At 35.2% G+C, this 72,089-nt stretch overlaps 3 protein-coding genes across 3 annotated transcripts; all 3 read right to left on the bottom strand.

Moving 5' to 3' along the window:
• Positions 1-27,618: 27,618 nt before the first annotated feature.
• LOC146735696 (BMP-binding endothelial regulator protein-like) lies at positions 27,619-33,093 on the bottom strand. The gene is made up of 6 exons (XM_085506010.1): positions 33,063-33,093; positions 32,690-32,965; positions 30,125-30,154; positions 28,955-29,202; positions 28,191-28,489; positions 27,619-27,698 (listed from the first exon to the last, which is right to left on the bottom strand). Exons 1-6 carry the CDS (start codon positions 33,091-33,093, stop codon positions 27,686-27,688), a joined length of 897 nt encoding a protein of 298 aa, XP_085362136.1. The 3' UTR covers positions 27,619-27,685.
• A 24,497-nt stretch (positions 33,094-57,590) lies between these two features.
• On the bottom strand, positions 57,591-59,742 carry LOC146735695 (von Willebrand factor-like). The gene is made up of 3 exons (XM_085506219.1): positions 59,597-59,742; positions 58,683-58,984; positions 57,591-57,800 (listed from the first exon to the last, which is right to left on the bottom strand). Exons 2-3 carry the CDS (start codon positions 58,931-58,933, stop codon positions 57,764-57,766), a joined length of 288 nt encoding a protein of 95 aa, XP_085362345.1. The 5' UTR covers positions 58,934-58,984; positions 59,597-59,742; the 3' UTR covers positions 57,591-57,763.
• LOC146735694 (uncharacterized) lies at positions 59,717-66,538 on the bottom strand. Its single transcript, XM_085506218.1, has 10 exons — positions 66,479-66,538; positions 64,249-64,318; positions 64,072-64,153; positions 63,872-63,982; positions 63,646-63,753; positions 63,018-63,134; positions 62,388-62,516; positions 61,509-61,529; positions 60,766-60,900; positions 59,717-60,625 (listed from the first exon to the last, which is right to left on the bottom strand). The coding sequence occupies exons 2-10, from the start codon at positions 64,309-64,311 to the stop codon at positions 60,507-60,509; spliced, it is 885 nt and encodes a 294-aa protein (XP_085362344.1). The 5' UTR covers positions 64,312-64,318; positions 66,479-66,538; the 3' UTR covers positions 59,717-60,506.
• Between the last annotated feature and the right edge of the window lie 5,551 nt (positions 66,539-72,089).

The raw sequence follows: 72,089 nt of genomic DNA, 5'->3' as shown, positions 1-72,089 counted from the left end.
TACTATATTTTTTTGATATCTTTTCTCATTACCAAAAAAACTGACCTCGTAGATGAACTTTTCACCAAGGACGGCTTTTTAACGCTTATTTGTTTTTTTTTTGCCTGGGCCGATTATGTTTATACTTGGTAGATAGGTCATTCCTTCACTCTAGTTCAATCAGCCGACGTCTCAAAAACTGATTTTTGAATAATTTCGCGCCAAGTCACGGTTAGTTACTATGGCCAAAAGTATCAACTCCTACGCCTACATGTTTGTTTTTGAGCGGCATGGTTAGCTAATCAGCCTACCGGCATGTTTTTACTATTTCTAATTTCGTCTAGGAATTCGTGATTGATTCTTTATTGATTGGCTTACATCCGATTCCCATGTGTTTTGTGCATGCTTAGTTTGAATGACTTGAGGAAATATAAGACAGGATGGTACACATCCTTTTCTATTACTGCCAGTGCTACCATTATACATGTTTTCCATCATTCGTCATCACTAATGTATACACTATTTTTCTAAAATTATACTTAATCACAAGAATCGACTCTCACTTTAATAAGATTTTCAGTATCTATAATAACATTTTAATTAAGATTAATATAAAAAAAACGTGAAATTGCATCAGCGATGCCGTATATTAGAAAAGAACAAATGAGAACAAGATATGCATAGCTTCTTCTTTTGTCATTTGAACAATACATGAATAAACAGTCGACATAATCAGTGATGAATCGATTTAGTTTGGTAATACTATACCATGTTAGGGCTGGTAGCATTAGTAGAGAAGGGGGACCATCCTATTTTAGAACAAGACAGCACAGCATAAATGCAAATCGGATTATAGTATTTCAAGAATCACGAGATCCCTAATGATTTGTATTACAAATGGGGTAATTCACGAAATAACGAAGAAAACGAAAAAAAACTCAATGTCTAGTGTCAATTTCGTTTGAAATATATTTTTTTAACTTTAAAAATGATAGATTTAACTCGAAATTAGTTATTTTCTTTGCTATTGTCCGGAATATGAATTTGTCGCACGAATACTGAGCTGTCAATTCTCAAAATCACTCATTCATGTAACTGTGTTATTCTATCAGTTTTGTGCATTAAAGTCGTGGTCGGCAGTTAAATTCGATTATCGAGAAAAATAGGTTAAATATTCACTAATTTTGGCGAGACCTATTCACGTCATATGCTGATTGACAGGTCGTCAATAACGGTAGTTCTAAAACTCCGGAATCATTTTGTTTTGTTAGTGCAATACAACGAGGAGATAAGGACGAAAGGAAGAAAATTTAAAGAAAGTCGTATTTTCTTAACGACAAATAAATATGATTTTTTCTCAAATACTAAGGCATAATTAAAAGTAGAAAATTCATTCAGGTTCTTGAAAAAAAAATGTTTGAATGATCATGTTTTAACTACCAGTTTTGAAAACCTTTCCTAAAGCCTTTTGACTTTTGCGCCAAACCAAGTGTATAATTGTTTAAGAATGCTCCAACAAACAGTAGTACATAAGTCATCCACTGTGCCTGGGATGATTTAATGCAGAATTATATTTATGAATGATTTTAATTTGCACAAAATGTCGTCTATTAATTAAAATGTTATATATAATTATACAATTTGAATACTTTCTTCACATATAGTGTTTTTTTGTTTTTTTATATACTTTTTATTAGGCGCTTCATTGATACATTACATTATTATGAAATTACATTGAGTTGTTCTATTCCTGTATTCTATTATACATATACAGTAGTACCTCTTTTTTTATCTTACATATGGTAACAAAGGAGAGCACTTTTTTAGATGTGAAACCATCTTATTGTACTTTTTTGCAATATAATTTTCACATTGGTAAATTCTTTTACAGTAAGATAGGGAGCCAACGAAATTTGGCTTCGTTTCCTTCATTTTACAAAAGTATACATGTTTTCTTACCAACAGAGATATAAAGTTTACAATCAAGTATCATCTGGGTTAGATATAATCATACACAATCTACTTGATGGTGACTTTAATGTAAGTGATTCCCCCCACCAAAAGAGGATTTCACTCCAGAGAGATATAACATATTGACATTCATAAAACAAATGTTCATAGCTTTCGGCTTCCCCGTCACAGAATGTACACTGTGGGCTGACATACTTCTGAGGTTTTTATTTTGTGTAATTTTGGTTTGTATATAAAATATTATGAAGGAGCTTGACCTGGAATTCTCTCATTATGCTCTCAGTTGTCATTTTCATCATACGTTTATATCTTTTTTCCCATTCAATGCACCCCTCCCTCAATTCTATTTGTAGTTTGTTTGCAGGGATAACAAATGACCTTTGACATAATTCATTTTTGACAGCTTTCTTAGTTAAGGTTTACAGATCCATAGATCTGCTTCTCCATACTTTAGATCCCCAGGAATAGCTGATGCTAAACCTAGCCATCTTAATTTATGTATTAGGGTAAATTCCTCCTGTGCTATTGACTGCCACGGTATCAAACCATTTGCGTCAAAAAGATCAGATACTTTCATTATTCCATTTCGAACGAAGTCCTCCATATATACCGATTTTCCTCCAATCAGTATTTTTTCATTATTCCATATGATTTGATCTTTACCCTGTTTATAAACTTTAATTCCTTGTGCCCATATATCTAAGCTCTCTATGACAAATTCACTCAGTTTCACCGGCAAAACCCTAGTATTATAATTGCACCTGAAGATCATTCCTCCCCCCCACTGGTTCAAGCTGCTTATCTAGAAAGAGTTTCTAGGGATGGTTAAAGTCCGGATCTAAGTAATGTTTGATTCAAAGAATCCTTTGTTGTTTTTTCATGATATACAGATTCGGCATAGCCAGACCTCCCTGGCCCACGCCTCCCATCATTGTACTTCTAGCTATTTTGTCTTTGCCTTCCCACAGGAATTCATACATAATTTTATGCACTTCCTGAATAGTCTGTTTTTTCAGGGTAATTGAATTTAGAATATACGAGAATTGTGATATTCCAAACATTTTTATAATCAGAACCTTTCCAAATAAGGACAGTTTTCTTCGTTTCCAAGAATTGAAGATCATTTTCATGTTACTCACTGCCTTATTGACATCTCTTGCATAATTTTCCCTTTTATCATACGAAAAATGAATTCCTACTATTTTGATGGGAGACGTGGGCCACTTCACCCCGAACATGCTTTCCTTTTTATTTCTCCATTTTCCTAACCAAGCTCCCTCTGATTTTTCTTTATTTATTTTCAGCCCTGAACAAGATCTAAATATATTAAGCAAGACAAACAGTGCGCCAGCGGATTCCACATCTGATACAAAACACGTCATATCCCCAGCAAATGCTGCAGCTCTTATTTCGGTTTCCCGTATTTTAATTCCGGATATATCATGGCTTTTTTTTATTGCTAGCAATAAAGGTTCTAAAGCTAACACAAATAACAATGGAGACAAGGGATCACCTTGTCTCACTCCCCTTCTCAATTCAAAATAGTCTGTACTGAACCCATTGTTCATTACGCACCCTTTAATATTACTGTACAGTGTAGTTATCCACTTATAGAATGTTGGCCCAAAATTAAATTGTTCAATAACTCTTAAAATTTACCGTGTCAACGCTTTTTCAAAGTCTATTGCCAATATGATACTTCCCAGATTGGTTTCCCTTGTATAATGGTATATCTCATCTATCAATCTTCCATAATCATTTATATTACGTCCTTTAACAAAGGCCGCCTGTGCTGGACCTATTAACTGGGGTATTACTTGTTCAAGACGTTTCGCAAGACACTTGGAGGCCATTTTGATGTCTACGTCTATTAGGGAAATGGGGCGCCAGTTCTTCAGATATAATTTATCCCGACCAGACTTTTCAATTAGGGTTATCATACTTTGTTTTTGGGACTCTGAGAATTCGCCCTTGTCAAACGCATAGTTAAGTGAATCAACAACTAGCTTCCCTACCATAGGCCAGAAAGCTTTATAAAATTCAACCGTCAACCCGTCATTTCCGGGACTTTTATTTTCCTTCATTTGTGGTAAAATATTATATACCTCTCCTGTCCCCAATTTTCCTTCACATATATCTTGTGACTGATCAGACAGCCTAGGAATTTCCAGATTTTGCAGAAACCTTTCAATTTTCTGTCTATTAAGATTTTCTTGTCTGTACAAATTTGTATAAAATGATTTAATTTTTTCAAAATGTCCTGTTCTTGGCTAATCTCTGTAAATTCACTTGTTCTCAGCTGTTTAATAGTAGATTTTTTCTTGTTTGCTCTCCCCAGGCTCAGAAAATACTTGTTGTTCTTCTCACCTTTCTCATACCATATCGCTCTCGAGCGTATGATTTAGCTTTCTGTTATAACATTATAGAGTTCTTCTAATTCTTTAGTTAAATCTTCAAGGATTGAATAATTTTCCGTATTAGGATTAACCGAACAGCTGACCTGTGCTGCTCTTATTTTATTTTCTATTTGCTTTAAATTTTCTTTATTTTCCCTGGACTTTTTCTTACTGTATTCAATTGTAACATTTCTAATTTTATATTTAATCATATCCCATAACAATCTTTTATCATCTATCTCTTTCATTTCCTCTGTCCATTCATTTATTTTATCTTTTAATATATTATTATACTTCTCATCTCTTGTTAAAGCTGAATTAAATCTCCAGTAGGCAGGCCCACGTTTCTGAGTTTTATCATCGGTACTTAATACTATTGCTGAGTGGTCTGAGGCTATTCCTGGTATTATTTCTATTTTCTTTGTTACATTTTGTAAAACATCCAATATTATGAAATAGTCTAATCTACTCTGTTGTATGAAAGGATGCCTGCGTCGCCAGGTGAAATGTTTTTTATACTGGTTTCTGACCCTCCATATATCTATCAAATTAAACTGGTCTAAGACATCATTACATATTTTAATGGAGTGCTTCCAAGGTCTTGCATCACTGCCCGATCGATCTAACTTGTTGTTTACTGTGAAATTTAAGTCCCCTCCCCATATAACTGCACAGTCTGGGTTTATATTTAAATCCATAAGTCTATCTCTCAAATTTCCTAAGAATTGTTTATGTTCCGATTCTCTGTTTGGTGCATAAGTATTCATTAAGATTAAAGGCGATCCATTGATCTTGCATTCAACAACAAGAGGTCTACCCTCATTATCTTGTACAATATTTAAAGCCTCCAAAGCTAAATTTCGGTCAATAATCATTACTCCCTTACTGTTATTAGAGCCATGTGAATACCAGATTTTGCCCCTGAATTGAGCTGACCAAAATTGCTCATCCGCTGGCACACTGTGTGTTTCCTGCAAGAAAACCACATCCACTTTTTTTGCTTTTATCCAATTAGATATCTTTTTTCTCTTTTTAAAATCTCTCATCCCTCTCGTATTAAGTGATAGAATTGATAACTGTAAGTCCATACATAATATTTTGGCTTTTACAGGAATTTCTTAAGAATAGTAGCACCCATTTTTCGTAAACACAAAACACTAACAAACATACTAACAAAAGAAACGGTAAAAACAACATAGACATAATCTAAGTTATTTAAGGCAAGATACTGCGCTATTGGACGGCTCGGTAACCTCACTATTTTAATCCTTATTCACTCCGCCTTTAACTCAGACAGTTCCACTTCATATATAGCACCAAGGATTTAGCATATAAAAACAATAAAATAATTTCCAAAAATCCTTATAGAACTGTTCAACACTGTGATAGCTGATAAAACTTACCAAGTGCTTAGGCTTTTCTTCTTCTTTCCTTTCTCGTGGTCTTTCATTCCTCTAGGTCTTTCACCATAATCGCTTTCATTTTTCCTTCTACTTCTATCATGCACGTAGCTGGAACCCTCCATGAGATGTAACTCTTTTTATTTGGATTCTCCTTCTGGTAGTCTTTACGAAATTTCATTAATCTTTTCCTATCTTGGATAATTTTTTGACTCACGTCATCTGTTATGAAGATGTCCTTTCCTTCGAACTTGTTGTTCTTAAGTGTGCCTGGAGCTGCAAATAATATTGATCTTGATACACTTGCGTCAACAAATGCTACTGTTATGCGTCTTGGCTTAGCAGACCGTAACAGAAACGAAGGCACTCTATGAGCTCTTTGAATGGCCACGTGGTTTTCGACACCTCTGACCTTCATATGATTCAAGACGAATTTCTTTATAAATTCTGAACACGATTTCTCGTGTTTTTCTGCTCCTTCTGGGAAGTTATGGAAGTTTAAGTTCATTCGTCGCGATCTGTTTTCCAAATCGTCGTTATTGTTTTCTGAATCACTCAGTCTGGTTTCCATTTCCCGGACTTTTAATTTCAGTTTGTCCACCATCTTGTCACGTGTCTCCCCGCTGTGGTCTCTTTTTTCAATATCCTCTACCCGTTCGTAGATATGATTTAATGATTCTTCTAATTCTGAGACTTTGTGCTTTGTCTCCTCAATCTGCCGATTCATAGGTTCAATCTTGTCTACTGCCTCCCTTATCGAGAAAAGCAATCTCAACATCATTTCCGACCGATCTTTACTGGATAACTTCATTGCCTTTTGGAGGTCGCCATCTTGTATTATTTGATTATGGCCTTCCGCACTTTCACTGGATGCCGATAGCATTTCGTCCACTTTCCTGTCCTGTTTCTCGGCTCCCTTTGCTCCATCTGCTTTCATGCCAACCCTCGGTGACATATTACTTCCGTATTTTCCTCTCGGCGGGTTAAATTTCTTCTGTTTTTTTGAGCCTTCCGGTTCCGATGTTACTTTAGTTGACGCATGCGCAGACCTTTCTCACATATAGTGTTTATGAAGTCGTTTGATTTATGGAAGTCATCTACGCAGATAACAACCTAGACCATCTCGTCCGATATTAGGATGATACACTTCTTGATTGCCATATAGCAAATGAAACTAAGAGACCAATAGATACAAATAAACTATGAACTAACTATATTAACTATATTATGATTATTATTCTGGAGTTGACACAATATTTCTTCATGTAATGTTTTGTTTTATAAATGCTCAAAATACTAAGCTTCGTTTAGGGCTGAAATATTTTTACACATATTAATATTGATGACAAGAGAATTTTTGCTCTTAGACCGCCCATAATGCATTCATAGATTTGTTTCTTTTTAAATAATAATTCTATTGTTGAAATTAGTGATGATACAAACATATACATTGAATTATTATATCATGTAGCTAACTGAATTCGTTCCATACACGCCTGGAATCTTATTGCTAGTTAATCGTTATGAACAACAAATCACCTAGGAATACAATGATAAGACTTGATTACCACAATGCCTTCAATGTAAAATTTCCGAACTACGAGTGTGGTCGATCTGACTTTCATTCTTTTAAAATTAGAATGAGATTTTCAATTTAATCATTGCAATAGCACTTGTTAATTAAAATGTAATAAGTAGCATTCATACACTGCATCCAAATTGTGCAGAATCAAAACGTTAGGGAATTCAAAATGTCTGCCATCTAATACATATTTCATAATTGTGTGTCTATGGAAACTCTTTCGCCATATAAACTCTCAACAGATGAGTGTATTGAAGTTCACAACTTTGTACTTAATGTGACCATGGTATTTAGTAAGTTTTATGAAATGGCGGTGTGTGGTGGTACAGATACTTTTGGTAATTTAACTGCAAGGAACTCTGGAAATGAAAATAAATTCTTCTGTGATTTTTGTTTGCTCGGACAATTGCGCTCAAACTTGTCTCAAACTCGAATATGAAATCTAGTCCACAGTTGCCATACCAACAGCAAAAAACTGTTTGTTGAATAGCTTAGCGCCAAATACATCTCTTTCTACAAATCTAGGATTATAAACGTCGGACATAGCTCATTCTACTCAGCTTGTGTGTGGGCACAAAGCAACTATATGTTTATGATATCTTTTCTCATTACCGAAAAAAATGACCTTGTAGATGAGGTATATAAATACAAAATAGACTCTTTAATCCTAGAGTCTGACACTATTATACCTACATTACAATACAACCGTGAAATATTCACACACATATACGCCATATTTGTACTCACTTGCAGCAGTTGTGTGACAAAACAACAGGACTAGAACAATCAGGTAAATCTTCATCATAGTTACACGATATATGATGCGTGTTGTACGCAACACCCTGTTACAATGTGCGAAAAGGGTGTCAACAACCTGTCGATTCACTCACACGTGACACACGATGATTAATGTTCTTTATGCAGCATATAGATCAGGGGTTCGTCCATTTTGTTGATAGAAAATGCCGGAAGATTTATGAGAGCTAGGCACTATCAAAATAAACATACATATAGGAATAAACGCTGCCACATTCCAGGAAAACAAATGTACAAATAATAAAATGCAAATCAAACCCTTTCTGTGATTTCAACATTATTTCAATGACCATATTCATATTGAAAACAGTCTTACTCATGTATTGACATACACTGTTATTAAGACACTTTAATACAGTCTCGCCTTCATACACACTTCAGATGTTCAATAAGGTTACTTGCAGCCGTTATGGTTATAAGTAACTCCTGCAATACACTCTGAAAATGATTCATTATGTCAAGCAGAAATTGAGTGAGAATGTATCTTACCGATGGCAATCGCATGACTTCGAACTTCCAGTGGCAGTACAAGATTTCAGCATCTGGGAATTCTGCCACTCATAATGACGACGCTTTCGGATATAGTTCCATGATTCTGAAATAAAATACGCAATCATACAAACCTCGCATTCATATTCATGTTTCAGAATAAAATGAAGGAAACAAATATCCTAAATATACTATTATGTATAATATCAGCGAAATAAATCGGGTGTGAAAACAAGGTGTAACATGTCCTTAGATGTAAAGAAGATGCACGTTAGTAGTTTAGCATCCACTATAGGTATGAGCGTGTTCACCATGGTATGCGATGACCTCATATTGGGGTTTGATGACGTCACAATGGGACTCCTTGCATAAATTAGCATAAATGATCGTACATGGCCGTGAAGGGGGGGGAATTTGGATGAGAATAACGTCACAATGGGATAATATGAATACATTTGCATAAATGAAATATATTTGAATACGAGATCGTCGTGAGTGAATTTGCATAAGTTACCATAATTTAAAAAAAACTAAAATTAAATTGGACGAGCATTGACGTCACAAAAAATTTTCAAAATGAATCGTAGAGGGCACTGACATACACACATACACACAAACACTAATATATACACGGCATTTTGAAAACTAACAAAGTTTATTACACAAAAGAAGGGTAAAACTAGTAAGATCAGTTACATGGAATATACAATTTTTTTTTTGAGTAAATAATAAAAAAATGGATTAAAAACTGAGTAATAAAAAAAATAATTATGGTAATAATCTTAATAATAATAATAATAATAATAATAATAATAATAATAATATTACTAATACAAATGAAATTTTAAAATGATTGAAATACATAGAGTGTACATTTTGTAACGCGATTAAGTATTCGATTATGAAACTGACTGAGATCAGTTACATGGAATATGATTTTTTTTGAGTAAATAATAAAAAAAAAATGATTAAAAATGAATTAAAACTGAGTAACATAAGAATAATACGTAGATTATACATATATAACACGCTGGTTAAGTATTCTCCAAGGAAAAACTGCTAAAGTATGATTTGCATGTTTTGTTATCAACAACAAACGCCAGAGAATAATTCTATATAGTTGCCACTATATGATGTTTGGAATCTATTTCGCGTGTTGATAACGTCAATTCACAGGAGACTAAACACAATTCAGGCGCTGATTTAAACCGTCGAAACAGAACACAAGTATAACGCTTGGAATATTTCCCTACCAGATCTGGGTGAATGCATTGAAATGATGAATAGAAAAGTGAAATCTAACGACTATCAATTTCACGCAAAGCCTGATCAATGTTTAGACAAATCTCATTAACCTGAGTGTTGTCATCGCAGAATCGGTAAGATAAACACATTCAGGTGATTCAGGTGTAGCGAACGAATTCACGGCCTTGCGTCTTTTGACATGTCAAGTTGGATTTTTAGAACCGCCAGGGTCGAGTTGTGCTGTACCTGTGACTATACTCTTTTCATACGTTGGACTCGAAAATGTCATGTACGAGACTGCCGAAGAAATCGGATAGATATATCTGTAGCTGATTTGAACCCATGTTGTCACAATGGTAGACAGCTATAGAAATGAATTTCAATACTCATCCCGTGTCCAAGTTCTACCTCCCCCGTCTGCTGATTGGTTGTTTCTATTTTCCCAGGCAAGAATATATTTATAGAAACTTCACACAAGATATTACTTAACAGCATTCCTGAATTGATAACCAAATATCACACAAGATAATGGAGCCATTAGCCATGGGGCTGAATGATGAATGTGCCGGTCTGATGCCCTGATACAATTTTACCAAGCAAAAAAACAGACCACACAGAAACACAGTTAGTTCCACAAACTTACCAAGACATTTCCCTCGAGGAAAACATTACCATTATGAGGGTATCTGTTGAAATGCCCCTTGGCGCAGACAAAACACGTGGGAGAAAGCGACAGTTTGATACGAAGATCGCAGACAGGTTGAAAAATTCCAAATCTGTCATTGAAATCGTTTCCGATGACCAGATGTGTTGTGCTAGAGTGACCATGGTCGCCATGGCACACGCCACAAGATACAAGAATCCACCATCGATGTGGAATTCTATGAAGAGGAAAAAACTTGTGAGCAAACCGCCCTAGCTAGAAAACTTCTACAAAAGGCCAGGGTCAAACATGGTTCATGTGGCATCAAAGAGAGAAAAGAATTCCAGAGCGTGTTACCCGATTACAGAATACATTTATTGTTTCACGATCATTTTGAGTTCATCACCTTTGTGGGCGATGTTGCAGAAGGTTCCAAAGACACATATCTGTTTCTGAAAGACGAACACTACAACATCATCACAAAAATGAATATCGCACTAGCTGTGACAAGTCTTATTCTTAACATTATGATCACATGTGTCTGAAGGGGTGTTTGAGTTGTGGAAATTAATGGGACACGATGAAAAAAGAACGGAAATTGTCACAGTTTTTTTCTGAATGAAGAATGTTCAAAAGTTGTTTAATGATGAAAAAACTCCAAAAATGTTACAAAAAAATTGTCACAAACTCCTCAAATATTGTGATGGGTCTCACAAATATAACAAGGTTTACTGCAAAACCTGCAAGTCTTCTCAGACGTATGACCACCTGTGTTATATTCAAACTCTCGCTGACAGAAAAAAACAACAAGAATCTGATGATATGATGGAAGAATTTGAGGAGGATGACTCTGACAGCCACGTTAACTACGTCTTTTACGATTTTGAATTCATGACATACGAACATTGCACTCATATTCCAGATCTGTGCGTAGCGAGAATTTTACCAAATACAAGAATATGTTCAATGGTCCATGTACCTTAGAAGATTTCTGCAAGTGGGCGTTAGAAAAAAGAGCATAATGGGATGATTTTCATCGCGCATAATTCAACGGCGTGTAAAGTGAGAGGGTTCACCCGCAATTACAGAAATGGAAAACATTTTTTTACTCCATGAATCAACTAATTCGGGGAACAAGAGGTCCTCTACACATCAAAAAGCTCCGAAACATAACGTGCAAGGGAGATAGAATATACAATAGGGAAGAAGTTAAAACAAACAGTTTAGTGTATGAAAAACGAGTGATACAAGATAATAACTGTACCCTTCCATACAGTTTCTAAAAACATAAATAGAATCCAGATCGTCGTTAACCCTCCATTCATCCATTTGAACTTTGAACAATCACATTGACATGGCTCTACCAAATCAAACGTGGTTCTATCACTCGTCTATTCTGGCTTATGCACACTGCCTTATTTATTTTGAACTGGATGTTGAAAAAGTACATTGAAGAACGTAAAAACGGATGAGATAACGAGCGAGGTCCTATTTTATCGTCATGGATGCAAGATTGAAACACCCATTTACTTCTCTTGTGTGCGGTCCCACGCAGTCGGGGAAGACGTTTTGGGTCAAACAAATATTAGAACAATGTAATAGCGTCATATCCCACCACCAGTCGTTATATATTGGTGCTACAGCGAGTTTCAGCCAGCCTATTTGGAAATAATGAAGACAGTGCTGAAATTTGTTTTATCGGAGAGGTACCTTCAGATAAGTTTTGCAGGGTCTGCACTAGTACTTGTTGTTGTGGGAGAAGGAAATAAAACAGATTCCAATCCCTGTTACGCAGCAATTAACCAACGCTGTCGCAGTAGCCGATCTGGAATCTCAACCTGATAAAGTTGGTGTGCCAGATCAAATTACATCCAAAGTCCTACAAAGTTTTCCCAAGAACATGCAGAGTAATGAGAAGCTCCCACTTCAGAAAGTTAAACAGAACAAACTGGTTGACTGGGGTGAAAATGATGAATCCCCATGTATTTTCCACTCCCATTCATCCTTGACAGACTTGGGTGACGTATTAAATAGAACCTCATCATACTGCCTATATCTCACTTTGGTACAGTCGGTTGTGATGTATCCATGTTGTTCCCCCTTTTGCTTTTCATTTATTGAACATATCCACTGCCTTGTTCTGTGCTTCTGAAATAAACGCGCCCATAAATAATGACGAAGAAGATGGGCACTCAGTTGGACGTGAGGAAGTGGTTGAGTAAACAGGATACATATACTCTGCACAAACCCTCTAGACAGTCCTTTAAACGAAGGAGGGTGGTGGTTTTCCAAGTGGACGAGCAGTGGGAGGCTGATCTATGTGATCTCTTCTCGATATCCAGATACAACAGAGGATACAAGTTCTTATTGACGTGTATCGACGTTTTTTTCGAAATATGATTTTGTCGTACCTTTGAAAGACAAGAGAGGGGTGAGTTTGGTTGAGGTATTTCGGAAAATACTCGAGAAGGGGCGTCGCCCGACGTTTTTCACACGGACAGAGGAACTAAGTCAATACAACCAAACACGTTTTCAAGAAAGAATACTTGCCGAATTGGACCGAAGAGGTATTCACGATTGTTGGACACCTCAACACACAACCCCCCGTTTGTAATTTAAGATTACAATGGTGAAATGTTGGAAGGTACTTTCTACAAAGAAGAACTTCAGAAAATCGGAAAAGACGATGATGCATTGTACGTTGTAGAGAAAGTGCTGCGGAAGAGAAAACGTAAAGGCCACGTGGAATATTTCATTAAGTAGCGCGGTATGACGATTCATTTGATTCTTGGGTCGGGGACTTGCTACGTTTATAAATATTGTTCACACACACGGTGACCTGATTAATTTCAAAAACCATCATGTCAGGGCAGGATTTCTTCTTGACGCTCCCTAATAATGCCTCGCTCGCTGTTTTCCCGAACAACACGTTGACAAAATACATGGTCAAGCTACCAAAAACGATTTCATTAGATGGCAATTGGGAAGTAGCGTTGGCCGAAATCCACTACCCAAATTCGGGGTACAACGTCGTACAAGAAGAAAATAGGATCTTTTATGACGCCTCACCCAATCTGAGAGATCACTGAGAATTGAATTCGAACCCGGGCTGCTATAACTTGATCAAAATGATTTTAGAAGAGATTCGAAAAAAAGGTTTGCCAGGTGAGATACTGATGACATATAATTCAAGTTCAAAGAGAGTGACCTTAGCAGTCGACGAAGGAGCTCGTGTAATCATGATGGGTGGATTGGCTGAAAAGTTAGGAGTTCCCTCAAATACAACAATTACAATTATTGCATTATAGTCAACGTTAATCGCACATACAACAAACCGTACTTTCTCCCGATTTGAACGTCGATATTCAAGAGATTGGTGATTCATATAATGTCTGAGAAGGAGAGAAGGAGAGAAGGGGAGAAGGTGCCATTACAACATGAACGTGTGATCGTGACGCTGAGTTTTCACAAAGCTCGTCCTTCGCTAGTGTGGAGGAAAAACAATTGACAGACATCGACCTTACACTCCTTACGTGGGGGTTTATAGAAATTATTACATGAATCAGATTGGATGAGGATATGTATTTTCTAGTGCGAGACTGCAACGCTGATATGGAATCGGAAGTATGTTTTATGGATTGGCAAGATCGGCTGCACATCTATTAACACAAGGTCTGAAAGCTGTGGCAAAACCAGTGCTTGGTGCCGGTTTGTGTATTCTAGGTGATGTTGTACAAGAAAAAAAACTTCAAAAAAGCGGCATCCAGTAGAGAAAAAACTGCGGGCCATCAACTTACCTCTTTGGTATTGAGCAATTTATTTGGAAGACCCTTTCATATGGGGCGAGGACGCACCATCAAAAGGAAAAAGACAACGACGAGACGTGTCATTTGTTTCAAGGATAAGAAGAGGATGAGACTGAACATCATGGCTTTTGAACACAAATACTCCTGCGAATGCGCAAAGCCAGAACTCGATAACTGACACATTCCACACAAGTATCGAAAAGGGAAGTTACGAAAAGGTAAATCTACTCACGAATATAGCTGATAGTCCGATCGAATTTGTAATACCTTCAACCGGAAGTGACTACATCGATAATGGTTCTATGCTTTTGCACATCAAGGCTAAAATCACGAATGCCAACAGAGGTAATTTGGCTGCGGACGCCACTGTATGGCCTGTGAACTTGTGGTTACATTCCATCAAATCGACGTGTACCTGAATCGAAAGCAGATTTCGAACGCATCTCCCACCTATTCTTACAGAGCTATGATCGAAACTCTATTGAATTATGGAGGGGACGCTAAATCAATGCAGATCAGTGTGGTGTTATTTGAGAAGAACACCGCTGGAAAAATGAATGTCACAAATGATGGGCCGATGATAATGACGCTACCATGAATCTCAAACGTCGATACGCGTAAACATCGCCCAGTAAGACGGTCGACATGATTGGACGAATATACATAGACATATTTTTTCAACCAAAGTATTTACTCAATGGGATGGAAGTTAGACTGAAATTACATTGAAGTAAAAATGCTTGATCAGCTCAACCGAAAATCCCCGATTTAAAGTAGTCATCAGGGACGCTACTCTCATGGTGAGAAAAGTCAAGTTAACCCCCAAATCGCTTTCATTCTGGATGGTACACTGTCATTAAAGAAATATTTGATATTCCTCTGTCAGTTGTCCAAAAGGATCATCCTGTGTCTGGTTTCTAATGCGTCTTTCAACGGATACTACAAAACCAATCCATTCAACTTCCATAATTACGATGTCACATCACTCATTCTCAACGTTAGAGGTGAGCAAATTCCAGCAAAGCCATTGAATATGGACTTCACAACAGATGGAGGTAGAAGTTGCATCATGGCTTATTATACTCTGATTTCCGGTACAAAAAGATTTGATCAAGACCAAGGCAACGGAATCACTCAAGACTAATATGCCGAAGGGTACACAATCTTCGCATTTGACCTCACTTCTGACGAACGATTATCACCTCAATTTGATACAAGAAGGAAAGATTGGTCTTAAGATTTGGTTCAGACAAGCATTGACTGAGACTGTGTCCGTTTTGGTTTATGCTGAATACGACAATGTTAATGAGATTGACAGAGACAAAAACGTGTTGACCGATTTCTAGCTGTAATGGACACGAATCAACTGGTCCGAATTTTGTCGACTAATCTGTACACTAGAAATGTCTTCTTCGGCGTTTATGCTAGAGATCAACTGCCTAAGGCAAAAATGTTGCAGTATCCTGCAGGGTTCGTATCAATCACCGATGACAGTAGCCGGGCGGGATGCATTGGGTGGCAACCCTGTTATATGGAATTTAAGAGATTTGTTTGTACATGGATCATCAAATACTACAATCCCCATTCTCTACAGTGTGTGATCAATACGTCCTGTATTACTAGCTTCGCAGATGTCGAGGGGAACCTATGATGTCCGTAGTCGACTCTTTCACGCGTGAGCGGATACATTGAAAACTCAAATTAAACCCTTGCCAGCAAACTAGGTGGGAACCATTGTATTTATGCACGGGTCCTGTGCAAAAGTGTGTTCCAGAGAGATGCCGACCTGCAAATATTATTGGTGCGCAAACGATCGTTTTTTCTAAAAAAGAAGGTCTTGTATGGGAGACAAACATTGGTACATATTTCGTATTTGGCTCGTTAATTTATTTTTAGTGAAACTCTAATTTATGCGTCATTTTCGAACATTTCAATGATACGTGACGCTTAAACTTAATTCTCATTAAAAAAATATTCTTTCACGTCAGTTTCACTTTCGAAATCAACTATTTTTTTTATTTAAAAAAATTATGCCATCAGAATCAAAGACATAAGATAATACTACAACATCGGTGAATCTCGTCCTTTTTGTGTTTGCCATGAAGTAGCTGAACGATCATTAACGTATCTAAATGAGCTATGGTAATTTGAACACGTTGGGACAGTCCAGCATTTCTATTGGTTAATTAGCGATTAGACCTATTAGTTCAGGCCATCTCGTATATGGGAAAAACATGGCGGATATCGTACAGCACCGGGCGTTTACATGCGACCGAAATCGATGAAACTGAGTTGTATATTACTTGCATTTCATAAAAATTCAACGAATTTATGTTGTGTAAGTTATTATAATCACTAATGAGTAATAAGCTCTTCGAAAATACTTGTGAAACGTAGCATGAATGGATTGTGCTACTGTGTTTTGCAACTGAGCAGTGCAATCGTGTTTGTTTTTATTCGAAACTTCTTATAGAATATACTTTACGTTACCAACAAAAAAATAAATAAATGCATATTACATAAAATATACTGAGTGTTTGTTTGTCATTTTGTGATTTTTTTGATTGACTGCTTTTTCAACATTTCGTGACGCCTATTTTAGATCCAAATTAAGGGCTTTCACTTTTCCCTAACGCCTAAATTAGAGTGATGCCCAAACAAGAGTTGTTACGTTATTCAGGCACGAATGCGTAGGGTCCTAACCTGAATTCCAGAAAAATCATGTTTTTCGTGTTTATAAACGCGTGTGTCCCCTGCACAAACACACTTCTCAAACAAACCTTAGATACATTTTGCATGGAGGGGCGATATCTGCTCATCGCGACTTTACTATAGGAGGAGCCAAGTACATGCTCCCCTTTTAAATTGTTTAAATCTAGACCCTCTGAAACGTTATTTGCTGCATTTTGAGGGGAAAATTTTGCTGACGCAAAGGGTTTCAGCCTGATTTTAGTGGGGGCGACGCCCAATATTTTTTTTCGAGGGGGCGAACTTCCCCACTGCCCCTGTGCCGCCACTGCTACGATATAGTTGAGATGATGGTAGTTGTACTTAGTGTCAATTTAGTCTCGTTTTAAAGACTTAAGTGTTGTCAGTTTTAGGTAGTCCCTTTTAGGTAGTTGTTATGACCTGAGTCACGTGAATGGCTGTTTTCATTGAGACGAGTATGTAACATAGTATTTTTGATTCTGTGTTATGTTTTTCCTTCTAGTGGGGCCGAGTAGTTACACTGTTAGTGGTATTCTCTCTCCATCAAATAGATGTTGTATGATGGCATTGAACAATGTTAACAGTGGAATAAGTCTTGTACACATAAAACCGGCAGTAGAGTATGGCCCATGAAGAAGTCGTCACTGTAAATCTCCATCTTAATGGTGCAATATTGCGGTCTTTACAAATTTACGTGTCTAGAACTTGAAATAATAGGTCGCACCAAAGCGTTCCTGGGTGGGTGGGATCTTTAAACAGTTTGCAGGTATAGATTATAAATTTATAGATTACGCCTTTTCTAGTTATAAAATGGACAGTTTATTATCGTCATTTCTATAAATTAATTCAAGGGAATATGTCGAAGTCGTGACATCCGTATTTTGAAGTCGTGATATCATTTTTTGTAAATTTAGTTGAAATTGTCTTGTGTATTACATTCAATGCGATACTAAGACATTTAGAATACATATTGACATAAAGGTGGAACAGTTTAGCTAAGCGCCATTCATTGTCATGGATTAGATCGCCAATTGTTGTTATACCTGCTTCTAAGTGTGTGAGATTCAATGGCGTTTTGTGTCGATGATATAGAATTAGTTTATTGTGAAACAACGGTTCTAAAGATATCGCTGTACAAATTGCAGACGGTATAAAGTGATTCGTGTTGGTAGATGCTCAAATCTTTTTCCGTCTTTATTCATTGGTAGTGACAACTTCTGCAGGTACCCGGTGCTTCCCTTGCCACAAAAAAAATCAAGAAGCTTTCTTTGGATAAATTCAACAATATGCGTGGAGGCCCGACACACCAACCCGTGAAGCAGTTTGGATACTACTAGATTGTTAAATACAACATCACGCCCTCTATAGAACATGGCAGGTGCATATTTGTTCCATTGGTATAGTTTTGCCACAACATTGTCTCAGATACCCGAACTGTTTTACCCGTGAATGTAGAATCTTTTTCAATGAAGATGCCGAAGATGTTAAGCCCGTTATGTTCACACCTATATTAAGTGGTTTATCAGTTCTAGTTTTCTATGCACAAACCCTTAATCCCTGTAATTATACCATAGATGATGCATGAATTCGTAGATTGAGAGCCATTCGTGCAGTTTAATAAGATCGTGGGTTTCGGTTACGAAAAATATGATGTCATCGGCATATGCAATATGGTTAATTTTTTGTCCAGGTATGTTATTGATCACGACACCATGAACGCCGCATTGGGTACGAATCTTGTGTAGAAGCGGCTCTATAGCAATATTGTACAATTGTCCTGACAGCGAACATCCCTGTCGGATACCATAAACTGCATGGACTAGTCAATAGGTCTTTTATGCAAACAATACTTTCTGTGTCCGTATATAAACGTTGTATATATTTAATCAGTTCTGGACCAAACACAAAGGTTTTGAAGGTTTTCAAAAGGTATTAATGGTGCACCCGATCAAAAGGTTTTTCCTGGTGGAGAGATACAATACCAAACGTTATATTTAGATCATTAGCATATGTAACGACGTCTCTGACGAGGTGTTTATTGTCGGATATCTGTCGTTCAGGAATGGAATAATTGTGGTCGGTATGAATAATGTCACATAAGACATTTTTTTAAGCGGATAGAAAACGCCTTTGTTAAGATTTTATAGCGTGTGCATATCAAGCTCACTGGGCACCAGTTTTTGAGAAGATTAATGTATCCTTTATTTGGTATTACCGACTCTTAAAAAATAGAGAGAAGCTTCAAATACATGATGGAGATCGATGCCCAAATGTAATTATATTATTCAGCGGGTAAAACATTTTTACCCGGAGTTTTGTTGTTAGAAATCAGTTTCATCGCATTTGTCAGTGACAGGTCATGTGTCATACGTGATAGGTGCGTCACAATTATCACGTTTGACACTAGCCAATTGGGGTAAATCTGCCAAAATTATATTTTGGCACTCCAATGAGACATTATATGGGGGGGGGGGGGGAAATCTCTGTAGCTGCATGCTTGTTTGCGCATTCCACATTGTGGTTCAGTAACTTCGCCGTTCGGCTGTTCTAACTGCGTCATAATTTTCCTATTTTCTTTGTATTTCTCAAGATCTTGAAAAAACTTCGATTCACAGAATTAGTGCTCTCCTTTGTTATTTTCATACACTGTAGATCTTGGTGCACTTTCATGTTTTTCATTAAAACACACCGTTTTAATACAGAACGCACTGTTGTAATTAAAAACGTGTATTATATGATAAAACATTTGCTATCAAAAGAGTAGTGTTTTAGTATTTTTAGTACCTCGTGGCCTAACGGATTTTATTTATCCGCATTTAGTGAACAGTAGTTGTACTTCCAATCACATCTGAGCATTCTCACATATGATTTAAACATGTGATTCTTATCGAAAAATGTTCAATTTGGAACACTTCAGAAAGCAAAATAACCAACGACGTTTCAACCCGAAACACCAGACTATAAATATTTCGCAAAGTGTTAATATACAGTGTAAATTTAGGTGTTTTAAAACATGACACGTTTTTGTCACCGCTTTAAAATCACTTTTAAATTTCTAATTAAACACATTGAGTGTTTTTCTTACAACACTACTGTTTAAAAATAAGACATTTTTACTGTTTTGTGATAAAACATTTAAAGCGCTTATAAGCTCCTATTCTATTGGCGGAGCCACGATGTTGAATTCCAATATGGTGATTACCACGTACCTGTGCGAATTTACCTCTTATTTAAACGAGTTCCTCCAAGCCTCTAAAAATACCTAACCATTCAATTGTTATTTAGAAATTCAATTGATACAATAAATACAATAAGTAATCAAATATTGAACAATAAATTAGTTTGCTACTTCTTTTCAAATATTTTGAGATACCTTTCGTAAACGACGGTCGACATTATTATTATTATTATTATTATTATTAATATTATTATTATTATTATTATTATTATTATTATTATTATTATTATTATTATTATTATACTTTATTTCAGACTCAAAGGTCCATAGAGAAATTACAACAGAAACAACATTATTTATAAAGAAGGCGCCTATAATTGCACCAAAAACTTGACCTTAGAAATAAATCACTGTTTATACAACTATCAATTATACTATTGTCACTCTGAAACAATCACTGTTTAATTTTAAGATTTTCTATGAAGTGTTGAAAAATTTAAAATATTTCTTCTGACACAATTACCACTTGCACTGCTCGACCTCTCTAATTTAAAAATCAACCAAAGTGCATTGTTGTACGCTACATGCAGAGCACGCAACTGCTTAACAGTATAATTGCTCCATACATTTAAGCAATAGATACTATATAAAAATGAGCGAAAAAGAGTACATTTCACATGATCCGAACACTCCCCAAAGTTTCTCAAAATGAGATTTGCCCTTGCATAAATTGACCTGAGTTGTCTACGCATGTCTCTAGCATCATCTCCAGAGGCTGACACTATGTATCCAAGGTACTTTATATCATCAACAAATTGTAATGGTTTGTTATACAAATATACAGACGGAACTCTGGCTTGTTTCCAATATTTTGGGGGAAAAAACCATACATTTTGTTTTTATTGGATGAAATATAATATCATGTCGTATACCATACTTCTCACATATTTCAATCAATTTACGAAGTGCCTTCACCGACGGAGACATTAACATCAAGTCATCGGCGTAAAGTAAATTATGTATAGGCACACCTGCTAAATGGCATCCCACTTATCACTGAGCTCGTCTACATACAATGCAAATAATTTTGGTGACAGTATACTTCCCTGGCGGACACCGTTAGTCACATTAAAGCTACTTGTAACCACCGAAGCCCACCGTACACAGAAAAGCTGGCTGCTATACAAAACCATTAATGGAACACCTCTATTAATTAACTTACTGAAAAATGTCCAATGATTCACCCGATCGAACGCTTTAGATGCGTCCATAAAACAAGCGAATACCGGCGACTGGTGCCACATATAAAATTCTATAAAAATACACATATCTGTCGAGTGCCTCGGCTTGAAGCCAAATTGATAGTTACTGGTATGAATATACTTCTCGAGTCAGGTTAGCAAACACGATTCTAAAACTTTAGATAAAACGCACACAATTGCCACAGGTCTATAATTTTCGTTTGACGATACATCTTTGGACGTGTATTTGACGATAGGAACAATAAGAGCATTCGTCAAACTACCAGGCAGTTTCCCGTGCACAAGGAATGCAGTAAAACACAGACCAAGAATTGAATAAAGGTTTAAATTGGAACATATCACGTGTTCAGAGACCAGATTGTCCATACCCATGGCTTCAACTTTCTCTAACCTGTTCATCGCCTGCGCGATTGCCTGTGACGTGACTATCATATCGTTGTCAATTTCAATGTCGTGTATTGATGTCGCCACGTTGTTTTTCTTTGCACAATCATTTACACAGTTAAGAATAGATGAATAATGCTGTTTACACATATCCGATATGCACAAATCGCCATTACATCCGTCTACAGTGCTAGGTAGTGGGCATGATCTATTAGTAACCGTTCGGACCGAATACCAGAATTTACGTGTGTCATAATGATATAATTTACTAGCCATTTTGTTTGCTTTAATTTGATTATCATTCCTCCTGCACATCCAAATGCTAATTTAAACTGCGCACGTGTTTTGCGCATTAGTTCATAAATTATACCTGTGCGCGGTTTGCCATTCGACACCCATAATCTGAACGAATCTCTCGCAATGTGGTGAAAATCACGAACTTGGTCATTCCACCCCGGAACTACTTTATTCTTTCCAGTTTTAGATTTTGGTATACAATGCTGGGCCGATTACTCCAACGATGTCACTATATTAGTATATAATTTATACAACTCCTCAGTATGGTTGTCATTAATACAGTTCGGATTACAACAGCTTAGTGCATTCTTGGGGAGGTCGAGATTTTTCAGTAGATGACCTGATTTTAAACAATATTCATTCAGGTCCTTTGCGGTCTCTTTGTTCCAATTAAGAAAAGTCACGTGTTCACTGATCGTTTGGTCGTTATTCCTAAAATGAACTAGACCTGCCAACTTGACTGTCACGCTCATCGTGCATAATATTAATACTTGATATAGCTTTATGCACCGAATATGTGCTAACACAAGGGTCCAACCAAGCGGTACTACCATGGGCTTCACTATAAAACGTGAAATTATCGTTGTCTTTGCCAAGCAAACTAAAATCAGAAATAAATAAGCTGTTTTCAGTGGAAAATCGCTCAAGCTTCAGACCAAATGATTCCAGCGTTGAAATCTCCTAGAACAATGACATTCGCCGAATCAAATTCTTGAATGATACAATCATTCTTTCCCAAACACATAAGAAAGCTGTCATAATTGTCATTTGCACACGTAGGCAAGTAAGAACAAATGATAAGAAGTTTTGTTGCATCATTGCAAAGTTCCACTGCAATTAATCTACAGTCATTTGAATATTTGATTTTCACCATATTACCCAATGACTTTCGCCACATTATTGCTACACCACCATATGGTGTAGTATTATTATTAGTATTACCTTCGAATTAATACCCCACTGGGCCATGAAGCAGGACTTAATAGTCGATAAGACACTTCCCGATTAGATTCGACAACAAACGAGGAATATGTATCAAACTTCGATTTAAGTTATTCACATTTTACTTCAAGATTGATCGACTTCTTCAGGTAACTGCACATGTCCTCCGACTTTGTGGTTGGTGCTAATCGAGATAAGAATAACTTGAAGGGAGGATTAGGGCGAACCGCTGTAGTGGCACATGATTCATCCACACTGGCTATTCCAACTATCGGCTGAGGGCGCCTTCGTATCCTGCTCTTGACCATTGTAAAGCCCTTATCATCACGCACAGGTGCCACATTCATGGTTACCTTGGCAACTATTTCACTATTTCGAAACCACCATCCATCGTTATTAAGTGGTGTTACATTCCTACTTACACTAGGAACACTCGACTTCACTTTTGTTGCATAAGTGGTCGTATTGCCCTCTTTCATCAGAGAGTGCTTTTCCACAAAACCTGTATAAACGTGACTAGACTGATTATATCACCCTGGCAGTAAACTAACCGTTGAGACACCTCGCCACAGTCTTCACATCGAAGAGAACTCATGTCAATCGACAATCGTCAGTTAACTGACACAACAACGTACACCGTTCACAGCACACTTTAAATTGTCTAATTCACAGGCATTGAATAGTCTCTCAAACATCAACTTTTTCTAAGATGTTCATGGTACATTCATAAAACCATATACTCACTTCTACATCCGATAGCGAATTTTGAAGAAATATTCGGTTTTTTCCTAAACAAACCTGAATGTATTATGATATTCTTACTCCGTTACGAAGCATGTGGAAAGTGTAATTGATAGAGCCAGCGTAGACAGTTGTGTATTACATTGAAATTTGCGGCGGCCTTCATTAGTTTCGTTATGTGCGGGATAACTGATTAAACGCAAGTTCATGAATTTACAGGACCAGAGAATTCCATAACACATCACATCCATGATCTGAGTTACCAAATAAAATCATTGAAATGTTGCAGAATTCAACAAGGAATTGCAGTTCAGTTCGTGTTTGGGCATATTTTCGTTTTAACATTACATGCGCGTTAGTTTATAACAACAATAATATTTTACATCGTATCTCTTTTTCCAATATCGCATTGCTTGAAACAATAATAATAATAATTTAAACATTACTCACTGAAATTTGATAATATTATACTTCACAGATTTTAAAAGGAACGATCGGAGCGGACAAGATGATACTGCTAATATTCGGAATTAATTTTGTCCTGTTAATATTTGGGTTATTGTTAGTTTGATGCCTTCCCTCGTCTTCTATGCGAAAAGAGATCTGGTTTAAGAGGTAGATATAGTTTTACAAAATACCACACTATCCGTTGTAGGGGTGATGAATATAAGTAATCATTCCATTTGAGGGATAGAAAAGTAAAAAGATGAATTAAATAAAATAGACTTAGTGCATATATTCAGAGTCAAGTGTTGAGTGTGCCCGGAGGGGCTGATTAATGCGGTTTGTAACGAACGTAGTACTAGCGCTTCAGTCACTTGGATAATTAAACAGTCTGCGGAATGCATTATTATAACATACTTTAAGAGCGTTCATGTTCGATTTACGGTAAGTGCACCACAATTGGCTGCAATAAAAAATGGAACAAACCGTTTGATAAAATGCATTTCACACGATAACTGCATTTGGTGAATCTACGTAACATACTGTTAGCTCTCATGCAGAACGACCGTCTCTGGTTGTCAATCTCCATATTGTTATTTAAATCCGCAGTCAATACGTGACCGAGGTAAGTTAATGTCAATACCATATATATTAATTGCAGGTAAAGTGTCAAGTTTAAGACGTCATGAAAAGTGCATACATTTTGTTTTTGATAAGATTATATTCAATATAATGGTGGATCACATAGATTTCACAAACATGTACAAGTTTTCTCAAACCCTTGATAGAGGGCGCGATCACACACATAACTAAGGCTATTAATTAATGTTTTGCAACAAGGCACCCGCTCATGGTATTATTGAGCTGGATTTTCAAGTTATCCACACACACATTGAATAAGACTGGCGACATAACACCCCCTTGTCGCACCCCATTAGATACAGAGAATAGTCGCGAGACAGAATTACTCCACCTGATGGAATAGTATTGCGAGGAATACCAGTTCACAAGAAATTGTACGATGTATGGTGGAGCCTTACGGTCTACTAGTTTGCTAAACAGCGTCCAGTGGTTGACTTTGTCAAAAGCTTTCGACGCATCAAGAAAACAAACAAAGACATTGCTACCGAGAGAGTTATAATGACGAATAAGCTCTTTTAAAACGAAAACGTAGAATGATTCTTTTTAAAACCTAATTGATTGCTGGTAGTCATGAGGTAGAGTTCACACCTCTCAAGAAGCAAGTGTTCCACTAGTTTTGATATTACTGTTGTAATGGCAATATGACGGTAGTTGTTCTTGCTGGTCACATCTCCATTTTTGTTCTTCAACAGAGGAAGAAGAATAACGTTTGACATCTCAAGAGGGATATATCCGTGGACAAACATAGATGAGATACACATAGACAAATGCACATTAACAGACAAGCAGTCGCGCAGAGACAATCAGAGCCACGCGACTTTTGAGTTGGAAGCTTACCGATCATATTCGCAATGTCCACACTAGATACAAAATACCGTTATTATCACAGTCAGATATATAGTTATGAACTTTTGCTTTATATTGATCATTCTTCACGGAATTTAACGGAGTTTTTTTGTTTGTATGAACCTGCTTCCAGAATGCACTGCACTCATTATTTATACAGGATTTTGCAATATAATCACCTCTAGCCTGTACTTCTAGGTGCAACTACGTAGTGGAAGCTTGAATTTTGATCTTGATGATAGCATCATATGGTGAATGAAACCTTGTCTGGGTTTGCCAGCATCTCACCACACAAGAAAACATTCACGAGCCCTATCATGGGCGTCTTTAACAAGATCATTCCAGCCCGGAACTGGAACAAAACTGACCGTAGATTTAACTTTAAACGATAAATGTTTTCATTTCACTGATTTTTTCAGTCCAGTCACAATATCTTTGTAGAACCGATTAATGTCACTACAATGATTACTATCTTTACAATTAATATCTGAGCATTAAATGGCTTCCTCTGGAATGTCAATGGTTTTCAAATATAGCTCAATGTGCTTTGTATAATTTATCAAATTGTGTGGTTTGGCTTTCGTCCAATCAATGTGCATGTCACGTGGTTTAGCCTGGCTGGGGGATTGGCAGTTGGTGTGGATCAACTTTTGGGATTCGCACACAATGGTCATTGGCCTACTCGATTTGATTGATCTACAGTTGTAGGTTACAATTCTGAGACGATCTGCCATGGAGAGGGAGTTAGTTACGACGATTATAGAATCTACGCACGAGCGCCCCCTTCGGCCACGATTCGGGATTCATAAGTTTAAAAAAGTCAGACACTGAAGAAGAATGAGAAGTATGTGTCATATTTAGTAACCAATTTTTCACATTTAACATTGACTACATTCAAGTTTGCCTGGACATATGCTTCAATCATGTCCACTGTAGTATCTGGAACAAATCTACTGATGAAAATGTTTGCACGCTTATGAATAATAGAAATATTCCCAGGAAGTTAGCATTGCGATAATGAAGACGACGGTTGCTGTCCTCATTATGGTCACGTTGAGGATCAACTGAGTGTAATTTCTTTTGTTTGAATGACGTCAGCCCATTTAGCAATCCATTAATTAGCGCCTCGGCATAACTACGATGTCTTCGACTTCGTCATCGACGGCTGTGTTGTGATACATAACCATCATTCGTACTGTTATTGTCACTCATGCGTACATCATCATCACCATAATTGGCTGAAATGACAGTATTTTCGTTATGAGCTTCAATGGCAGGTGCTATCGAATTAGCAGTCAATCCATCCTTTTTACCATACATTCTATCTGATCCGGTAATAACAGGGGCATTTACCTCAGTATTGGATGATATATCCAGCTTTTTCTTGATGGCACGAATATTATTAAATATATCTTCAAGATACTTAGAAATTGTATTCACATTATTTAATTTTAAATCACTCGATTTTAAAGTGGGGACAACTAATGTGTCATATTTTAAAACACCTAGATTTACAGTGTAGTAATTAAGAGTGGGTAGACAAAAGGTCATTGTGATTCGTGATTACAATGGAATAACCGTTGTTTTAGAACAAATTATGAAAATTAATCGGTCCTTCTGGTCGTCCATATACTATGCCAAGACACCAACATTCGAGTTGAACATGTGACGTCTAAATACATTTCACTTCATTCACAACACAATCACATATTATGAACATACAGCTTATGCTGGGAAACTATTTTATTTATCCTTAGAAAGGATGTGTAATTAACACTACATTTAGTTAGAAACGAACAACGAGTTCAGCGAAGTCGTTTGCCTCTAATAACGCGAAATAACATAAATCTAGTACATAACTGTTCATCATCACATGGGTAGGTGCAATCCACCTGCCTTTCTGTAGATGTACATCAGTAGTCACAGCTAGGAGAAAGAAACGAATTTGGTGAATTTTAATTTGGTTGGTTGGTAACAATGACTTTTACAAATTAATTCTGAGAAATTTCTAAACATGGTTATCTTCTAAAATTATATACAATACCACTTTTTCGATACCAGTAAAAAATATCTGTATATTAAGAAAACTGTTGAAAAAGAACTTCATTTCAAAACATTTAAACAGCGAAATTGCTGGTTTGCAAGATTACTACCCAAACCTTCTTCAACCGAGGGGCTAAGTGAAAGGAAATATTTTTTTCTCTATACAAATTGTAATCGTAATCCACACTTTGTTATCACAACATTATACAATAAATAACATCCGTTCACTCTGTGTATAAATGTCCGTTTTCTATTCATCCTTCATGTGTATTTAGTTCTTCTTTGGAACTAAAATTGGGATATAACACCTGAACAGACGTAGTAATTAGTGCAATTTAGCATGTAATGTGCAATTAAGATGTAATTAATACCCACCTGCCAGGTACCATCCAACTTTCACCCAGTTCATAAATATCGTGCCTGGACAGTATTTCACCACTAGGTTTCATGAAATCATCTTCAGGGTCACCATTATAATTTCCCAGTAATCCGCATACTTTACCACGCATTGCAGGATCCTTTAAATCAATATTCACACCACGTACGTCTTTGGTCCAAGTCAAGAAAATATACGGTGACCAGATCTCAACGTACATATGCTCGTCTACAATGTTTACTGTACCTTCTTTATTTCCTATTACAGCTGATTTGTTGGTGAACAACTCTCCTTTAATCTGGGAAGCAAGTCGAATTGAATAAGTATATTAGTTTCTTTTCACACAAAGTACTAGTATATATAACTGTTTACTAGTTTTTCAGCAAATTCATATCATACCACGAATGTCATATGCACACTTGCACTGAAACGAGAAAAATATTAATTTGCACCTACGAGATAAGACGAAAGCCGTGGTTAAAAATACTTCCGAAATGAAACAGGAAACAGTCGATATAAAATTGGTTATATAGTAACTTTAGTACCTGGCATTCTAAACAAGTGTTACCTCATCATGTATTCATATGCCCCGTGGGCAATTTCAACAAATGTGTAATGCAAGTTTTTTATTGTCTCAAACACATCGTCCAATAGTTAGTATGTAAATGTTTATCTATAAGGTTTAGGAAAATAGTCATTATTTACAATAAAATACCATTATGCCATTTTGTGGGTGTAACAGTGAGTTAAAATTTTATATTACCAGAAAGGCGTTGTTCCGTATAATCCGCAGCAACTGCTTTCCGTCAACATCAATGTTAACTGCTTCTACTCGTGTTAAAGGCTTGTTTCTTAATTCAGAATATTTGCCTCGTAAGTCAACGGTGATTCTAAATGATGGATGAGTCATACCTCTACAGTCTTGAGTGAGTACGTACGTACAAAGTCCTTGGAAGTTGTACTTCACCCCATCAAATGTCGTGAAGTGGGGGTCTTTTTCTACACCCGGACCTAATATAAAATATTTTATAGTATGAGTACTTCAGTCACACAGTATCCTAACAGCCGCGAATCGTTATATTTCCCGGGAATGTGTGCAACGTAAAACCTGTATTAGAACACAGAGTTTAACTCGTCTCAGTTTAACTGACATTCTTATTCTTCGAATGATACACAGTTTCTATTAATGTTATTAGATCGTAAAACTGTTCATCTGGAACAGACTCTTCCCATCTGTGAGATGTAACTTTCTATTACTAGTACCACAGTATCCAATGCTACCAATATATGTACAGCTATGAATGAGTAATAGTGTACAGATGATTATTTATACAATCAACTGCATCTTATGTTCTGGATACATTTTGTAAAAAGTCTCTTCCGTTAAATTTGAAAAATTTCGAACATGTAACTTTCGGTGCCTGGAGGTAGATATATAACTTTGGTTAGGCCTACGTGGCAGCTCCCCACCCACTAGTCCGTCGTGAGTTGTCAATTGTGTTGTTGTCTGATTTCAAAAACAAGTTTGTATGGGAATTCATCTACATAAATATACTTCAAATAGGTTCCATTTCTGTGTCATTAGCATTTGAGATTTGATTCAATTCGTTTTTTATTTAATTTGTTTAAAACTCGGAGAAAGTTAAATATTGTAACTACTATGATTGAAAATTCAAGGTCTATTTATCTTTTTTAAATATTAATTACAATTACACAAGTGTACACTCGCATAAAAGACCGCATTGGTTCCTCTTTATTCTGTTCGTATTGACATGCAATGTGTATTCATGTACACGTATGCATAAATAAAGAATGCCGTTACCACTTATTCTACAATGGTACTGGTCTTACTATGCGCGATTATTTACTCATGCATATGACAATCTACTGACAGAAACATACACCTTTCACTCAGAATATAAATATCACTCACTTGTAGGAGCTGGAGTTGTAGTTGTAGGACCTGTTCAAAAAAATAAATAACATTATTACAGCCACATTTAAAGTTTGGTAAACGGCTGAGATATTAACCAAAGCATAATAATATTATAAAAATACCTAATTAGGTGTCGTGATTGAAAACTTTAATTGACGTTTGCCTAAAGATAATAATTATATTTTTCAGCCCTTCTACTGTATACATGCAGTCTCCGGGCTAGTGTTGCGAACTTCCGTCTCAGTTTTCGTAATATATTTATTGTTTAAATGATATATAATTACCACTGTGGTATGAGCTCAGAAAACATAACATATACCTTTTTAGTTGTATAAGAGTACAACTATTTTATTATGAAACAATCATCCCGCCACACACTTTTCATTAAAATATACTAGAATAACACTATCACCATAGAATATAATGTAGAATTTAACTAAACTTTAGTTTCGAGAGGAACAGCAATCCTTATAGTTAACTTTTTAGTTGGACACTATATAGTGTTTTCGTCGCGCCGATAATGTTGTGATCTACTATAGTGGGCGGAGAGGCGTGAAAGAGTATACATCCAACATTTAATTTATTTTATACTAATCTTACGGCAATATAATTCAAGAATGCTACCACTACAACCGTACATTTTAAGCATCACAGCTTAAGGTATAGATGCAGCTTCTTGGGCAATTTCGGAGCGCTTTTACACAATACTGATATTCAACCTCTCAAAACAACAACTTTTGGAGCTATTTATTTTAACCTGAACTGAATCATTCGCTCAGCGTCAATTTAACCACCGTCTATAAGTAATAGCGTTATGGTGCACGATGTGTATTAATATATTTTATTTATATGCACCGATGACGGAAATAACCATATGCAAATGATATACTTCCTAGTGGTAGTTCAACACCCATGTAGATAAAAACGCATACCGACACTGAATCTGTAGCTATGACAGTGAAACTAGTGACTGAATCGCTATCCCCCATTGACTGTTAAACTTTTGTAAACTACTGAAAAATAAAGATGTGTCACTAGGGACATTGTAATAACCAAAGAAGTAGAAATTGAACCTGGTGATTACACGACGTACGTTTGAATATATTTTGGTGTATTCTATTGAAGAAAGTAAGTTGTGAGTAAAGGGAATCCTCTGACCAGTTTCCACCCCGTCGATGTATGCGGGTCTGCGGAAAACGGTTCGCGTAATGGCCTTCTTTTATCAAGATGGGTATAAATATAAATTATTTTCACGCATATAGATGTAAGTAAACAACGCATCGACACTTCAATGAGAGGATATCATGTCTTGCAGTTGTTGATTAGCCAAGAAATGAATACATGTATTTTGGAACCGAAGTTTTCAGATAGAATGGACGGGATTACATATTCCGCTGATTGTTACCGTATATTGTCTTACAACTGAAAACGGTCAAAATCCTGTTGTCGATTTAATTGTGCTCGTAAATGTGTTTAAATGTGTGGCGACAGTTGGGGCGTTTGGAGCTGATGTAATCGCGATGAACTTCCCACGTTTTTGCAGCCGAGGGTTTCTTCAATGAGAAATGTTGGGTTCGCCCCCAGAACCGACAGAATTTGGCATAAAATACGACGCAAGTGTATGGTTCTACCATCAGATATTACGGCAGGCAAAATACGTGTTTTTTTAATATATTCTGGTGCTAAACTTTAGAAATGGGCAACAGATAAATAACTCGATACGATTTTTTTAAATCCACGGTCGGGTATGTTACTTCCCTTTTAGAAACCATTATCAAATATAGATTTACACAATCAGCAATCAGACATAAAATTTCAGTGTATTAATGCAAAAAATGCAAAGAGAATAATAATGTAAAAACCCAACTGCCAGGTATAAATTCTTTACTGAAATCGATGTGATGCGGTGTTAATCTATTAACTTCATATCAAATATTATTTCATTGAATAAATCCACAGTCGGGTATGTTACTTCCCTTATAGAAACCATTATCAAATATAGATTTACACAATCAGCAATCAGACATAAAATTTCAGTGTATTAATGCAAAAAATGCAAAGAGAATAATAATGTAAAAACCCAACTGCCAGGTATAAATTCTTTACTGAAATCGATGTGATGCGGTGTTAATCTATTAACTTCATATCAAATATTATTTCATTGAATAAATCCACGGTCGGGTATGTTACTTCCCTTTTAGAAACCATTATCAAATATAGATTTACACAATTAGCAATCAGACATACAATTTCAGTGTATTAATGCAAAAAATGCAAAGAGAATAATAATGTAAAACCCAACTGCCAGGTATAAATTCGTTACTGAAATCGATGTGATGCGGTGTTAATCTATTAACTTCATATCAAATATTATTTCATTGATTATTGTGATATCCGTCGAGAACAGTGTGACTCATTATCAAACACGTATGCAAAGATCCCGTGTAATTTGTTTTAAATTAGGAAGATTAGTGAAACTTAATCATTATTGTAACACAACAATATTTCATGCGTATGTTCCAACTTGATATTATTGGTGCTAATACACATGTTGGTACTTACATGGGCCAAGAGTTTGCTCTTCGCACTTTGGCGCCTCTCTTTTTCCATCAATTGTAAAGCATACCTTAATATGCACTGATGATTCAGTATTGACAGGTATTTTAACTTCAAATGTAGCTTGGCCAATAGGTACTGTTATTGTATTTTTAATAGTTGTACCATCTGTAGTAACTTCAGTTGTGACAGTCGCTGTTTTACCATCGGATTTATCCAATATACCGATTATATTTAATAGTTTCTTGCACACTTCCCATAATACTTTTAAATCTTTCCATCCTGGAAAACAATATTATAGAAATGTTATGACGATAATGGTAACAATTGTACTCTAGAATTGTTGACATTTACAATACTGTCACGTTTGAAGAGTTACTTGCACAAATAGTTGTCTGTTCAATAGTCATGTCATACCCATCCACACACTCCAACGGAGCTTATTTAGTTTTACCTTTCCATCTGTGTTATTGGCATGTCATTGTATTTTCATAACACATTGCCACTTTTCTGATCATTAAACCGTTCATTATTAATTTATCATTTCGAAATTACCGAATTCGTGGGATACTGTATGTTAGAATCGCGGTGTTTTTGGAATTTATCTTTATTTTTATATAAAAAGTCTGAACAATAATAAATTATATTTATGAATTTGTAGGAATCCATGAGGAATAGTTATACAAGTAGGTATTTCTTGGGTGTGCTCTCTTTGATTTTGAATCGAATACGAAGAGACGAAAAAAAAGAATTTCGAATAAATGGACTACCCTACTATAAATAAAAATATAATATGTGATTTTTGTTTCGAGGAGTGCCCTAAAAATCTAACTAAAATAAAGTCTAATAACAGCTATCTAATGTATTATGCACATCAAAATAGTCATATGACTTATTTTTAAAAAAAAAACATTCACTGTGTGGCTTGTGCTTTGATACTGTGTTGTTTTGGGTACCGATCTGTGCCACAGTGTGCAAACAATTGTAGCTTTATTGTTCCTAGTTTTGAATATATAAATTGATATCTGATCTCTGCTCACTGTTATATGGTTATAATCTGCGGCACAAAACACTAATCACAGACGTCATTCATTTTAACTGTGACACATTATTGTAAATTTCTCGCCTCTAAAAACAAGTACCCCTAAAATGCTATATTCTAAGAACAATATAGGCTTAATTTTCGACCTTAAAATGCACAGAACGTGAACGATATCTTTTTTTCCACTTGCTCCAGTGACTAGATTCCAATATTCTCTTAAAACATCTGCAAAACGTTATAAAAGTTGTGAATTTAAACCTATTTCGACTTCTAAAAACCCCAAAATGTGATCTTAAATGGCTAAATCAAGAGGACAGCCTCAACAGCGTAAATAGTTTCTTATTGGGATAAACAGTTACATACATGACTGCTTCTAACAACAGATGTAAAGATTGTAGAAGTACGTTTCAAATTTTGCCAGTAAAAATAGAATGAGTCGTAATGTTCGTCCAGAAAAATAGCGTCAGGAAGGACATTGGGTCAAGAAGGAATTCATTTCGACTGCTGGATAGTGTGATTAATAGTTATGTGTTACAATACAAATAAGTATATATTAATTTGCAGTAGAGTAGCTTTAACCCACACGCTTCAATATGTTGTAAGTTGCGTTTGTGTAAAGCAGTGTTTTGGATGCTGTTATTGTTACAGTATGAGTATCTATGGTATTACATTGTTTATCAGTGACAAAAGAAAAGAGTATGTTACAATCTTATTAAGGATGTTTTCTGACTCTGGGTGGACTGTAATCATCTGATTATCATAACAATGGTCCCTGGGGAGGATTATGATAATTGACCATGATTTGCATGGCATATGTGAAACAGGAAAACCATGGGGACTGTTTCTAATCAGAATGACCTGCGGTGTGATCACTATGTTCGAGAGTTTGAATGGAAAGGCTAATGTTGTAGGATATGTAATGTACACTAGACCTTATTTATGTTTTTTATTCGTCTATCCCCATGAAGGGTTCAATGCGGTATTCAATTCCTCACAATGAGAACTCATTGTGTCCTGAAAAGCTTGTAAACAAATGCCTATCATACTTTCTTTTGAATCATTTAAAATACATACATTCATAAATTCAGTTACGGCTCACCCACTGTGTATCGTTGAGAGAATTTTAGTCTAACCAATTTTTATAAATATTTTGGTGAATTTTCTTTGATTGTTTGAAACACCTTTGTGTCACCTGGTATAGCCCAGTTGTGGTTTCCTTACTGCATTCGTGAACTCCGATAGCCTCTTAGTACCAACTTCAGAGAGCGTCAGACCAGTTGTGAGAGGTCATATGTCAAGTTTTTTGAAAAACTAAATATCGCTCACTAATACCACATGGTAACCAATCATGAATGGATATCAGTTTAGAAAAATTAGCACGTCTTGCCCAACTGTATCACCTTGCGAATTAAATTCTCAAAACTGCGTGTTAACTATATGGGAATTGATTAATTGGAAATGTGGAAATGAATAAACAAGCAGTCATTTTCGAGCAGTTGTGACACAGAAACACGATATTTATCAGCAAAATGTTAGCATCCATCATAACACTTGACTGTTCTATTGTTCAGCAGGGAGAGAACTTTCGAAACAATAACATTAAAACAACATCATCAACCACCTACAGAATGGTTTTGACTAATGTTAATCTGTAGAAATACTTAGTAGATGTTTTTAACTTCAAATGAATATATTTGTTATTCAAGAACAAAATTGAACATACAAAATGAGGCCAAGTCTGTCAATTGGCCTGCTTGACTTGGAAGTAAAAATAAATAGTATGCTATACAAATAGTATGCTATCTGTATTTATTACCATCGATGAGAACAGTCTCATTACGATGAATCACTGTTATTTATTTGCTTATTTTTAAAATTACCGAAATTAATTTGTTTTACAATTCGCCACCCACCGTTTACTGAATTATTATATACAAATATATATATTCTGTCATGTACTGCTTCATTTCAATGACGGGATGATAGATTTAATGTTAAAGCGGAAGTATTGTGACTAGGATGAAAAGTAATAGACACCACATGTGATCAAGTACAGACAAACATGAACAGTGCAACAACTTTTTGGTTACACACAGCTAATATTTACCAAAGCGTTCTATTAAATCGGCATCTTTTTGTTGTAAAAGTGCTCATGATTCTTCATCATTATATTGTTTCCCCTGTAATAAAATAATGGTAATTTATAAACTGATTTTCCATGGACAACGACGTATTGTTTAACTATACGGTCCCCTTATGCTAGTTATGCTTTCATTGAACAGACTCGCGATGCCATACATATGATATACACAGATATTGATCTTGAATGAATATTGCTTGATTGCTTTCGTCATACACTCGTTCTCTGAAAGTATGCACATAGGTTTGATTTGTTACCTTCACCATTGACTTAAAGGAATTTGTTTTCAATACAGATAGTTACACGTCAGCAAAATCGTCATGTCGCTTCCTGCGTTTTTTTTTTATTTGCTATAACTTGTATTCTTGCCCCGATAGTTATGCGTCAATTTGAAATGTTATAAAAGTGTATCACAGACTCAATATAGATGATAAAGCCACATGACACATTGGTAAAGGTATCTAGATTTATCTGAATAACCCCGACTTGACGCAATTACAATATTATTGTCACACAGTTCGGGAAAGTTGTTCCAAATATGGATAAATATGTAATGCCACAAAACCAATTGTACGGTTAGAACATTGTAGACGTGAGAAAGTATACCTTGTTCCTAGCGAATTCACAGACTACACATTTGTTTAAGCCTGTCATGTTGTATTTTAATGGCAGTGGGCGTTTTCCAGCTTTTCCAGGCATTTGAAATATCTTAATGTAGGTAACACAACCAACCTAAAAAGCGCTAAACTTTGACATACAGAGATGAATTATAACACATATTGATATATTGACTGCATTTTGTATACTTATTTTACATCCGACAACTATTTAGCACATATTTATTTTGTTGAATATATGTATTCCTGAAAATACGAAAGATATACTACAACAGTTATTTTTCTGCGTTAGACTTTAACAATTGTCGCTAGCGAGCCAAGTAAATGTGTTACATAAACCATACTTTGTCTTAAACTTATTACAAGGTGAATTACTGCTATTTGGCACAAATTTCAAAATCGACCATACATTTATAATAATGTCCATGTCACAACAGTAACGTAAACATTTGGGATCGGGTGTTCATATGATTGTTAGGAGAACACGCCATTTTACAAAAATGTGTCTTTCACTTTTACATTTATTGCATAAGTCACACTTGATTGTGTTAAATGTCAGTCTCAGATGGAAGCCTTATATGATCTACTATAATTTATTCTACTTCATCCTGGCTCTGACTCACCAAACCTGCACTGATCTAACGTAACACATATAAATTGGCTCTAAACTGATGTGCATACATTTGTGACAATTGGGTACAGCATTTTACAGGATAACAAACTAAAAAAAATCTTACCGTTACAGTCAAAGTTGCGCAAATTAGCAGTGTAGCTACAATAAAAACTCTGACATGGACCATCTTGATATACTTCTATTCCAGAACAACAGGTTGTCAGTGAGTGAACTGAGAACTGTACTGCTTGGCAAATAATGTCTACAGAGTGACTAGTCTTTACTCCTACATATATAGTCATTGCTAATCAAAACAGCGGATGCACCTGCTACTTTGTAAGTAGAATTAGCTTGTTGAAACGCACGCTTGACGAAAAACGTGTGCGGTTACGGTATTTATGTTAAGACTTAATCAATATATAGAGGATGATTTTGCCAACGATATGTTACTATAAAAACAAATAAGCAAGCAAAGCGCCACTAATATTTTATTGTCAACATTGATATTAAAAATATTCACCGCATCAGCAGAATCATATACTAAATCCGCAAACCCCCGACACTTCTAGGATTGAGTGGCTTGCTCAATAAAATATTACTATAAGTCATTTTAAGACAAATTATGGTGTACCGAAGTCGTTAACGTATATGATAAAAACATATGTATAACATTGGAATGACCATTTCATTCACATCATACTCTAATACCAGGGGTTGATGAAGTCTTGCGGTTTACCCACGCTTGCTTCAATACATGGAATAATATTATTCATATTTAATTGATTATTATATACGCGGCCATATAAAATAGATTTATAACAAAATATTTCAGCAAAAGGAATATTTTCAGGTTGAAACAGAACGTCAAATTGTCCGCGGCCTCTCAGGCATATAAATATATTGCCGCACACTAGCGCCACGGTATAGAGGACCGAATTACGGGAAGAAATAATGTTGTTTCTTAATGAAACGGTGCGTTTTTAATGTGTATTATGAAAAATTCAGCATTATTGTCAGTGTGATAATTTACATTTACAGACAGTGATGTGTGCCTAGATTGTTCATGTTTGTTCGTTTAGGGCTAATATATATTACCCTTAATAATGTGATACTTCTTAATCAACATTGGATACTGTGAATATAGTATGACGATATTATTTGGCAGCTAGAGATGTATTTTGTGGATGTTTGTGGATGTTTGGGACTAATATTTATTGCTTCTAATATTTCAATATTTCAATCCTGGCATCATTAGACAAGCAGGGATTTGTGCATTGCTGGTTTATGTTTGTTAGTTTAATGAGAATACATATGTGCTCTTTAATTTATATATACAATTTCGAGTTGAAATTCCTGATTTTAAATACAGTATGTGATATAATCTGATAGCCATGGGTCTGTGCTTGGCTAGTCCAATTTTCGTTCTCAAAACGAACACAATCTGGCACAAAATTGAAGTGAGAAATAGCTTAGTATGTTATGAACAGTGTTTGTTCTCAATACATTGATACATCTGATGGTCAAATTTGGCATTATACACTGTGAATACAGTAAGATAGTACAAGCAATGTGTGAATTGCTGTCGGAGATTGCTTTTTTCACATTTAAATACTTCAACAGAGAACATTGTGAACCCAGTATGGAAATATACGGGAGTTGACAGCCACAGATATTTGCATTTTTCAAACACAGTTTTTTTGTGCGAGATGGGAGTACATGTTTATTTTTCTTCATACTTCGATAACTCTGATGAACATTCAACATTGATCATAGTGAATGTAGGTGAGAGAGTATTATTTTCTAGTCAGAGGTGCACACAATGTTCGTCTATTTGTGGATATTTGGGGCTAATATTTATTGCACTTAGTATTTCAAAATTGAACCTTTATAATACAGTTTGTAGGTATCACATAGCTGGTATGTGTGTATTGTATGTCTATTACTACGTAGATGTAATTACGTAATATTCGACCTTAATAGTTACATAATTCAATAGTAGACATTGGGAATAAAGTATGAAGATAAAAGTTGTAAGCTAGTGCTCCTCTATTTATTGTTTGTATAGTTAATATTTATTACATCAAAAATGTTGGTAATTCAAATCAATATTGTCAATTTAAGAAACAAGAAATGTGTAAGTTGCTTCATTTTTTCGGTTGGCCTTTAGATTTAATGTAAATAAATCAACAACGGACATTGCCACAGATATTTGCATTGTCTGTGAAGTTTAGTTTTTTGGGCTGATATTTATTACTCTTAATATGTTGATACTTCCGAAGAGTCATTCAACAGTGGATGTAATGAATATAGTACGACTATATTATTTGGCGATAGTCAGCGATATATGTATTGTATGTGGTTTTGTTTGGGAATAATATTTATTGCGCTTAATATTTCACATATTTCGACGGGATCTTCACCATTGAATAGGGTGACAACATATGACCTTGTGTGCATTGCTGGTTCATGTTTTTTTTAATGATAATATATATTTATCGCTATTCATATATCGATAATACTGATGGGAAACTCCACGTTGTAAATACAATACGATGATGAAGTTTGACAGAAAAGCATGTGTACATTCCTTCTGCATTCTTGGGGGAGGGGGTATAATATAAATATTCCAACAGTGGATATTGGGAATACCGTATGAAGATATAAGTTGGCGGCCACTTTGCATGGCGTGTCTAACTTGTCTGTTTGGGGCTAATATTTATACCTTTAAATATTTCAATTTTTTGATGACTTTTTAACAGTGGATATGATGCCATGCGTGTGTTTTTGTATGTTTGGGACTAATGCTTATTACTCTTAATACTTTATTACTTTCGATGAGCCATTCAATATTTGACATAGTGAATATCGTATGATGATACTTTCTAGAAACTAGAGATGTATGAATTTTTTGTCTGTTGGTGGATGTTTTGAAATAATATTTATTTCAGTATTTCTGTCGGGAATTTCAACACTGAGTATTGTAAATACAGCATGATGACACGATTTGACTGACAGGAATTAGTGCATCCAGGAACGGGACATATTCAATATTACAGAAAAGATGTCAATTTGGTCGAAATTAACACCAGTGCGATTTCATATTTTTTAACTTTATAAAAAAGCCTGATTTAGTTATGAAAAAAATATATCAGGCCTGCTCCTGCTGGTTCAGCCTTTTGAATAGAAAACTGTGGTGTAAGTTTACCAGGTCTGACTCATCCGCTGAAATCAAGTGTAGTTGGTTATGTCCAATTCAGTGTTCCAGGTTGATTCAGTAGTGGTGAAAATAAACCAGGTCTGCTGCAATAATGGTGAAACAAAAATCAGTCGCATTCAGTTGTGGTGAATCTAAACCAGGCCTAATTCAGAAATGTCCAGATCTAACTCAGTTATGGTGAGAATAAACCAGTTGTGAAACAATCCTTTATGGTCGAGTTAAGCAGGGCTGATACTGGTACGCTGAACGTAATCAAAGCCTTGTTCAGCTGTGATCAGCTGTGGTAAAAATAGACAAGGTTCGATTTAGCAATGGTGGAAGTAAATCGTGTCTGATTCAAATGTAGTGACTGATTCATTCAACTGAGGTAAAGGTAAGCTCAGTTATGAAAGTATTAATTGCCTGTTTCAATAATGTTGAAAATAAACTATGTATATTTCAGTTATGTTTAACGTGAACATGTTCTGATTCAGTTATAATGAGAGTAAATCATGTCTGATTCAGTTGTGTTGTTAGTCTGATCTGCTGTGGTGGAAGTAGACGAAATAAAATTAAGCAACGGTGAAAGTATACTATCTGACGTGTTTCATTACCATGAAGCAGTATGAAATGAAAACCATGTTTATGAAACAAATGTATGGTTTGAAAAAAAGGCGAAAATAAAAAAAAAATAATTAAAAATAAATGGATCTGCTTTGTAGCAAAATTTGTTTAGATGGTTTCTCATGGTATTTTTGTTCTAATACTTAAAAACATTAGCAATTTCTAGCATATAATGATATTTCTCACTTCGATTTTGTGCCAGTTAATGCCAGATTGTGTTCGTCTTGAGAACGACAATTATTACTTTTAAATATGTTTATGCAAACATTTCTATTAACACGCCGGACTGAAATAGTTAGTAAAATGTGAGTTCGTACATAAATTGAGCTCAAAAAGCGGAAATACTTACTGCTTTCGGGCTGCTGGATTGATACATGAGATAATCACTGCTGAACAAGACATCGCATCTGTAATTTCTGCAATGATCTTTGACAGGAGGTTTTCTGTTAGAACATCGTCTAACTGATAATTTAAATCATACATTTTTTCCTGTTGTGATTTTCTTTAATCACACCATTTGCAAACATTTCTATTGGAGAACGTTCCACATTTTTATCTTAATCCACGCATGCGCATTTACATTTCACTATGGTAGAAGTTGGTGTCAGGTTAAGAACTGAAAATTATGGTATAGTTGTATTTATTATTTTTAATATAGCTTTCAATATAGCTTGCACCCTATATACTATATATTGTACATTTCTTTCATGGTCGATGTGAATATAATTAGCAGCCTGATTGCAATTATGACTTTCACTAGCATATTGCAAATACATTTATTGGGGATGAGTGTTTGTTCTGATTGGTCTCAGTCAATAATTATTATGGCATCATTCTAATAAATATAAACATAAACTCTTCCTTTTTTTTAAATATAGTGGAATTATTTAAATAGAAATATAAAATCCAACCATTTCAATCAGTTGGCGGGTCGTGGCTGCGACCATACCATTTATATAATTAAAAAGTAATTTCTCTCAGACCTGAACGCTCTGGTCGACACAAAAGCATATATTATGCTAATAATTAAAGAAAATATTACACGAGAATGTAAATGCTGTATGCAAATATAAATGTTGATAATATGCGTGATTCGAACTGGAATCATGGCATCACGTTATCTAGCTACACGTCCAAATTTGATCTCTATTCCTCTATTGGGCATCTACTTAGTGACGTGTAGCCCAGTTATTTTTAAAATATATAGCATAGTAATAGAGTAGCTGAATAAATGTCACAATTACATACGCAGTCTTTAATTGGTGTTAACGCCTGGAAATGAGCATTGATCAATCTTTTCACTGGCCTTGCCATTGATACCAATCTGATCTGGTTCTTATCTGTGGTATTTCTCTACCCTTTGTCTTTTGTTCACCTCATTACGCATATATTCACCAGTCATGACCCCTGACTTGCTATGTCTACATTCTCAGCCTATCCTTGGCTTTATCCCTTTAGTCATCCTCATTTACCAATTACGTTCCTTTCCTTTGACACACCACTCATTCGTCTCCTGCTTTCCACGTAGTCCACATCTTCTAAAGTTTTCCACACACCCACCCCCTACAACTTATCAGCTATGCAGTTGTATTTAATTATTCCTTTACGTTACAATAAATACTGTCTGCGGGGTGTTTGCCACCGATAATTCATGGCTCGGTTCGCGTAACACGTCGCCCTTGTCCCGAGGCGAGTCGAATATGACCGAAACCAAGGGAGATGAGGCTTCAATGACGCCAACGCACACGAGTCCCCAAAGGCGGCTGCCTCACTTGAGCACCACGCTGTCATTGTCATGATCTTGGTCACTGGCGACCTAGATCGTGACATAGGCGGCTAAGACGCTTTCGCACGTGAGGTCATACCCCCCGACTTTTTTCCTCCAATACCTGTCTCGGTGTCATTTCTTTGGCATTACCGCGGTGTTATTTCCGTCAAATTCGTTTTACGTTGGTCCGGCAGTGACGAGTGAGATTCAACTAAAAGAGGCAGATTCACTAAACATAGAAGAATTGACCGATAAAATAATATTTTAGTAGTTATTGTCAGAATATTATCATAGGATTGGGATTTAAATATATACCCATATGTTACCAATTGATATACATCGAAATAATATAGCTAAACCGTAACATATGGCAGGTTTTACAATGCGTGAATATGGTTGGTACTATTTTTTATTCATAACCCTTTAAAAAAGATTCACCAGTGTGTGACATACGAGAGTAAACAACAACGTGTGCGTGAGCGTGTTGTTCTGTAATTTAAATATCAATTTTATGTTTTAAATGTTTTTATTATAAATATTTGTTCTTTCACTTAAGCAGGTAAAATGATGGACAAGTGTTTATATGTTTATTTTTTATTTATAAGTTTATAATTAGGTGAAGCGTACATAATTGAATTCATTTTTAAATTGGTTTAAATTTATTTTCAAATTATATTTTATTTTGTAAAACAATGAGATTAGTTCGTGGGATATATGGAAGATATTTTACGAGTAAAATTAAAATATCAAAATTGTTGGATTGAATTTAAAATGTAGTATTTCTTACTTGTTCTTAGTCTTTGGCGAGGAGCAAATGAAAATTACTGACCACAATTGAGTTCCGTGACATGCCTCGGTGTATGAGGTCTGGGTCCCCAGTTATGCCCTGCATTCCGTATCCTACTTAGATTTATACATATTCGAACAACTATGATACGAATGTCATAGGACATTTCATAATATAGAAATGTCTATTTAATTTTCGTGTATATTGCTTTAATTTGTGTACTAAATATAAAGGAAATAATTAGTGTATATACGAAATGATCTTTCTGATTTGCCGTAAAGCCCCCTTACATTTAGGACATATATAGGGTAAGTTACATATATTCACACCACTCTCTTGCGTAAATATTACATAGTTTTATAGAAACTTCATAGATTTAAAAAATGTTATTAGATTTCAATATATTTTTTTTCAAATTCAATAAACTTTTGTGTAAAATCAGTTGTGTTCGCCATGTAATTTTTATTTAATTTTATTGTTATTTTTCGTATTATATTATTTTGACTACGATTTCGCATTTACAGATGCAATGTGGATGAGAACATTTATTTTTTTAGACATTTAGTATTTTTGTTCGATATTCAATATTGATAAATACATTGGACTGTGATTTATGATGACGTGAAACACTGTCCTTATTGGTATTTGATTAATATTAGAAGAATTTACAATAGTCATGATTTTAGTATTCTTAGGATCTGCCCTATTTCAATTCGTAATTCGCAAATCAGAAGAGAAATTTAACTAGTGTTTTGATAAACTGTTTAACCATTAAATTATTGGGAGACGAATTACTGAGCACAGAGCCTGAACGCCCTGCTACCACAAATGGCGTACTCCCGTCAGCCTCCTTCAGAGTGATTTACCCATAGTGCACTACAGGTAACCTATCAGAATGAATTTGTAATATGAACAAATAAATATCATTTTACCTTTTTTGGACCAAGTAGACGATAAAAATGAAGAAGACATGCGAGTAACATTAATACTTTTGCTTTATTTCAGTGTACATTCTTGATATTCTTGAAAATATCTGAACAATTATACAAACATAATATAGTTTTTTGTTAATGGCGGGATCCAAGTTGTGAGCGGCGGTCGTTGGGTGATCGTCGTTCGCCACACAAACCTAAACCACAGTGTTGAGGCACGGTCCCTAAACCAACGACAGAACGCTGTGTTCTCCGTGCTGTGACTTTGAAATGAATTGCGAACCTCAAACAAAGAATACATGATCTTTAAGTTTAACTTGTGACCAACTCGACGAGCGGCGTTCGAATTTTTGCAGTGAAATTGCACCCGGGTAATTGCCATCTGTTTCGACCACGGGGCAACGCAGGATTCGACGATGATATCAGTGGCGGATCCAGATAGGGGGGAGGGGGACCATGCCCCCCCCCAAACGCATGACGATGTATACGATCTGGATTACGCATATATATATTTACGCTCCGTATATCTTAAGCGTAGCTTGAACCCCCCAATACATTTTGCTGGATCCGTCACTAGACGATATATAGTACTGTAATTCTCCACTATGGGTAAATAAATTACAGGAGATGATGAAGGTAATATGGAAAGCTGCAGATTTGTGCCGATTGTACACGAGCGTCCTTCATTCGGCCGGAGTTGAGACAAGGAATATCACGTACGTGTCACAAAAACGATGCGAGAATCCGATTTTACGCCAACAAACTTACCTCAGAACAACGACAAAACTTGTCAGGCATACTGTCACAAAACATTAGTTATACCAAGGATGTATCCAGGTCTGATGTTGTGACTGAAGTCGCCGTGCCGGTCCCCGTTCATGATACACCACCGCTCCTGCCATGTCTCAAACTTCGGTCGAACCAAGTACGCTGAACGTCAAATATCCACAGTTACAAGTAATATGATGAGTCACAAAACAGTACTCTCGATGGGACAATTACAATCCAACTTTGTACAAACACCGGAATGAAAGCGTGGACAATTCGTTGTTTTAATGATCCAAACACAGTCAGTAAAAGGTACTAGTTTTATTGAATTGTCAATATATAACCCGCTGCCGAAGTTGGGTATACCACTTGAAAATGTACAATTCACTCCATATATGGCCATTTTGAACCAGGACGCTCGCACATATTCATATAGACGGACGCACACATACACAGAGAGGCCATGTATAATTCCCCGTACTTGTCCATATTGGGAGATATTGCTCTGAAACAGCATTTAATAAAACAAAATGGCTGTCAGCATCCTTTATTATGTTTTGTCATATTACCTCGAACCCTGCAAATAGAAGTGTGCATGGAATTATGGGAAGAAATATTGTGCATCGCCATGTGATAACTGTCATAAAGGTGTTTGACAAGTCATACTTGTTTTCAACTCTGGAAGGACAGTTGAAATCTACCAGGTGTGCTTGTGATTTACATAAGAAAGGGTGTTTACAACTTTGGAAGGGCAATTGGAATCTACCAGGTGTGCTGTTATTTGAATAACAAAAGATGTTTATGATCTACTGAGTTGCCTACAGCTGCTAGCAAGATCACATTCTGACTGGCTCATGTGCCATTTATGCCTATAAATTGCAAAGACTGAGAACAGTTGGGGTCCATCATTTCTTCTGTGTACCCTGTGTGTAGCTACTGCGATATTGTGAGACAAGTGATACAGGCTTCAATCATCATTCTGTGGGACTTGTACGAACTGCTCTGCAATCCCCTGCTTTCAGTGATGCCCTCCAAAATAACAGCGTTCCTCTGCAAGCAAGACTCTTGTATTTCTTCGTTGTGGTGTTGCAGAAGCCATTGACTGTCACCCATTTCTACATCCTTTGAGTTATCACCAATGAACATTTCCCTAGGCAATCCCCTATTTTAGTGAATTTATTCATTGTATTTTTCTGTGCTCTGTTTTTTGTAATTATTTTGAGAGGTTTTAAAGCCAGGAGCTTTAACTTGATATTTTGGTGTATGTATATTTCATTTCCAGCACTATTGTCTAGTCTACCCTATTGTAGTAGTGAAAGAACCCCCTGCCCAGTGTGAGTTCGGTGGGTGGCTCTCTCGATTGCAATAAGCAGGCCTTACTCTGTGACAATGGCCACCGGTCGGCCATTTTGAATTGATAGTGAAACCAATACATCTGTATATCTATGAAATGATGTATAGTGAATATATAAAATTTGAACATAATCAGTCAAAGCATGTCAGAAACGCATTCATTAAAACAAAATTGCCGCCAGTCAGCCATTTTAATCCGATCTAGAAAAAACAGTGTATCAGAGACATCAGAAACAAAATCCACCCATAAATAACTGAGTTCCTGTTCTGGAATGCCCGAAATGCTTGATTAAACAAAAAATTAGCACGAATATGGCCACCATTAGGCCATTTTGAATCGGATCATTGTTTCTTGAGGCAGTGGGTGTCTCAATATCAATGAATAAATGACGCCTCCATTCCGAGAGCATTCAGAACGTGTCCATAGAGTATCATTGGCGAGCGATTTGTTTTGATACTTTAAAAGCTGCGTGGGTTGTTTTAATTTGTTGATCAATATTGAAAATCCAGTTAGTTTAATTTGTTGCTTAATTTCTGAAAAAAAATCCAACTCATATTTAGCTTTAGCAGAAGCACATCACTTTCACTTGTGACAATGTGTTTACTTGACATCGAACTTTAAATGTAGCTGCTTGCATAATATGCCGTCAGAATGCCGTGACTAATTTGCATAGTTATTTCTTGGCTCTTGTGGCGTGGCGTGTTTTTATTCAAATATGCATAACTATGACATTAAGCAATATAATTGAAGTGTCACATTTCACTATGACAATTCAAGTACTTAGAAAACTCTTAAAGAAACAATTTTCCTTTTTTTACATAATTTTGCAGTCGATACCAGTATTATTGAGTAAGCTTGCAACTAGGAATTCTTCAGTAGATAGGTACTAATACTAGCAACGCGTATATCAATGACGATTGGAAAATCTTGTCTGTTACGAGTGACTCAAAAACAAATCTGGAAAAACATGTTTAATTCCCTTCGGCATATTATAGACCAGTTATCAAATAACAGTATGCATGTCATTTTATAAACTTCATGTTTAAAAAATGCCATTAAACTTGTTTTAGTGAAAAATTATATAGCGGCACTGCAACTCGTGTAGTAATTAGGTCGATAGTTTGTGGCTGGTAGATTATGTATGTAATTATTATTAAATACAAATAATCGCTTTCAAATTACAAAGCCTCATTAAATATGCGTTTAGTACAACTACGAACTAATGTTTTCTTATTTTAGTCACAATTAGCCCAGGTCATTGCGAATGTATTGAACCATATTCAACATACTACCTGTCTCTAAACAATTACAAACGATAATTAGTACACTATAAATCTTGGAAACACTTTTATGTTTTTCATTAAAATACACTTTTTAATTAAAACCACACTGTTGTAATTAAAAAACATGTGTATTATATTATAAAACACGTGTATTTTCTACCAAAACAGTAGTGTTTTAGTATTTCTAGAACACTGTTTTGGGTAGTTTTAAGAACACTTTTTGATGAAAATTAAGCAAATTGTAAACACACAAAAATACATTTTTTTAAAATAAAACATTGTGTGTTTTACGGTGTCATAAATGTGTCATTGAAGGACATTTATAGACTAGTGCATTCAACTTTATGCAAGCATTTTTACCAAAATTGAGTGAAAAGTCTGAGGACTCGTAAGTTAACATTATGGTACATATGCCAACTAGACAATCACCGAAAATGACGTAATTCAACGAGATGAGCCATCATCTTCAGAAAGCAATTTTCATGTCAAGCACAAGGTTGTGGAAGAATTAATTTTATATATGCTTATATTGTCTTACCAACCTATATGGTCTTACCTACCTGAGCACTTTCACATGTGATTTAAACATTTTGTTCGAAAACTATTTGAAACACTTGACTGAATTTTGATATTTTTTATACAGATTTTACGAGAAAAGATCGAAGCGGACAAGTTGATAATGCTATTATTCGCAATTAATTTTGTCCTGTCAATATGAGTTATTATTGATCCTCTATGCCAGAAAATCTCTGGTTAGGTAAATATAGTTTTAAAATACCACACTTCCCGCCTTATGGGGCGAAAATAGGCAATCTAACCATTTGACTGATAGAAGTGAATGATTTGATTATTAGGTGTGAATGGGATTGCAATAAATGAAATTAATGATTTTTTTGTTTTTTTCCACTATGCCACGAGAGACTGCATTCGGGACAATAATACCACATGGGAAGAAATTAGGCACTTATTTATGTCAGTGTAGAAAGGGTTTAAACATGTAATTGTTCGTCCCAGTAATTACTTATCGGTTTCGAAGTGTCAATGTTCACTATTACTGGGTATTGCATCTAAGTTTCCATTTTCCGTAAACACACTTATTTCGCTGAACATTATTCATTGACACTTTTCATGCGATTGGTATTGTTGTTTTTTCTACAATAGTTATACATGTTCAATAGTGCAAAGTGCTTGATTTGAAATATTTTATTTTCCAAAAATGATGTTCCCATGTTATCAGTGTAAATACATTTTAAAATGTGTCTATATTACAAGCACTTATCAGTTTGTGTTTTGTGTGAAAGCACTTTTCAAATAAAACACTTAAAGTGATTTTAAATGTTTATGCCTCACATGGTATGCACTAAGAGAGAACGAAGGTCTGAACAAATAAGGCTTATCAGTACGATATTCTATCCAGTATTTTCCAAGATTGGGTTTTGACTTGCAAAAGTTCTGTATGAAATTACTTTGTTAGCTAATAATAACCGTTGAGGGCGAACAATAGTTTGTCATATAAACAGAAATATCATTGGTTCACTATTGTAAACATAGCATAATATTAATACTTTAAACTATAATCATTGTTGACTACGCCGAATGTTCTGGTGCTAGAGGGTTAATTAAAATGTACCATATGAAGTAGATATGTTTTTGGGAAAACACTTTAGAAGGTAATCGATGAGCATTAACGGCACATCTGTCCGAATTCCATACTAAGAAAATGAACCAAGTTTCTATCATTAAATGGAATATGCTATAACAGGTTTAATATTTTTACTACACAATGCTTAAATCCAGTAAACACGTAAATAAATATTAATATTATTGAATTTGTAGTTGTGGTTTCCTGATAAATAAATACTCAAGGTATTGCATGTGAATCCCACACCGAGGCGATACATAAATATAAACTGATAAATATTCATAATCTAGATTCGAACGTCAGGAAACCCGGCGTGCGATGGAACCAGTCCCTTTTCCGGAGGCGCTTGACTGAACATGCGGCGTCTGGTGTCATACTGCGCCCTCACTCGACTGTACTGACGATTTATTGTATTGACCTTTGATTTTTGTGTGAACACTTGGTACTATTTGGGCATGGCAATTATTTGCACCAGGTAAGGGAGGGGTCTACTTTATAGCCTCCCTGCGACCATACCTAGGACTTAGCAGTGCGAAATATAGTAAGCTTTGTTTCTTTGATGTCAACTGATATATATACAAGTATTGTCTTGTAGAACAGCGAATATGTTGACGATTGTATTTGCAACACAAAAAGCTGTCCATTCAAATCTATTTGCCGAATGCAGTAGAGTAAAACATTATTTTGTAATATGCATGCATAGTAACTGAAAAATGACAACAGCGCTATCACTGGCAATTTACAATACGAATCTGATCGCTGAATTACCAAATTACCAGTCTCCTATACTACAGTACATATGCTTCGGCTACAGTACACGTGATTAATCTGCGGGAAAGATTTCCTCAAATATCGACTAACTTCAGGTTGAGTTTTGCACGCATTTCTGTATGAACAGTTATGGAAGGTACAGTGTTTACGTAATCCCATGGTTGGTGATGGCGTTGGTGTGATTAACTATATAATAACAAATAATAGGGATGATAAAAATGATAAAAAAATTACAAGATGAAGTGCCTCGAGCCATTACAAAGAAGTTTTAAAATGCTAGCTAGCTCTTCAAAACCAATATTTTAAACCTGTTAGTCACCCTGAAGGTGAAGATGGACTCATAATCCTCATACTTGATATGTACAAAAATCCAAAACCTGGCAGTACATTGGTTGCATGTACTTTGTAGTCAATCCATAAATGTATATTGCATTCTTCTTCCCTGTCAATAGTGACACACGCCGTACAACACTCAGTGGTAGCACCATCAAATTTGGTCCCATTCACCAGGAGTACGACATCTTCTGTAAGCCATTGCACATATATGTGCATGTGCTTGCTAGAGGATTGATTGCAAGATTATGGGGCTTCTGATGGGCAGTCAGTGCAGCGCTTTTCACTTTAATAGCGGTAAGCTCCTCTTAGTTTATACTAGGTGTTTTCCTCACTCCTCCAAATACCAACATATATCATTTCATTACTCATTTCATTATCTTGGTTTTAGTTTTCAGTTCTTCCACACGTAACAATGAACGAGTGTGACAATAATTATAGTAGTACCAATCAGTCAATCTGCAAATATTAAACGATTGCATAACAAGGTGACTAGCAACAACTATTTACTATATATCGGAATTTACGGAACATAGCAAAACTAGTGTGTATTAAGCACTGTATATTACGATATTTCTCCTGCTGTCTCGATTTCAACCTATACAAACTCGCACATTTAATGACACAACACCTCTGCTTGAAGAGATCTCTGGTTATTAGTCCTTTCTGGGATTATAATGACAGGTTGTCTCTTCCTGTTGAGAAAACAACTCTAACCATTTGTCAATTTTAATAATACGTGTCACAAGGTAGGCTAGCATCCGACCACAGATGTGATAAGAGGCACGCCTCCACCTCGGGCTATGGGTTCTTTGACAACCTACTGATTAAAATATCAAAATAAGCCAGCTGATGAGTTGGTTGTCCTCTGTATAAATTATGATCATACCAGACCCGCTCTCACACAATGAAATACACAGTAATATCGTAAAGAATTGTTTAATTGTACAAGCGTTTTATGATATCAATAGTACACAGATATGATTTCACTGTACAATAGGAAAAATTAACACGCATGTCAGGGCAGAATAAAGCAGTGGCGTCCCGTAGATAACCCATGCACTCAACCCCAATCCGGGATGATTCACAATGGGCAATGCCTCCCTTACGTATCGAACAACGCCGCTACTTAACTGCGCCGACAGGCGTGAGAAACTGAAGCAGGAAACTGGCTGTTACAAAATACAATGAAACTAATACTGTTACAATTTCAGAGCACCCGCAAATAAGAATACAATAATTCAGCCAATAAATTACACAAATAATAACCAAAATGCATTTAAAACACAGCCAATGGTCCCTAGCCTAATGTTTGTGTAACGGGCGTGATAATTACCGGCTTCTGTCGGGCTGTAGTAGAAACGTTGCTACATGTAGATTCAGTCTGGTACCCAGGCCTGATTTCCCGTTGAATACTTTGTAGAGCTCGTGTCGAACACGGAAGGTCAGTAGAACTGCACGTAAAAAAAGAGTCCAGTCTTCCACTGTCTCTACACAACGTCCGTCGACTAGGCGAGTAACCTGCACGCCACGTGGGGATAGACTTATTCTCCCCATTCACTCACAACATAAGGCTGGTTCTGGCTGCTACTGCTGCCTCGGTTCGTAGTATTCTCCCCCGCAGCTGCATCTACCTTGACCTTTTATAACGTCCCCAACCTGGAATCATTGTCATGACAACTAAGCACAGTTGGAATCCGCTTACTCAATTCACTGGCACCATCATTCTTGGTAATCACTTGTAGTTCGAGTTGCATTTATTACTTTGTTTTTGAGACAGCAAATAACGAACACACAGACGCAATCTACTGCCTGAGAACTGGTGGAATTATTGACCTTTTAATATTGTTATGTCGAATCCTGTTCAATCTACAAATACGGTATGAAACATGTAATCGCGTTTTGAGAATTCATGTATTTGCGTTGGGGCATGAAATGTTTATTTACCGATGATGCAATAACATGTGTTAAACCCTGTTCACTTAGTACTCATCTGTAATGATTTCACATCTTTTTTGCTCATATTTCACAGATTATCCATACTTAATGATTTCTAAGTGACTATTTCATATGTTAGTGATAGGTTTCTTGCTTATATTTTTGCTCCATTACGTCAGTTGTTTCGCCACTAGATGGCGCTGTCAGTGTTAGTGTTTAGATGAGACATGATATTTATTGTTTATTTTATTTATTTGATATTTCAGTCAATCGCTCATCATATGTGTTCTAGTTCTTCATTTGCAAAGTTTGGTTGTACTGAGTTATACTGAAGGAAAATAATGTTGTATCAATCCTTACAGACATTTGTTTCATTATGGCGAGGGGGACGCATTAACAAGGGAGTGACCCAGCTCATCGGCATATGCATCTATAGATATGAGATACTATTGAAAGACTCAGGGCTTTGGAATACGCGTTTCTATACACTACAGGTCAGGTTATCTAATGACGCGTTAAAAGACATTGTTTGTGAATGATAACCCTTCTACCCCTATTTTCGAAAAACTGACTTTAATTATAAAGGCGAAATGGTTTATTTTTATTCGCCAGGATATATACATAAACATTATTTCAGTCATTAGTGAATGAACCACAACATGACTAGCTTCATGAAATATATTATAATTACTAACTTGCAATTAGTTGCCATTTACAGAAATCTAAATCTCTTTTGAATGCATCATAGTGCTACAATAACTTGTTCAATGGTTACTAAAACAAACCTACCTGCCTCCCAATAAACTGTTAGCTTGTAACTGCAAACAGGATGTTTTGTCGTTCCCCCTAAACATAAACTGTAATCCAATATTTAACACTAGCTTGTTTTGATTATGAGATTGACTAGTTGTTGTAATCTGTAAATGTTGGTACACATCTTATTGTTTTTTAAAGTTTACTCCAACATAAAAGTTATATAACAGGAATGGGTTGAAAATGGTCTCAACTTTGAAAACAGTGACATTGACTAGTCGTTTGAAAAGGTCAGGTATTCAAAGTAGTTATTATTACGAGCCTCCCATTGACTTTGAGCAGTATTCAATTCCCTAATTGCCACAACCAGAGGGGGGATTGCAGAATAGCTTACATCTGTGTGTTTTTTTGGTTGGGGGGGGGGGGGGGGGGTTGGCTCTTACCCAGTAATGCATATGCTGTGAAACATGTGATACACTATAACATAAACTGTAGTCATAGGAATTATGTTTTTTCATTTGTGTATTTCAGAGAAATTAATGGTATGACTCTTCCATGATGATTCAACGTCAATGCTTTGAAACTGATTGGACAGCTGGTGGCTGACAAAGCTTGCGTCATTAATGATGCTCTGAAATTGGTGGTGATGACAGTTGCTGATACACAAAGGCATGTTTCATCTATGATTCTTTGAAATTAGTGTTGTATCAGGGGGGAAATCTTCTACTCTCGGGTTCTCCACACTTGCCAGGGGGGAATCTCGTCTCGACTCTCTATCTCGTCCCCTTGAGGTGCGAGATCGGGAAAGTCACTTATACTTTACAGTCAAATAAGACACACACAACGAAATACGTTTCAACTCTCGTCTTAGTCGGTCAATCGAGCACTCTATAAGACACAGCGCCCTGGGGAAAAAAATCCCCAAGACTATCGCAAGGCTGACCCAAGACTCTCTTAGACTGCGTCAACACTCGCCCCAAGGCTCTCCAGGACTGCCCTCGACTGCGTCTATCGTGCTGTGCTCCCCAAGACCAACTCAAAACTCTCTTTATTCATTTTCAAAACTCTAACCAATTACAATGCAGTAAAAAGACTCTAGGGCGTAACCTTCAACCATAAAGCCAATCATACTAAGTACTGAATACGTCATATCTTTTGATTAATCGTTCACTACATTAATAACTACGGATACCAACTGTCAAAATGAGTAGTCTAAATAGCGGCGGTTATCTGGTAATTAGTTCCAAATCACTGAGCCAAGTTCCGTCCAAAACTTCAAATAGGCCTAAACGATGACAGACATAACACAGCAATTCAGCTAATAATCAGCTAATTAAGTCGGTCAACAGATACGCAAAAACAAATTCATGACACATCCCTTCACCAAAACTGAGATTGTGCCTCCTGGCATTACACGTTCATAAATCAAAGATACCGTCCTCTACTCATCGTCATACAGGTTAAATACAATACTAAGAAAAATGATAAATCAAAAGAGTAAAACACTAATTAAGTACAATGATTATAATGTCTAAACACAATGGTTATAAAGTCTCAAATATCAACGGTTATGAATAAAAAAACAAGGGAAAGGCTACCAATCGACTCACTTTTCTCAAACAGTTCGCTGAGGTAACCCGTCGCTGCACTGTCTTCGTTACTAAGGTTACCAACTCTATATCAAAAGGTCAAAAAAATCTAAGTCGACAGCATGATCACATGATTACCAGGGATGCGTCTCTTGGTTAAAGCATTGCAAAGCGGTAACTAATAAACAGTGAAAAAAAAGCTATTAATCAAACTCCTGTCACATACGCTTATAAACTTCAACTGAACTCAAAAGTCGTTAATCTAAACAAAGTCATACGGCGTGGAAACAGAATGCAAAGACAAAGCTATCATAACACATTACTCCTCTGTCAAAAAGACGGGGAAAAAGACTAAAACGATAGAAACTACTATGTTACATATAATCCTGTCAATCATGAAAAAAAAACTTGCGTTATCAAACAATACGTATATAAGCGCACCATACTCTCATTCCAAAAAGACATTAAAAAACGTTACAAAGGTGCTCTAAACTCAAAAAGCGTCAGTAGTATTCCGGAATAACACGTAAACAAAAACAACTCTTAAAACGTCGGTATATCTGTACATCGACAAATCTCAAAACTCTGAAAACTCATTGGGGCATTACTTTCCCCATCATAATCCTTACTCATAAACTCATTAAAACACCATAAAACTTCACAAAACTCAAAACACTGTGTTGCAAATACTTGTCCACTGAGGCGCACTTAAATCGTTATAAAGGACCTCCCACGTCACTAAATATCAGTTCAAAAAAGATCTGGGCGCTTACATACATACAATTCAACATCACAACAAACGGTAAAAACAATAGAAAAAAAAACAGCAATACATTACATTACTGAGCAATAGGGTTACGATTGTGGAAAAGAGTTCAACGTCTTAAGTTACACAGTGTCCGTTACAGTGTCCAACGAGCGGTTCTCTAAGCAATACACAGATAACTAAAGTCAAAGTCTATAAGCGTCTCTTCTCTTGTCGCGTTATTCCGGGTCGTTCTTTGTCATCTTCTTCTTGTCTTTAATGTCGCTCAATTCTTAATTATTCAGTCCTATACGATACTCGTCCTTCCGATAAGGGGTTCAGAAGTCTTCATCTCTTCAGCGATGTACATCGGTGCCATACTGTTAACGGTGTTAGTCGTCAAGCGCGGTTTTGTCTCTGCCATGGAGCTGTTAGTTCGGTTCACAAGAAAGACATACCTTCACCATTTCACTTTTCTTCACAGGATGTCAATGTGTGTTAAACACCTGCCCGGGATCTCCACTCACGTATCACGGGGGAAATTCTTTCCTCTGGGTTTCTCCACACTTGTCGGGGGGAAACTCGTCTCGGCTCTATGTCACGTCCCCTTGAGGTATGGGATCGGGAAAGTCACTTATACTTTACGGTCAAATAAGACACACACAACAAAATACGTTTCAACTCTCGTCTTAGTCGGTCAATCGAGCACTCTATAAGACACAGCGCCCTGGGGAAAGAAATCCCCAAGACTCTCGCAAGGCTGACCCAAGACTCTCTTAGACTGCGTCAACACTCGCCCCAAGGCTCTCCAGGACTGCCCTCGACTGCGTCTATCGTGCTGTGCTCCCCAAGACCAACTAAAAACTCTCTTTATTCATTTTCAAAACTCTAACCAATAACAATGCAGTAAAAAGACTCTAGGGCGTAACCTTCAACCATAAAGCCAATCATACTAAGTACTGAATACGTCATATCTTTTGATTAATCGTTCACTACATTAATAGCTATGGATACCAACTGTCAAAATGAGTAGTCTAAATAGCGGTGGTTATCTGGTAATTAGTTCCAAATCACTGAGCCAAGTTCCGTCCAAAACTTCAAATAGGCCTAAACAATGACAGACATAACACAGCAATTCAGCTAATAATCAGCTAATTAAGTCGGTCAACAGATACGCAAAAACAAATTCATGACAGTTGTAGATGGTTGTCTACAAGGGCATTGTTTATCTATAACGTGCCAAAACTGATGATACAGAGGGCAGATGATGGTCTACAAGGGCATCTTTTATTTATATATACAAATGCAGATGCTGGCTTAAAATGGCATAATACATCTATGATGCTTTGGAAATAAATAGTGCAGATAATGGCTGACAAAGGCATGATTCATCCTTGATGCTTTGAAACATAACCTTCAAAGCCATATGCAAAAAGTTGCACCATAGAGTGGCATGCTTTAAATTTATAGAATAATATGTTTCTTGTTGTCATCTCATTTTTACTCGAAAATTACTTTTTGAAATGTCAAGATAAGGAACACTATATAATAATTTTTACAATGTAAAAATGTTCATATTTCAACATTAATCGAGAATTTAACAGTTACGACCTATAACCAAGGAGGTATTCGTGATCATTATCATCCTTAAACATGTATTTACCGTTTACACAGTGTGAGTATGTTGAATTGGTATTGTAGATTAATAACATTAGTAGGCAATGCTAACGATAGGTGAAGTACCTTGAAAGAATGGCGAAGTACATTGACTATTACACATAAAACTGCTGCTGCAAAACCACGAGATGTTGGCCAAGAAGATTACCATTTTTTTATATCTGGAGATTTTGTTTGGGTTTATTATTATCAATAATGTGATAATTATAGATGTAGCAGTTTGTGTACAAAAATTAGTTTAGTACCAAACATGGATGAGATGTGCATCACAAATATGTTACAGTATTCATTTCAAAACAGACTAAAAATGGAAATGAAAATAATCACAACGTGGGTTTCCAGTGCTCAATGATCATTTATTTTACAATTACTGCTCACACCAAGAAAGCATAACCAAGGATCACCCAAGTTATTAACGAATTATTTATGCTAAACAAATCAAACCATTTCATATGGTATGCGAATTCAAATCATGCAACGTGATTCAATTTAGACAATCTGAATATTGTTATATTGCATCATTCTTGGTCATTTTCTTACTGCAACTGAAAGTAAAACAAAAAATAAAGCAATGTCACTGTAGTAAAAAAAATATTTTAGGAAGCATATATATGATTCACAAAGGAGCTTCCCTGCAAAGTAATATTTTATGAATCTCGCACCAAATTGAAGCGTATTTCTATCACATTTATGTAGCCAATTTCAAGATGAAACTGACGTTTCCGTTAACAATAAATATAACAGTGTGAATTAGAAAAGGGTAACCAACAATTTCAAAATAAATTATATTCTTTCATTGCAGTCTGTATTACTTATTATTTTTTTGTCTATTTCAAATATTTACAATATCGAAATAACTACAATAATTTTGCAAAAAATATATATATATGTGCGATAGAATAAGACAGCTAGTCAATTTTCAATTTATCCGTATTTCAAAATAATATGGTCATCTTGTTAATCAAATCAGCCTCTATACCGACGAATATTGCATCACCCAATATTAGTGTATACTCATTGTATTATATGATAACTCAAACTAGTCAGAAGACCGTAAGTATGCATGTGAAGATTTGGTATTTGTTCAAACCCAACGAAGATAATTGCTGAATAACTAATACTAACAATTGTAATGAAAGACTAGTGTTTTGGGAATAGTTTCAAATATTCAAACCACTATGACAGGGAAACATCGATAAAGGTATTCGACACCATGTAAATGTGTGCAACAACTATTAAAAAACTTACTATACAAACTTATTTTCAACAAAAATTCCACATTCAGTGCAGTAAATATTCACGATGTTTTTAGCAAAGAGACGTTTCAGATATGTTGGAAATTCGTTTGTTTTCGTTGACGCAGTTCAACACGTTTTTTTTTGGGGGGGGGGGTGCTTTTGATAAATGTTCTAGTTTGTTTTCATTACCTCCCTGGTACCTCCCAGCTGTATCCAAATTCTTTGACATCTTCAGTCAATTTCAATGTGCCATCGGGTAATAACATTTTCATATCATTTGTCTCATCTCCATTGGCGTCACCTAGCAACCCACACACCATTCCATGCCATGCTTCATCTACATCGGCTTTCACAGCACCATTTCCATTCCATGAGAGTGTAAAAACGCCGGGATAATCTACGATAACCCTTGTTCTTTGTTTATCAAATCTGATTTCCATACTGTTGGCAATAGTGACAGGCAGTGAGAAGTATACGGATTTATCATTCACCTGTGAAGAAAAATCAAATATTTAGCGGCATTATATTATATTTCCATTAACTTTGAGATCGCACGTTATGTGTGAAACCGAACGCATATACTGGACAAACAAAAGTCGTGATGAAGCCAAAATATCACGTGAAATTTAACAAACGCGAAAGCATTATCTGCTTAATGATACGCTATACAAATTTGGTAATAGTCAATTATGTTATAGTTATCTCAACGTCATATTGCATGCTTTCTTTTGTACACATGAAGTGATGTCAGGTATTTACAAAGAAGTGAGCGCTTTCTGTTCTACATATCAAGTATTAAAATTATTTTCAGACCCAAATATTACAGAAAACTTTATGCACTTCTGAGATAATTTAGTATTGTAGCACTGTACATACAGACACACTTATCAAAAGGTATACATTTTTCAAATAACGAAAACGCAAAAAAATTTTACTACCCTTCGGCATTCATTAACTTGAAGTATTCGTAAATTCGAAATTTCAAACAAACATTTGTCTTGGTACATGATAGGCTTTTAAAAAATAGTAGTATATAGTTTTATGATATCAATAATGTTATTTTATTATAATCTACAATATATTATTTGACAATTTGAGTTTACCTTGACATCAGTATTACTCAGTTCAATGACAGCAGTTGGTAAGAAAACCCGTACAGCGAAAACATAGGTCTTGTTATGACCGTTATTGAAAGTAGAGTAGTGTTCAGTATGGACAGCAAATTTCTTGTTTTCTGTGCAATCCTGGAACAACTTGTATGTACAGGGTCCATGGAAATTAAACTTCAAACCATCAAAAGTCTCGAAGTGGGGGTCGCCTACTTCACCTCCGACTGAAAAATACAATTACTTGTTTTGGTTCTACATATATATTCGAAATAAACACTTTGAAAGATTTTTTTCGAACACCATGGCCACATCACATGACCATTTTCACACATAACTACAAGAACAATACAAAAATAAAAATAATTAAAATCAGACGAAGATTAAAATTAAAACACACGTTCGTGTGTATTAAAAACAGAACAATTAGAACATTTAGCTTTTAAGACGTCATAAAATAAATAATTGTGATCGACAACCACCCATTTCACCACATATTAATTTCCAAAGCAATGTGATAGTTCGCAAGAAAATGCCAAAAATGACAAATATAACAAAAACACAGAACTCACTGAGGTTCCAGAAAACGAGAAGAAACAAAATTAAACAAATAAATAGCAGCTTTAAAATACTTACAGCCTCTAGGTTCTGTGAAGGCAATCATAGAACAGGTTGATATAAATAACAATGAACATAAGGATTAAATCAATGAGATTAAATCAATGAATAAATTATTTGCAATTTTATTACAAATATCCCTGAATACGTGTTTTTGTACTTAATATGTATATCGATAGCAGTTTGTTTTGTTTTTAGTTACGATGTTTTTTTGTTTCATAACTACGTATGCTACATATTATTTCCCCTTAAATTCAACTACAATTCAGTAATAAATGATATACAACCATTACCCACGTTCTTTACAGCATATTTCGTCGTCAGCGGAACATTTACAAGTTGTAATATGTACAGGGTACTTGTCATTGCAATTATTGAGACAAAGCCCATTACACAGGTCGCAGTGCACTAATTCAAGACAAAATAAATAAATATTTATTTATTAATTAATAATTAATTATTTAACTAAAAAATAACGACATAATATCCATAGCAAATTATACTTTTATTTGCAGTTGTAATGAACTTATTTATTTTGAATTACTTACATATTTTCTTACAGCAAATGCATCCATTGTTACAAAACTGGCCTTTTGTCCCCATTTCCTTCTCATCCCACTCACATACAGGTGATGTTCTACACTTTCCACGACCTGGAAATTCTTTGGCACACATGTCTTCATCTAAAATAAATGTTCAACTACTGATAATATGCATTTGTTAGGTTTAATTATATTTCCGGGTGTAATTGGTTTAGTTTAGTGTAAAAGTAAAAATGGTCAGGTATGTATATATTTGATCTTGCCTGTATTGACTTTGAAGAATCAATGTTGTGGCAGAATCATTGTGTTTTATACGCTTGGCAGCAGCACAGAATCAGTGCACACGTTTATTTAAATTGCTGCCAATGTTTTTGTGTGTTACACTTAATTATTAATTATTTGTTTGGTAGTAGTTGTACTGGCCGTAGAGCACGCTCAAAGAGCTTTGACTCTTATGACATGTTCATATAATTGTATTGTATGCTGGTGACACGTTAAATTAACGTCTCGTCTGTGACTATAAGCTAATGATAACCAATAGTTAAACATGTGACAAAAACAATGTCCATGCTTCGTCTTGTCAACTACTAAGTGGACTTTTTATAACTTATCAGTAAAGCTACATAAAAGATATGTTGTAACAATTCCATTTATTCACTCGAAGGTACGTAATGTGACTTAAATGTGTCCTGACCAGTCAACAATGTTGAATAGGAAATTATATTAGGATTATTATTGTAATTACTCACTGTTTCCATTCAGACTGCAATCTGAAATGTGAAAAAAAAACATTGCAAGTTAGTATATACGTTAAAAACCAATAGCCCGGATGTTTGTAATGTTAGTATTGTCAAGAAAGTTTTTGCGCATCACGAAAGAAAACAAAAACAATGAAATTTAAACAGTGTAAATCATCAGCACTTTCAGAGTAATCCAAAGATTAACATAAGTTAACGCATGATTAAGCTTTAATCTAAGATATTCAGCTTTTTCCCGTGTATGATTAACACGCGACAAGACAAATATAATTTGAACGTAGTTGTGATGGGTATGTTTGTACATTGAATATATCAACAAAAACACTTTTATTCCACAAACAAAAATAAAATATAAAATAATCATTTTGACTCTCGAATAGTATATATTTCATATGCTGTTTATTTTGTTACAGCTCTAGATTTTGGAATTTGGTGAATGTCTGTAATAAAGATTTAAAAAAAAAAATATTGTCCGGGTGAACCACTGTTGAATTAGGCAAATCTTCAACTACATACTACCTGTGTCAGAAATGATAACTTACCTTTTTCACAGCATTTTTCATCTGGGGAGGGGGCAAACGGACGGATTGTCCTCACATTCAATTGTCTTTCGTGGATCACAACAAAATTATTGCCGGAGTGAACCACTGTTGAATTAGGCAAATCGTCAACTACATACTACCTGTGTCAGAAATGATAACTTACCTTTTTCACAGCATTTTTCATCGGGGGGGGGGGGGCAAACGCACGGATTGTCCTCACATTCAATTGTCTTTCGTGGATCACAACAAAATTATTGCCGTAGTGAACCACTGTTGAATTAGGCAAATCCTCAACTACATACTACCTGTGTCAGAAATAATAACTTACTTTTTTCACAGCATTTTTCATCTGAGGGGCAAACGCACGGATTGTCCTTACATTCAATTGTCTTAGGTGGGTCACAAGCAATATTGCATGATTTGTCGTGGCACCAGAACTCGTCTGTTTCACAGCTATCTGTGTGAAAAAATTAAACATTTACTGTTTATGTGTTTCATGTTGACATGTTCAAGTATAAAACGCAGGCCCACATTGTGATCTTATTTTCTAAATGTATTAATGTCACTGTAATAATAATTTTGCTCAGTTTAATACAAATCAAATGATTTATATACCCACACAGTAACCAAATGGTTTACTCTTGCAGATTGTTTTAGCTGGAAGAGCTTATTTAAGATGAAAAGCTGACAATTCTGATCATTACACTTAAAACTATATATTGTGATAAGATCAAATTGGGCCACATTTATTAGGAACATTATTATCTCTTTGTGTATGTCTTGTGTAATGACAGTGCAACAAATTCTAAATTTAAGGAACAGAGGCATTTGACCTACGTTTTCTGACTAATGCCCGTATATGAAATTCAACACATTCCAGAGCTCTATGAATTGTAAAAAGCACATGCACGCAATGAGAATGTCGTTGACCTTAGCAAAATTGTCGAATTGAACTTACTATCAGGAATACAACAATTCTTTCCGTTAGGACAATGACATTTTTCTGTAGGGGATAATTTTGTGTTTACTGGGCATTCGCCATCATAACATAGACCATTACACTCAACACAGCTTTCTGAAGAAAATAACAAGAAAAGCATATTACATTTTATTTTCATGATGAACCATATCAAAGTATCATACTATTTGACTAGACGACCTTCTATAATAAAGTTTTCGTGTATATTACAAGTTCACTTAGTGTAGCCTGCAACATTATGCATCTATATGTGGGTCATATATTCATTACAAACAACCTGTTAAAGTAAATGGGTGATCGATTAATTGTTTCTAAACAATGCGTGTTAGAAATTCATTGTATTTGACTAGTACTCTGTATAATAGGTCAACACACAAGTAGGCCTACACATTGTTATATAGTTAAACAACAGGCTATCATATTCACTAAATCGAAATTATCTCACCACAAAATAACCATCATCTTAAATGCATAAACAGTTTTCACGATTTCATGGTCATTACCCTACTATGCAACGATGAACTCATGTTTTAACATTGTTGTACTCAATGAATGATTCAGATACGTGATACATTCTCGGTAAAAATAAGATAAGCAATAGACATACTGACAAAGCACTTCTTTGATGGTGGACACTGTGTAGAGGATGAAAGTTCGACTTCTCCGAGAAGAGGAGCGTTACGACAAACTCCACCAGCTTCATGACAGGTTTTATCTAGATTCAAGATAAATAATTGGTTAATTAATTTAACATTACATTTCCATCAGTTTAGCAAGTTTGTGTATAACCTAATATATAGGTGTATGTAGAATGGGACATATAAATTACTCACCAACACAGCATATTGTTCCCTTTGGTGTGTAACAGTATACTTGAACCATTGATGTACCGCAATCATTTCCACCATGAACATAACCACCACAGTCAGCCGAGCAGTCAATTCCTGCAGCCGAACAAAATAGGTTATCAATCAAATATTTTACCCGAAAATTTAATAAAAAATGAAAAAAATATACATAAGTATTAACTTACTTCCGTCATCGCTGGTACCAGGGTCTTCATCTTCATAATGGTCTCTACCATATCTTTCAATGGCTTGTAATTGTTCAATCGTCTTAATAATAATAGAATAAATGAATGAATGATATAATGAGATGCGAATATAAGTAATAATTCGAATACGTAAAATGTTAAATGACCATAACTTACCGTTGGAATTACAGAATAAATTTGACACACAAGTATAAATGTAAATATCCACACTCGAGCCATTTTGTACCTATTAAAAATAATTTATTAATAGAAAAGACACATAGCAACACTTTACACATACAAATAATGTTATGTTTCTAGATTCTGACTAAATCAATGATTTTGTTCATGCTTTCAAGGTATACATTTGAGATTGCTTTATATGGGAGATTAGGACATGTTTTGTGAATACATACTTTGTGTTAGTTAAGATGGCAACAAACCTTAATAATAAATCAATGTCACATGTTACATCACCACACCTGAATTGAAAACTTTCATTTTTGTTAATGTAACTATCTGACGTGTATTTTTTATTATATTGGTGTTGTTGTTGTTGTTAGAAACTTAAGTTTTGCTTACCAAGTATTACTACCTTTTCATATGTATAATAAATTGTATTGAGAGGGAATACGTATTTTATCTAAATTACAGTTCGGTGTTTTAGTTACATTTGTGATTGTAAAATTTTTTTTAAAGACTTTTGGGAGTTAAAAGAATGAGGTGTATATAACGGGAAATTGAGCGCAAGAGCAATCACTAGACATGTATTTTTAAAAAATCGATTTGTTTAATAGTCAACCAGATTCGGGGAAGATGACGGGTGAGAGTTAAACATTCACGCAAATCAAACTGCGCTACTCGATGAATGTGTCAATAATGGCAAATCTTGAAGACTTTTTGCAAACCCTAATACTGCGAAATGTTGAGTACTACTTTGTATCACGTTTTTCTTCAAAACTAACGAGATATTTCGCAGATGCTGAACAGGCAGATGCCAAATGCCAATTCAAAGTTATTATATGTTATTGTCCTAAATGTATTTGATTCAAGACCATCATTTCGAGATCACCATGATGTGCATCAACCAGTTTCCCGCTGTCACCCATACCAATAACCAAATAACAACTCAATTATATAAACAAGTTATATTACATATACATTAATCAGGATGTTGCATACAATTTTGGCTCTTACAAAACGTATTAATCCATTAAATAAAATATACGAACAAAATGAAATAAAATCAATTGTTGACACACAAACCAACTGAAATGATAGTGCAATATATAATGTTTATACATTGTAAATCAATACCTCATATTTAGCATCTAATCACAGGCTTTAAACACTTAATATTTATTATGACCAACAATTATAACACTGTCACCTAATTGCATATAATTAGAGACTTCAGAGTATTCATATTATATTGAGTCAATAGAACCATATCTTTGCTTACAATAAAAATGCTTTTTTGACACAACTCCAGTTATGGTACTAAGTCAGAGACTATTTGGTGAATGTATACCAACCAATTACTTGGATAATTATAATCAGCTCTAACACTACAAACACAAACATTTCATGTTAGATATTCAACAGAACATACACCCTCAATAAAACTTCAATCTTATAAAAATAGGAACCGATTACGCCAATCAAATACGATTTGACAATTACAATGCAAGGGTTGATTTTATCCAATCATGTTTCTAGTTATAAAAAGTAATTGTGTTACGCCCAGCCTCTATTTAGAATTTGTTGAATGTGTAATTTATATTACCAGTCAATTACATACACAGAATCATTCTTCAACGCATACATATGTATGCACGACAGTGAAACTTAAGCCATTAGAAATTACATTACATACACATAATCATTCTTCAACGCATACATATGTATACACGACAGTAAAACTTAAGCCATTAGAAATTGGCACTCCATTCCAGTGAACATAAAAAAACAAAATTCAACACACACGATGGGTAATAAACATGGGTAGGATATTTACACAAAAGACAAAAATGTGAAAAACGCTGTGATATTTTGACCAAAATTGTCATTATTAACAGTGAAGAATATTCGTCATGTTGGGAACACATTTGTATTACAAAACATCAGAATAACCTTTGAATAATTCAGATTGTCAAAATTATTCGAAATATTAAAAATGGATTTACCAAATTTATACCAGCAGATACTGGAGGCAAGACCAACAAAATTAAGTGTTTATTGCACACGATCTAGACAAGTCAACGTCATGATACTTTTACATCCGATTGCAGATGGTTCATGTTATTCAAAAACAAAACACTGATCATCAGATGTGTACATATCCAATCACACAGAATGATATACAGAATATTGCCTCATACACATACAGAATAAAATTTACAATTACCTTGATGCACTTGTCAGACGATTGCTGTGTTCAGTTCTGGAAAGCTTGGATACATATCGGCGTTGTGATATTTTGTGGAATAACACGAATATATATATTTTTCAATCATGCTAATCATGTTTGCTTTTATGTGGCCAATAGGAGAATAGCCATATGTGTTTCACATTTCCATATTAGGGAGGATACTGACTAGATTTAGTATATATTATTATGTGACATAATATTAATTTGACGTCTTATGAAGTCGTTGTTTATTTCGATAGAAACACATGTTGTTCAATCTCACAACAGTGGTGATTATAATTAAGATTACACTATTAATAATCAATGAATTAAACAGCATGTTGGAACATATTATCTTCACGCATCATATTATCTTCATGCAAGTGAACAAACAACCAGGCAAACCAAACACAACACATTATTTACGCTACCGGAAATAAGCTAGGCTGGTCCATATTACCAGATATAACTTGGCTGCCGTCAACTGAACAAGAAACTTAACTGCAGATAATTATGCTATGCCATTAAGTTTGCACAGGTGTACCCATAACCATTAACATCACACCTCAATGGTAAACCATAGTACGATTGAAAATTTACTTAAATTTTAAAAATAATAATATATATGATTTAAACCAGTAGTCGAAAATACAAATTTAAAATATGGAAAAAAGTACTTTTATGTTGTGCAGCCATATAGCAGATTTACTTATATAATTTACTTTCAATTGTATGCTAATCTAATGCGAGATGTACAGTTATTGCTAAATGTCTTATAATTCGACATATAATTTTTTGTGACGTCAATTTAAGATGTTTGAATTTGAATTTGAAAGTGTGAGTGTTAAAACGATTCGGCTAAAAGTCACAAAAAACTCTCATTCACAAACAGCGTAAGTGCACCTGTGTTGTTACACGTTTACATATATTGGCGTAACATATTGAATTTCCTTATATAATAAAAATTATTCTAGCTTGGGAGTTTGGGAAGGAAAACGTGGAATTAAAGAACGTTACTAGTGAAAATGTATTATAATATGATAATGTGTTCATATAATCACTTGAATAGATACTTTTCATTTAAATATTTTTCTATAATAACAAATTGCAATTGATCTCTACATTAGCGCAAAAACATAGTAGTTACTAAGTGATAGTATGATATGTCAGTGTTTTTCGAGTCTATATTAATTTATTTATATCATTTATGTTTTGAAGGTTACAATTATTGCTTGTGATCACTTCAGTAAAATTTTGCCATACTTTCGAAATGATTCTTATTAATTGATAGAATAGAAAGTAATATTTTCTTATATTGTAAGTTGATCATTGATGTGCTTTTGATTTGGCGATTACTATTCTTAAAAATAAAATATTATTCACTTTGAACTTTGATCCGTGTCTTCAGTGTTTGTGAATATAATGTGTTTAATGTACATTTTTCATTAATGTATATTGTGAATGATTTTTCTTACATTTGAATTTGTGAAAATGTTACTATTGGTCGTTATTCTTAAGATACTAGGGTTCATGGTCTTCACATTTAACGTTTATGTGTTTAAAGTGAACATGATTTCATTAATATTAAAATTATTTCTGGCACAACAGTGATATTGTTTCTTGTTGTATAGCAACAGTATGAGGTATACGATGTGCACATTTCTCTTTTTTATGTTTAGAATATGGTGCATTATCTTTATTATCCTTAAACTTTATTGACTTTAGAAACATGTTACTTATTGGTCGTTATTCCTGCTGTTTACATAGATGAAACGTGTTCATGTTAAGCACACAGTTCGTGTATGTGTTTGGAGTAGTCAGCAAGACCTTTATTATTCCTAAAAGTCTTCTTTGACACTAAAATTAAATGTTTTTCTTTTTTGTGTGCATAGAAATAATATATGTATGTGACATTTTCACTGTTGGTAACGATGTTCATGGTTAGTTTTTATCGCTGTACAAGAATACCATGTATCCATGGGGTTTACATTTCTCGTTCATATGTTTTGGATTTTGCGGTTAATCTTTATTGTTCTTAAAATTCAATCATGTCTGAAGATACATTTCACTAAGAATTCTTGCTGTGTGGAAATGATGTATCTATGTCTCGTGTATGCTATTGGATTATTGTGCGTGAACTTTATTATTCTTAAAATTCAAATATTTAATGGCAATAATTGTTGCCATTGATCGTTGTTCTTGTTGTATCACAATAAAATATGTCGATCTTTGTACATTTCTTATTCATGTAATTATAATTGTGGGGTATTTTTTATTGCTCTTAAAATTCAATTATAGTAGTGTTAATTTCACTCTGAATCGTTTGTTCATGCTGTGTGGGAATTACACGTGACTATGCTGTGTGTGTATTTTTTTATTCTTGAAAATGTTACTGTTGACTGGCAATGAAGGTATATATATACTTGTTTATTTTAATTACGAATGGCATGTGTTCATGACGTGTACATTAAATTAATTATTGGCTGGCAATAAAGATAGCTTTAAAATGTCGTTCTTGCTGCATAAGAATGATTTTATGCATGGTATAAACATTTCTCTTTTATTTTAAAAATTGAATTGCGATAAAGATTGGTGTAAAAGGATAAGTGCCGTTTAAGCTATTTATTTTACGACGGTGTACAGGTTATTGATTGTTTATTAATTGCCTCATTCATCTTCCACACACTACTGACTGAAAGTTTACCATTCAGCATAATCCACATAATATAGTATTTGAGACAAAAGTTGGTAAATATATCCTGTATATCACACAATATCATGTGCCATTTATTCTTTCCAAGCGGAAGAATATTGTGTAAAATTAATGTATTTGATTAAATAATGTATCTTGTGTGACAACAATGTTTTTTGTGTGTGTTCATGCCGTTTTTTTGTTTATTCAAGACTTCACGGCTTCATCATGACAACTGTCCTCGCAGGTTTTGAAATAAAAAAAATAAATATGTTATATGTTGGTGTTTATTATCACTGCTACCAAGATAATTTGTGAGCATTGGTGGTCCATTAATATTATGATAGAAAGCATAGTAAGTGCAGTGTAACTAAGACATAATAAAATACTACTTGATATTCCATGCTCTATTTATGTAATGTTTTTATTTAAATGAAGGTTTGTGTATTGAACAAGTGACTACAATTCTCGGTATAGATGTTAATATTGTGACCCAAATATATATTTATTAGAAACTGTTAAGTGCTGAACTAGTACAGCCGAAGCGCTCGAGCAATACGTATACGACCGAAGATCACGTAATCCGTAATCAGTACATACCTTTTTTATCATATATCCTATAGGGTAATTTTAAATAAAAAATACACTTCTTTCGAGCTACTGGTATTTCATTTATTACGGTTATTAAGTTTAATCACAACATTTATTCAAACGTTAATAGTGTGGATTGATATTCCTGCCCATGTCGCCACAATATCAACAACACGCACAAGCGTTCTATTATTCGGACGCGCTCGCTAATTATTTGAAGTAGAACCCCCGCTCGAACCCGGACAATAATGCGTAATCCATTGAATGTGGTTCTATTTCAATCCTGAAATATCTCCTTGTGCTCGAAAACTAGTTTTATAAAGTTTCTCCCCACAAGAAGGAATATGTTTGCCAACAGGACCGAGCGTGATATGGAGTATTATTGCAAGGTTCGCTCCTAGGTTTATGTGGTAACTAATAGAAGGTTGTGTGATATCACCTTTTGATCGGGAGCAATGTACATAATATAAGTTAAACTTTACTCATAAGTAACACTAGATTCTTGGCGCCTTTATTTTGTCTCCATTGGATTAGGAAGACACGGCATCACAGTCAGCTTTCACCATTCAAGTAGTATTTATCAACATTTTAACAACACGATTCGGAAGTAGCGTTAGTCATATACTTTGTATGGTAGCAATAGTAGAACTGTATTCTGCTTACCGTAAATAAATTGACAATGTTCATCATTGAGACTTGGATGACAGCAGGTGTTAGTATACCATTTCATGCGATCATGCAGTTCTTGTGCTAAGTGTCGTACATCTAGCGTTACAGATAACTCATATTCTCAGATCACTAGTTGTGTAACCAATGTCGCTAGACCTAGTGTTGTGTTTTTCTACTATTGGTCTTCCTTGTACTATATTAAATACAAATAATTCGTGTTTAATAAGATAATGTATATATCAAAAGAACGGATTATTCAAATTTGAAGCTAAATATTTAAATTATATCAACACATGTGTTGCTAGTAATGTAAGCAAGACGCATGCGTGTATACCGTCCTCTATTCGTAGACAAATGGACAAAAACATCATGTCAGGGGAGGGGTGAAGATGTTGTGAACTGATCGGACAATGACGTTTGTTGAAGAGAAGCACTGTTATGTCAGATACCCGTACTTGCCGTATTCCATGACGTCATGACATTGAAATATACTGCTAAGGCAAAAGAAACACTAATCATTCAGTATCTTAATGATTAGAACCCTTTAAGTGTGTATTTACCTACGCCTACCACCGACATTTACATATGCTCAGTTTACAGGGCGAGGTAAACAAATCAGAAAAGGAATACTTGATCGCTTGCCTGATTTATTGATTGATTGAATATGAATTAATATAAATGGTCGTCTCAACGAGTCTTGTTCATGTCCTATAGTTAAATTATATATACGTTCATTTTTCCATTTTATACTGTTCGACGCTACACAACAGTCGAATTTTTGATAAAAAAAATCCTACTGGTATAACTGATAGTTTGTTTGAATAACTATAATGAATTCGGGGTCAGTTCTCTGCTGATACCCAACACAACGCCTAGTATGATGTATGTCATGCTTTACAGTTTAGCCAATATGTGTAGAGGTGTTCATGTAAATGTAATTTCATATCAAGCTGTGTTGAAAAAAAGGAAAGATTATCGTACTATGATCGAATAAATCCCGAGTCATCGTCAGTAATTATTACAAGATATGTCATGATGTTATAATCTCTAATATGCCTTATTTATCATAGCAACAACAATAAGTGATGCATAATGGCACAAAGTGAAAGTCTTACGTTTCTCTCCCAGGTGATGCCTTTGTAACAAAACATGAAATAGAATAAAAATAATAAATATGAAATCGAACATATTGCCCATAAACAGTTCTTTCTTCATACACACATAACATCGATGCGCACTTCTGTTCGTTATTGCAATTGCCCACTCGGACCACCGTGTCAATTGAGAATCATTATGTCGCTATGACGACTGTATTTGTGGTTATTTTATACAGTAACGCATTTGTTCTTAATCAAAGAAAAAAAATACACACATTCGCAGTAACAAAGAGGATCTTGGTTTTTCTGTATTGAACCACCGTAATGCAAGTTCAACAATTTCTGGGTCAGTCATGTATATAATTTCTCCGGGAGGTAATGTGAGTATCGGTGACCATGCTAAGCGAGATGTAGTACATGAGGTTTGTTCACGTGATGTTTCGCTGTTTGTGTACGAATACATATGCGGCAATACTTAACGGAAACAGTTACGATATTCCAAACCATAGTCGACGATATTCTGTATGTGGCATTTTATTAAACAAGTAACAAAACTAAA

Source organism: Saccoglossus kowalevskii, chromosome 12 (assembly GCF_978046115.1).
Source record: "Saccoglossus kowalevskii chromosome 12, keSacKowa6.1, whole genome shotgun sequence".
Lineage (NCBI taxonomy): Eukaryota > Metazoa > Hemichordata > Enteropneusta > Harrimaniidae > Saccoglossus > Saccoglossus kowalevskii.
The sequence above is the reverse complement of the archived record's forward strand: the minus strand, read 5'-3'. Positions and strand labels throughout refer to the sequence as shown.

What these genes read in the sequence shown, in the direction of transcription:
- LOC146735695 (XM_085506219.1), bottom strand. Translation starts at nt 58,933, where the DNA reads ATGGAAATCAGATTTGATAAACAAAGAACAAGGGTTATCGTAGATTAT. An exon ending in AGCTGGGAGGTACCAGGGAG is followed by an intron (nt 57,801 to 58,682) that starts GTAATGAAAACA and finishes TTTTACTTTCAG; the next exon opens with TTGCAGTAAGAAAATGACCA.
- LOC146735694 (XM_085506218.1), bottom strand. Translation starts at nt 64,311, where the DNA reads ATGGCTCGAGTGTGGATATTTACATTTATACTTGTGTGTCAAATTTAT. An exon ending in GAATTGTTGTATTCCTGATA is followed by an intron (nt 62,517 to 63,017) that starts GTAAGTTCAATT and finishes TTTTTCACACAG; the next exon opens with ATAGCTGTGAAACAGACGAG. An exon ending in CATTTGCTGTAAGAAAATAT is followed by an intron (nt 60,626 to 60,765) that starts GTAAGTAATTCA and finishes GTCTTGAATTAG; the next exon opens with TGCACTGCGACCTGTGTAAT.
- LOC146735696 (XM_085506010.1), bottom strand. Translation starts at nt 33,093, where the DNA reads ATGACTATTGAACAGACAACTATTTGTGCAA. An exon ending in TACAACTCCAGCTCCTACAA is followed by an intron (nt 29,203 to 30,124) that starts GTGAGTGATATT and finishes ATTTTATATTAG; the next exon opens with GTCCGGGTGTAGAAAAAGAC. An exon ending in TACGGAACAACGCCTTTCTG is followed by an intron (nt 28,490 to 28,954) that starts GTAATATAAAAT and finishes CTTGCTTCCCAG; the next exon opens with ATTAAAGGAGAGTTGTTCAC.